The sequence below is a fragment of the Thalassophryne amazonica genome, chromosome 12 (genome assembly GCF_902500255.1).
Source record: "Thalassophryne amazonica chromosome 12, fThaAma1.1, whole genome shotgun sequence".
Taxonomy (NCBI): domain Eukaryota; kingdom Metazoa; phylum Chordata; class Actinopteri; order Batrachoidiformes; family Batrachoididae; genus Thalassophryne; species Thalassophryne amazonica.
Window position 1 is genome coordinate 5,772,036 of NC_047114.1, and position 72,089 is coordinate 5,844,124.

Consider the following 72,089-nt stretch of genomic DNA (forward strand, 5'->3'; position numbering starts at 1 on the left):
GGCCGCATCGACAATGGAGGTGGAGAACATGGTCCACTCAGACTCCATGTCTCCAACCTCCCCCGGGATCTCGGAGAAGCTCTCCCGGAGGTGGGAGTTGAAGACCTCACTGACAGAGGGTTCCGCCAGTCGTTCCCAGCAGACCCTCACGATACGTTTGGGCCTGCCAGGTCTGACCGGCTTCCTCCCCTCCCAGCGGATCCAACTCACCACCAGGTGGTGATCGGTCGGCAGCTCTGCCCCTCTCTTCACTCGAGTGTCTGAGACACGTGGCCGAAGGTCATTTGATACGACTACAAAGTCGATCATCGACCTCCGGCTCAGGGTGTCCTGGTGCCACGTGCACTTATGGACACCCTTGTGCTCGAATATGGTGTTCGTGATGGACAAACTGTGACTAGCACAGAAGTCCAACAACTGAACACCACTCGGGTTCAGATCGGGTAACTGTGTTCTTCACCCAGAAAAAGACACCTGCACCGAGGTGTCACTTAGTGGAAAAAGAAGTGACAGCGGAGCGGCGCCACGACGAAGAGGCACAATCAGAGGAAGTGTGAAATACTGGTCAGTCACTATTAATAATTTCTTATGTGTCCAACCTCGTAGGTTGATTGTTAAAATTAAATTCATTAGTTCTAAAAGCCATCATAATTATTTATAGGAAAACGTTCTATTTTTATTTCTCAAACAAATGTTTGGGCCTGAAAACAGGTTGGTCTTGTTTTTCTACTAAGGTTTGAACTTTGAGAGTGTTTACACACGAGAGAAAACTGAGAAAATGTTAACGCCTGTTTGAGAAAAGTGTATAAAGTGTGTAGTGAGGGGTTTTACAGCCTTAAAACATCTATAATAATTGTAAAAAATAATGCTGACTACTTCGCGGATTTCGCCTATTGCGGGCTATTTTTAGAACGTAACTCCCGCGATAAACGAGGGACCACTGTATTAAAAATCAAAGCTTTGTGGAGATCAGGTGAAAACCAAACATGCTGATAGACGCCACATTTCATTGTGCAGACGGAAGATAAAAACTGATCCAAAATCTGCCCACAAGTGTTGATAAGCACTAAAACTTGATGCCATTTTCCTCTTGTAAAATTTATTGAATCCTCTCAATTCCACTTGAGTCAGCTGGAAGCTTTTGTGAAAGATCACTGACCAGAACCACATGACCTCCTTGGATGAGATCACAATTATTAAACCAAACCAACAGATAAACATGAGCAACAACTAGAAAGACACTTATTGGAATTCTTACACTCTCAGAGGGCCAAAAGTCTCAATTTCAGAGCCAAGTTAAGGGGAAAATGACATTTTATTATTGTTTTCTTTATCACATTTTGAGAATAAAGTCAAGATTTTGTTGAAACGGTATTTCAACTTTACTCTCAAGGTTTTAAATTCATTCTAGAAATGAAAAAGGTTTTTAAAAAATCTTTTACCTCTTGAGTCATACTATGAACCTTTTTAGTTCCCTGAAAGTCAACTAAACAAATCCAGTTGACTTGGACGTCCACGTCTGGTGCTGAAAGTTTGACTTTATCGTTGGAACTTTAACTTTATTCTCAAAATGCAAAATAAAATAATAAAAAAACAGCTTAGTCCTCATTTACCGAAAGCTCAACTTCATTATCAATATTGACATCTCATTCTAGAAATGCAAAATTTAGAAAAATTAAAACTTCCTTCTCATTGTGAAAGTTCACTTATTTTCTCAACATTTTTACTTTATTCTTGAAATACTCTTTATTTCTCATGTGGTTGTAAATCTGTCATCTGATCGGGTAAAATTTAACAACAACAAAATCATGCCCCCCCCAAATGAATCTTTGCAAACAGTGTTTCAGTGTTTCAGAATAATTGAGGTAAACAGTCGGTCAGACTACAATGTGCATGAATGTACCACTGAAAAATGCAGCATTTTTGTTTCAGTGATAAACCATAAAACATAAGTTAATGTAATAATACACACATATTTAACTAAAGTACAAATTTACACATGGTTATTTCTGCAAACATCAAGATGAAAATGACACAAAGATGTTTTCATCCATCACAACTATTTTCAAAAACAAAATGTTGCAATTAGATTTCTATCCTATGCTGTCGCCATGGTGACGCATACATTAACTAAGCCACATAACAGCGTTCCCATTGGCTGAAAGAAGTCATGCAACTCCACTTCCTCCGTCTATCTAATAGAACGGAACCTGCTGTAAAAGCAGGAATCTGGCCCATGAGCTCACCATGGGGTATTTTTAGAAGGTTTCACTTCAGTGTCCAGTAAAGGAAGCTTTAGTCATCAGCATGACCGGGAATCCTCACGGCTCCAGATCAGAATGGAAAAACCATCCAATAATAATGGGATTATAAATACACGTGGAAGTGCAAAATTTTAAAAATAAATTTTAGGTGCAAAAACTAAAGTGAAAGTAACTCTCTGCCAATGTATCTTTAACTCTGGGCTGTTTGTGTTTATTTCTGTTATTTGTGTTTTACTCTGTTCTGTTTTATGTTTAACTCTGTGTCACTCTGTGTTTATTTCTGTTATTTGTATTTTACTCTGTTCTGTTTTATGTTTTTCTCTGTGCCACTTTGTGTTTGTCTGTCTCTTTGTGTTTAACTCTGTGCCACTTTATGTTTAACTCTGTGTCACTGTTTATTTCTGTTTCTTAGTGTTTTACTCTGTTCTGTTTTATGTTTAACTCTGTGGCACTGTTTATTTCTGTTATTTGTATTTTACTCTGTTCTGTTTTATGTTTAACTCTGTGTCACTCTGTGTTTATTTCTGTTACTTTGTGTTTTACTCTGTTCTGTTTTATGTTTAACTCTGTGTCACTCTGTGTTTATTTCTGTTATTTGTATTTTACTCTGTTCTGTTTTATGTTTTTCTCTGTGCCACTTTGTGTTTGTCTGTCACTTTGTGTTTAACTCTGTGCCACTTTATGTTTAACTCTGCCAATTTGTGTTTACCTCTGTGCCATATTATGTTTGACTCTGTCACTTTGTGTTTAACTCTGTGTTGCTTTATGTTTAACTCTGTGTCACTCTGTGTTAAACTGTGTCACTTTGTGTTTAACTATATTCATTTCAATTTCAATTTATTTTCATTTATATAGCGCCAAATCACAACAGAGTTGCCTCAAAGCACTTTATATTACTTTGTGTTTAACTCTGTGTTGCTTTTGTTTAACTCTGTGTTGCTTTATGTTTAACCCTGTCACTTTCTGTTTAACTCTGTGTCACTTTGTGCTTAACTCTTTCACTTTATGTTTAAATCTGTGCCACTTTGTGTTTAACTCTGTGCCACTTTGTGCTTAACTGTCACTTTCTGTTTAACTTTGTCCCACTTTGTGTTTAACTGTGCCACTTTGTGTTTAACTCTGTGCCACTTTGTGCTTAACTCTGTCACTTTATGTTTAACTCTGTCACTTTCTGTTTACCTTTGTGCCACTTTGTGTTTAACTCTGTGCTATTTTGTGTTCAACTCTGTACTGCTTTGTGTCTAACTATGCCACTATGTCGCAAGGCCATCAACTTGCTAGCCTGTGGCAAGGCTCCAGGCAGCTCCAGCATTCTGCCTGAGGTTATCAAAGCCAGCAAGGACAGGTCCCTCCTGGACCACCTATACGAGCTACTATTACAGTGCTGGGAGGAAGGGACAGTACCCCAGGACATGTGTGATGCCAAGATCATCATTCTGTATAAGAACAAAGGGGGCCGCAGCGACTGTAACAATTATCGCGGCATCTCGCTTCTCAGCATCGTCGGCAAAGCCTTCGCCCGCATCATCCTCAACAGACTACAGCTCCTCGCTGACTGAGTTTACCCAGAGTCCCAGTGTGGCTTCAAAGCCACCAGGCCGACCATCAACATGGTGTTCTCCCTGAGACAGCTGCAGGAGAAGTGCCGGGAGCAGAGACGACCCCTGTTCATGGCCTTCATCGACCTGACCAAGGTGTTCGACCTGGTCAATCAAGAAGGACACTCTTCTGCACCGGATTTGATGCCCCCCCCCCCCCCCCAAGCTCCTGAGGATGATCACATCCTTCCACGACAACATAAGCGGCACTGTTCAGTATGACGGATCATCCTCAGACCCCTTCCCAATTAGGAGTGGTGTGAAGCAGGGGTGTGCCCAGTAAAATACTGTAAATACTGTGTAGGAATACAAAGTAGGAATACATTTCCCAAATACTTCCAAGAAAACTTTATTTTTACAGTCAGACAGAACAGTCCACAGGCAATGCTGTACTACTGTACTGACTGAGTACTGTATTGCAATCTTCTACTGAGAGATTTCTTACCTACTCTCATTTCAGAAAGTCTGGATGGTGGATGCTATAGTGTACCTGTTCAAATTTGGCTGTACTCTTTCTCTCCCTCTGTGTTAGACCATGGATGACCACATGGTCAACCAAAGTGTCTCAGATCTCATCAGAGATTGCGGTCCTTGACCTTCCTCGTCCTCCTCATCCTCCTCCTCACTCCTCTGGCTCTGTTTCCATTGTTGGCACCCAATGAGGCCAGGTTACCTTGAGATGAGCTGTGAGAAGCTCAGATGTCAGAGCGCATGGAAGCGACAGGAATGACGCTGTAACGATCATGAAGAATCAATGTAGAATCTGGACTAGTCAAGGTCAAGGAAAGACTCTGCCCAAGACTGAGCTCAAAGCCGGGGTTTAAGTAAACCGCTCCTGATCAGGAACTCATGAGCATCAGGTGCGAGGAGATGATGAGTAGCAGGTGTGCCTTAGCTCTGCAGCATGCCACCTGGAGGGGAAACAGATGAGCAACACACACACAAAAGGACAGACAGGGCAAAGGACCAAGGCAGATCACAACAGGGAAATCATTCCACAAAGCAGTGCACAGTAAGATGATAAGAGAAATCTCTGTGACCTGCAGACTTTTTAATCACCCTAGGGACATAAAGTAGTCCTGCACCCTGAGAACACAGAGCCCGGGCCGGTACGTAGGGACAGTTAAGTAGGGAGGTGGTAGTCCATGAACAATTTTATAGACTAGTAGCAGAACCTTAAAATCTGATCTCACAGGGACAGGAAGGGACAAAATGGGTGTAATGTGGTCAAATTTTCTGCTTCATGTCAAAGGTCTGGCAGCAGCATTTTGAACCAATTGGAGAGCCCTAATGCTGGACTGTGGTAAACCACAAAATAGGACATTGCAGTAGTCCAAAATAGAAGAAACAAATGCATAAATCAGGGTCTCAGCATCAGCAATAGACAGGATGGGACAAATCTTTGAAATGTTTCACAGTTTGAAGAAAGCAGTCCTTGTAATATCTCTAATGTGGAGCTCAAAGGACAACAGGATCAAAAATCACCCCAAGGTTCCTCACTTAGTCAGTGTGATGTATGACACACGAGCCTAGGCTAAGCGTTAGCTGGTCAAATTGATGCCAATGACTCCCTGGACCAAGAACCATTATTTTGGTCTTGTCAGAGTTTAATTAGAATCATAATCAGAGTAGTTTTAATTCACCAGTTATTCACACAATAGAAGGAATTTGACTTTGGTTTGAGCTGCACTCTGTCTGTACAGCATGTATAAATATACACTAAATAATTCACAGTAATAAAATGTGCAAATGAAATATGCAAGTAAAATAAATTGTGCAATAAGAGAAAAGAAAAAAGAAACGGATGTGTGAGACACCCAACAGATTGAAGTTAAACTGTACATGTGGTGTATGAATGAGTGAGTTTTTTTGGCAAGTTAAATTGTTCATTGTGATGGTCTGTGGAAAGAAACTGTTCCTGTGTCTGGTTGTTCTGACGTACAGAACTCTGTAACATCGACCAGAGGGGAGGAGTTTAAAGAGTGTGTGTCCAGGGTGGGAGGGGTCTGCAAACATGTTACCAGTTTGCTTCCTGGTCCTGGACCAGTATAAGTCCTGGATGGAGGGCAGTCTGGCTCCGATGATTTTCTTCTGCAGACTTGACAGTTGATTGGTCTGTACCTGTCATGTTTGGAGGCAGAGGGAAACCAATCAAAGATGGAGATGCACAGGACCGACTGGATGATGGAGGTCGCGAAGATGATGAGCAGAGCCTGGGGCAGGTCTGAGTAAGTTCACCCTCTGCTGTGCCTTTTTCCTGATGGTCTATGTGGGAGGTCCACTTCAGATCTTGGGAGATGGTGGATTCCAGGAACCAGAAAGTGACCACAGTAGCCACAGTGTTGTTGAGGATGGGGGGGTTGTGATGGTGGGTTCCTCTTGAAGCCTATTATCATCTCCACAGTCTTGAGCTAGTTCAGCTCCAGGTTTTTCTGACCACACCAGAGGATCAACTGCACCACTTCCTGTCTGTATGTAGCCTCATCACCATCCTGGATGAGTCCAATGATGGTGGTGTCATCTGCAAACTTCAGGAGTTTAACAGAGGGGTTCCCTGAGGTGCAGTTGTATGTGTAGAGCAGGGCTCTTCAACTCCAGTCCTTGAGGGCTGGTGTCCTGCACCTTTTAGATGTGTCCCTAGTCCAACATACCTGAGTTATCAATATATATATATATATATATATATATATATATATATATATATATATATATATATATATATATATATATATATATATATATATTATCAAATATCACACACCCACACACACTATTAAGAAACCTATTCAGATGCGTTAAGTCACGTTAAGAATGTCAGGAATGTGCCAAGAATGACGCAAATATGACATTCGTAACGCGTCGCCTATGTGTAAACGTACCTTAACAGGATCACTGAGGGCCCCTTCACACAAAGTGCGAATATGTACAAGTCAGGGCGACACCCGTCGGGGCAGCTCGTATGACTGAACCACGAAACATTGCACCAACAGGCAGGTGTGCATGATGCAGGTGCGATGGTTCGTGCACGTGGGAACACAATGCCATCAGCTGTGCAATGTGTAACCATATTGCAGAGCTGCTGTGAAGAAAAAAATAAATAAAAATTTTTAAAAATGCATGCAATGGTTTTGTGCACATGGGAACACAGCAGCTTTTCACAGCTCCTGTGAAAATTAAAAAAATAAATAAAAATTACCTGCCACCCACGGGAATCAAACCCATGCCAAAAGCTCTGATTGCCAGTTAGAAACTTTACCACTGAGGTATAATTGCTGTCCTCTAAAAGCTGCAGGAAACTGCCTCATATCAGGAAGGACATGGACATATTTAAAAAAAAATAAAATAAAACCACATACCATATAAAAACACAGCATTATATTGAATCCCTCTTATCAATCGGGCAATACAAATATGATCTGTCTGTTCCTCTGTAGATGACCCATGGTCACAGACATACAGTCTTGAAATGACATGAATGATGAAGCAGTTCGCTCTTCTCATGTCCACATCTACTGGTCCGGTGCATCTAGCCAGCCGCGCACATGTATTCTGCCCGACATGCGTGTCTTGTGAATGCCACGCAGCAGGATGACACTGCGTCATGTGGAACAGAGCTCACGTGGGTGGTGTGACAGTCAGATCGCCTGCTGCATGTTCTGATCTAATGTTCCATTTCAACCTGGGAGCAGCCTGTCAATGTCCGTCCCGTGCACATGCTCGCTCGCTGCACCCTGTCGCCACAGCATTATATGTTTTTATTTATGTCCACGTGAGGACAGCAAGCAGACCCATGTGCGCCACAGTGTTAGTTCATGTCTGTCCAAACACAGTATGTGTTGTCCAGCTGGGACGTCCAGATCCACAGCTCCCCACAGCTGCTTCTGTGGGTGGCCACGCCTCCTGTTAGTTCAGCACACACACCAACGCGTCAGTGTGTGTGTTTGCAAAGTCACACTTGTGGGGAACTTAGATAAATTTCACATCCACCTTGATAGTGATTGTCTGCAGACTGTTTTTGTGATGATAACGGTGTTAGATGTTCGTGTGTGTCACCTGGAATTTGGCCGACACCTGCCGTGAAGAGGGTTTGATGGGGTCGCGCAGCGCACACTTTGTCTTTCAGCTGCTGCTGTGTGCAAATAGTTGTAGCAGCAGGCGTACGAGGCAGTTTTACACATTTTGCACATGATTCTTGCTTCATGCACAGTTTATGCACAAATCAACCAAATTCGCACTATGTGTGAAGGGGCCCTGACTGTTATGTGTCGGACGCAGCTCGGAGAACCGACCAGCGTTTGAAGGACCCAGTATGAAATAAGCAGAGCACGGTACAAAGGCTAACTGAATTTAATACATAACAGTGATAATACAAAAAGGTGCGGTCTGGCGTGGTGCGCTCCCAGCAGCGCTAACGGTCCGGAGCCAGAAGCTGTTTCGGACCCAGGGACCCCGCCGACACCCCCCAGGTGGCCGCAACAACCGAGTCTGTGAAAGAAGGAACCATTATGTGAGTCCACACTCTACACACAGAACACTTAAAGGTGTACAAACAGCAAACACTTCCTGGCTTGATTGCTGATCAGCTTCCAACCTGCAGGCATGGAACATCCCGTTCACAAAACTCCACCGCAGTGGAAGCTGATACATGACTAACATACAGCTCAATACAATAAGGTGTGAGGGACACCACATTTACTGACTGTATAACTGTTAGTCACAAAATCCAACGTACCTCAGGAAGTGTGCTGACGAGCGTGAGACCTCACCCCCTCCTCTTTCACAGACTGTGCATCAAACCTGGACGTTTCTCAGCATCCGCTGCTGATGAGATGGCTCCCGAGACGACGATCTCACCCGTCTGGTCACAAGGTCGAGTCTCTGGCAAATACACACTGTGCACTCCAGTCTTAAATGCCAACATGCTCCAATCCATCCAGATGCACCTCAGATGTGAGTCCTGACGAGTCGCAGGTGATCAGGGTGAGGTCCTGACAGCCTCAGCAACACAGCCACTCAGTCCCAAATGCACGCCACCTGGGAGGAAAACAAAAAGAAACAAACCGGCAGCCAGGCCCCCCCAGCCATATAACAGTACCCCACCCTCACGGGAAGCCTCCCGGCGACCACACACACCTGGCCCAGGAGAAACACCCCCCTCCAGGGACCATGGCTGGAAACCGCGTCTGCGTTCGTCCTCCAACAGACTGGTTGAACTGGCTGCATCTTTGCCCTTGTTTGACAGTCTCAGCACAGGTGTGGCCAGGAGTTCCTACACCTGTGTGGTCAGCCTTTAACCAAACATGTGTGATTAGTCATAACACAAAACAACCAAAACACCCCCCCCCCCCGCCCCAGGGGACCGTCCCATCAAACCCCAGGGAAGGGGAGAAAAGAAAAACAACCCACAGGTAAACTCACAAACAAAAATGCCAAAATACCCCCCCTCCTCCCCCCCAAACGACACGCAGGGACCAACACCCCCCAGAGGGCCACCCGCCAGCTCCAGGAGTAATAACCACGGCCGAGGTCCCTCTGGGATCCACCGTCACCCACGGGGACTACCAGCGCCCCCCCAGAGGACCACTCGTCAACCCCAGGAGATGCCTCCCCTCACGACCAATGGACCCAGCCCCGGCCGTCCACGGCTAGATGGACCCAACGCCTTTTCCCCCCCAGAGGACACCACAGTCAAACCCTGAGGGCGGAAACTGGGGGAGGGAAAACAAAAAAAAAACCCAAACCCCCCCCCCTCCCCTCCCGGGTGCAGAGGCCACCTGGGAAACGCCCAGCACAACCTAACTGCACCCCTCCAGCAATGCCGACACTACGGCACACCCGGCTGGAGTCAGAGGAGAAGAGAGGGCACAACAAAAAACAAAGAGAAAAAACAACCCAAATACCACCCCATCACCCCCCCAGGGGACCGCTCCATCTAACCCTGGGGATGTGAAACAAAAAGAAACAAAAGAAAAAAAAAACAGACCAACACACAGTTGTTTGGGTCCCCGTTTTTCTTTTTTTTTTTTTTTTTTGTTCTTGGTTAGCAAAGGCTACAGGGTCACACCCCCAGACAAATAGTGGACAACAAAAAAGAAAAGCCCACACAAAAACCAACTCAAAAAACACCCACACAAAATAAACTAACACAAAACAAATCAGTGAGTTATACCGTCAAGCTCAACCAAATGGAACACACCTGTTCCTACTCCAGAGCTTGACGGTACCGTGATTCAGTCACCACAAGGGGGAACCAGAGTGCTAAAAATGAAAAAACCCCTTGGGCGACAGAAAAAAACAAACGAGCTGCTTTTGTGTGCGCAGCTGAGTGCAACACACAACCAAAATGTGCTCAACTAAATAACGCCGGAGCTGATACAACAGACGCAGTAGTTACCTTTATCCGGGGAAACGGGGCTACGACTGTAACACAGGAAGCCCAGCGACCCGTGCTAACAGAGCTCCGCCGTGCGCGTGAACCCATTACAAACGCACTCTTGCAGCTCCCGTTTACACCTCCCATCCGGTCGGAGTGTGACGCGAAGCCGTCGCCAGTCACACTCCACCACGATCCACGGATGAGGCACAACACAGGAACACGGCTGCAAGAGAGCACAAATTAGTATCCAGTAATGGGTCTCACACACGCACCTTCCGGGCGGAGAGCCCCGCAACTGATCCGGATAACCACTGAACGTCTGCTGCCGCCTTCCCGGCGCGTTACCGTCTCTGCTAACGCTGGGTCCGTGATGTTTGGCCAGAGACTACTGTTATGTGTCGGACGCAGCTCGGAGAACCGACCAGCGTTTGAAGGACCCAGTATGAAATAAGCAGAGCACGGTACAAAGGCTAACTGAATTTAATACATAACAGTGATAATACAGAAAGATGCGGTCTGGCGTGGTGCGCTCCCAGCAGCGCTAACGGTCCGGAGCCAGAAGCTGTTTCGGACCCAAGGACCCCGCCGACACCCCCCAGGTGGCCGCAACAACCGAGTCTGTGAAAGAAGGAACCATTATGTGAGTCCACACTCTACACACAGAACACTTAAAGGTGTACAAACAGCAAACACTTCCTGGCTTGATTGCTGATCAGCTTCCAACCTGCAGGCATGGAACATCCAGTTCACAAAACTCCACCGCAGTGGAAGCTGATACATGACTAACAAACAGCTCAATACAATAAGGTGTGAGGGACACCACATTTACTGACTGTATAACTGTTAGTCACAAAATCCAACGTACCTCAGGAAGTGTGCTGACGAGCGTGAGACCTCACCCCCTCCTCTTTCACAGACCGTGCATCAAACCTGGACGTTTCTCAGCATCCGCTGCTGATGAGATGGCTCCCGAGACGACGATCTCACCCGTCTGGTCACAAGGTCGAGTCTCTGGCAAATACACACTGTGCACTCCAGTCTTAAATGCCAACATGCTCCAATCCATCCAGATGCACCTCAGCTGTGAGTCCTGACGAGTCGCAGGTGATCAGGGTGAGGTCCTGACAGCCTCAGCAACACAGCCACTCAGTCCCAAATGCACGCCACCTGGGAGGAAAACAAAAAGAAACAAACCGGCAGCCAGGCCCCCCCCAGCCATATAACACTGACAGCTGTTAACTTATTTTGTGCGCTCTCTGGATGGACACCTCCTGTGTTCGAGTGGCTGGTACAGCATTTATGAACACATATACACACAGCTGAGCGAACATTTCCGCCAAACACTCGCACACTGCTTTGATCACCTGTTCTACACATGCGGGCACACGCAGCTCGTTGTGAACACACACGTGCAGCTGAGTGGACACACACTCATCACTCGGATCACCTGTTCTACGCACGTACATGCACACACTCCGTCACGTGAGACACGCACTGATGAGAGGTCAGTTTAGCGCTGGGAATGTGAGGATGAGTGGAGTGAGTGAGTGAGTGAGTGAGTGAGTGAGTGAGTGAGTGAGTGAGTGAGTGAGTGAGTGAGTGAGTGACAGCTCCAATGTCGGTGTCATCTGACTGTTGTCTCAAATATGTTTGGGCTGCATCGTGCAGATGTGCTCGAGGAAGTCCGGATGGTTTGGACCACGGCTGACCACGCCTCTTTTCCTCCCAACTGCGTTGGATTATGGCAATATTTGCCATGTCGGGAATGGTTCCTCCACATACTTTCTATGTGTGACGGGGGCTTAAGTTCTGACACAGTTTCAGTCTGAAAAAATTATATCAGAATTTTACAAAGACCTCTGTTGCTCAAAGCGTCCAGTGCATGCCGTGACCCTGCTCAGACTGGAGCTTTTAATTATGAAACTCAAAACCACCTCCATTCTCATTTATTGAAGTGTGTTTTAAATGTAGTACAAGTATGTAAGTGGGTTCTGGAACTGCGCAGAAAGGTCAAATTTCCCAAAGGTCAATCAATGGGGTCAAGGTCGTGTGACCTTGAAATTGCCCTTAAAGAATTCATTTTTACAAAGGTCAATGAATTTGACTGTCCACTTGATTGGGACCAAAGGTGACGCACACTTTGGTGGTTTCCAGAATTGCCCTGGACAGGTCAGCCAGAAGTCAATCATTTGAGTAAAGGTCAAGGTCACTGAGGTCAAATGCAAGACTGTTGTAGCCATTACCATCTTCACACCCACAGCGACTGTTACCTCGTAGTTGGAGCTGCAGGTTGTTTTTCCTGCAGAGTCAAACGACGGCTCACTTTTTTGATAAAGGTTTTGAAAAAGAATCTATAAAGCAGCTGTTGGCTAATTGCTACGAGGAGCGCGGGATGGAGCAGCAATAATAAAAAAAACTACAGAGCCACTCCACAAGGGAAATATGGAAAGCTACGCTGTAAGCACACACAGCCATAAAAGATGAGTTTTAAGGGCATCGACCTGCTGGGGGACGATCCCTTGACAGCCACACTCGTGCTTTCATTGTTCAATTTTTCATTTTTTTTATAAGACACAGAGATACTGTGCGTCAGTTCTACAATCTGCCTCAAACAGCAGCTGTAAACTATCCACATGGGGGTGAGGAGGTGATGGTCTGCAGGTCACAGGATCCTCGGTTCGATTCCCTGTCTGACTGTAAAATCACTAAGGTACTCTTGAACAAGGTCCTCACAGTTTTTCACAATTACTAAAACACAAAACCCAGTTGTCTAAACCAAATGACCAGTGCCCTCAAAACATTTAATAAAACAAGCCCCCACGTGCCAAAACCATAAACACATTTCACATGAACCCGTAATTCACAAACCCATCCTGCTCTCCTCATCACTCTGAACACGTTGTCTCGCTGAAACACAAGTTGCAAAAAACACCGCTCAAATTCTCACATTAAAGCTCATGTGGTGAAAAATTTAAACACAATGAACACACCTGGACACAATTCACTAAACACAACTCAAAACTGAAGACAGTTGCTACAGGGTTCAAAGGTTAAAGTTACACTAATTTTGGTAAAAACTGGTGCAAATTATTGGTTAAGCTAATCGGATTAATACGCAAACGGAATAATGTGGACCAAAGTCAACTCAACGTCGCCTGGATTATCTCACCTATGACACACGTCAGCCTGTACTGTGATCAATAAACATTACAGATGGTGCAAACTACTGTATTCCATTTATTAATCCTATTAGATCCAATTAGCTCAACCAAACATTTGCATAACTTTTGCTGTTTTTACCCATAATTCCATAACATTCAGTCATAGCTAGTCTCTAAACTATACCTTTTTAGAATCTTTATGGTCAGACAAAGTATGTGGTACACTTTGATGCTTTTCAATATGATTGCAGTATACAGTAGCTGCTACCCTGGGGTGGCCACCATACAATTGTGCAGGCCATAGTATACTGAGGCTGGATTGTAAGAGATGCTTGTCGCCAAAGAAAAAACATCAGGAGAGACAAGATCATGACCACCAACGACCAGTGGTGGACACAGTTTCACTAATCCACTAACCGCTAATTATCAAAGCTAATGTTTTCATTATCAGATTAGCTTTTCAGATAACTTTGAAAACCATCATCGGACCAATTATCTTCCAATAAATTTTGGTACAATAATTTTTAAATCACTAACATGTTTTTACAGGTGAAGTGAATAAATCTGAAACAGTTAAAAACCTTTGTTAAGTTGTATATCAAAGATTTTAGCACTTACCTGTTAAATATTTGGTAGCAGATTAACAGCTCTATTCTTTGTAAACAGAAAAGAGCTGGTTTCAGGAGAAACTGCTGTATCCTCTGCAGTCAGAGAAGAAATGGTCACAAGATATTTGCTGTTGATACCATACCGACTTACCGGCAATATCAAGTCATCCAGAGGCATACAGTTTTACCTTATAGTTAAAATTTTAACCAAACTAATTTCGGACATGTTATTTAAATTAACGTCACTTCTGAAGTTTTATGAAGTGAAAACATCAGCTATATATTTTAGTTGTAAAGTATTGCACTAATTTTGAAGGTTTTAGTGTGGTCATGCTGTGTCCAGGTGCATTATGGGTAATCTCAGTACAGTCATGACTGGAGAAATGCATTTGAGACGCTCTGATTAAGTTCCACACGGACAACAGCATTAAACTTGTTGTGGGCTGGGGTGTTTGGCTGGCTTGGTTTTTGTTTTCTGTTTCTCCCACCAGGTGGTATGCATTCAGGACTGAGTGGCTGAGCATTAGGACCTCACCCTGAACACCTGAGGCTTGTCATCAGGACTCACAGCTGTGGTGTATTTTGTCTTAATCAGAGATTGCTGCATTTAAACCTTGAATGCACAGTGTGTGATTGCCAGAGACTCGACCTTGTGAGCAGACGTGTGAGATTGACGTCAGGAGAACAATCTCACCATCACGGACACAGAGACCGCTCCAGGTTTGACACCACAGTCTGTGAAGGAGGATTGGGTGAGGTCTCACGCTCTTCAGCACACTTCCTGAGGTAATTTGGTTTTGGTGACTTTTATGAAGTAATGACAGTGGATTTGGTGTCCCTCACACCTTGTGTTAGTGAGCTGTCACGTTATGCTAATTGTCTAATCAGCTTCTGCTGCAGTGGAGATTTGAACTGAGTTGTTCCGTGCCTGCAGGGTGAGAAGCTGATGTATAGATTTAAGCCAGGAAGTGTTTGCTGATTGCGTGCACCTTTGAGTTGTGTCTCTCTGTGTGGAGTTGGAGTCACCTCCATGTTTTCTTTCTTCACAGACTTGGTTTGTCGCGGCCACCTGGGGGGTGTCGGCGGGGTCTCTGGGTCCGAACTGCTGTGGCTCCGGACCGTTTGCGCTGTTGAGAGCGCGTCGTGTTTCCACCTCACCAGACCGCGGACTTTTTAGTTGTTTAGCACTTCACCCACTGTTATGTTTATTAAATTCTGTTACCTTTTGAACCGTGCTCTGCTTATTTTATGCTGGGTCCTTTCAAACGCTGGGTCGGTGCTCCGACCGCGTCCGAAACATAACAAAACTCTTTGTATATTGTGCCTAAAACTCTTGTGAATATATTCTCTGGGTTTATAGACGTTGTTATTGTGTTTGTTTTATGTAAAAATACCAGAAGAAGCTCAGGTTGCTTCTCCATTATTATCAATTGGAATCACTGAGTTGCAATCGATACCTGTTTGCTATAATGTCTTGCTTATTGTCCTACAACACTGTTTGTCGTCTTTGTTCCAGAATAATATATATATAAGATGTCTGAAATTCAGTTTGCATTTATTAAATTCCACACAGATTAAACGTAGCACACGGATAATTTGGAATATTTGTTTTGGCACGTTTTCACATTCTTGCAGCAGCTAAAGAAACAAAAATGTACATTTTGGTTGTATAATGTTCATTTACAATTGTCGTCGTGGATTCTGTTGCTTAAACCGCAACTCTCTGGCGCGCGAAAAAAAGGATTATGGGTAAGGGTCTGAGCATCTGGGCACCAGTAGATGGCAGTGTTCTATGCATTTTGACCCCGGATATATCAGACAGCAATCACAACTTTACTTTTGGCTTTTGCAAATAAGTTTTTTTAACATATGAATAAAATGGCATATTTTACAAAAGCACATTTATATGTAAATACCAACACACACGTCACGTCACAGTAACATGTTGGTTTTTACATAGAATTAATGAGTCAACCAATCAGTGTTAGCAGAGGCTCATTTACCCATAATCCCTTTGGCATCTGTCTGTGTTTGTTACAAAACTTCAGAATTAGTGCATTATTTAAAATTAAAAGATATGTGTTATATTTTAACTTTGTACAAATGACAGAATTGACATTAATGGAGTTATTCTATCCATTTTTTTTCAAAACTATAAGTCAAAACCGCTTTATTTTCCAAGACCTCTGCCTCACTGCGACACTGCTATATTCTGTTAAGGAATAATGATGCATTTTTTGTGTGTGTGTAGAGTTGAGCTTCGCTGCTCTTCTCAGCTGCTTTACTGCTGCAAGATGTGTAGTAAATAGGAGCTTCGAGCAGTGGGCAGGGCGCACTAAGAAGTGTTGTCTCATTGTTTGGGTCTGTGGTTGCTTTTGATGTTACCAGAAGTGATTGTGGTGTTAAAACTCAAAATCAGCTTGTTAGTAGTTGCGAGTTTACCGGGTACAATACTGAAAGTTATCGGTTAGCTGTAGCTTCTGATAAATTTTTAGGTGGTATCGGTTTAACTTTATAAAAGATAACTTTTCAGTTAGCTGATTAGCTGTTATCGAAGCTAACTTTTTGGTTAGCTGTACCCACCACTGCCTACGGCATTATGCAATCCGCAACCTCACCACTAGATGACACTCAATCCCACACACTGTAGCTTTAAAATAAACATACATTTCTAACTGAGCTGTGCTAAAATCTTTCACTTCGTCACAATAATACAACCATCAAAAAGATGATTCCTGAAATAGAAGCAAACCCGACTGCAATTTAAAGACCAGATGAACAATCTGCTGATGAGATTTTTGTGATGATCCAAATCCACCATCAGATGATTCTCACTTTAACTGTGAGTCAACACCACCCATCCTGTGCTGATTTATAGGAAAATGAAACCGAGATAAACACTGAGCGGTGAGACTGCATGTCTAAAATAAAAATCTTTGTCTGCGGAGGATGAAGCTTAACACGGTGCAATTAAATCTCTTCACAGGCTTCTTCTGAGTGCAGCAAAATGTCACCTCCAGGATGCCGTGATTAGATGTTGGACTATGATTATAGAATAAATGTCAGCCGATATGTGCAGAAACTCATAAACAATGTTCAAAGTTCAGGTTTTAGAGAAAATAAGCACAGAAAGAAAGAATTTAAACACAGTCATTTCTTCCAGTTACAGTCATATGTAAGTTTGCGACCCACATCGCTCCCCTCCACTGGGGGCCTGAGCACCAGACCAAACTTCAGCCAACCATGGATCAGAACACGAGCCTGTAGCTCCTAAACCAGAAGTGAGTGACTTCACAAAAAAGACTGACATGAGAGACGAGGCGCTGCAGCAAGGGTCAAGATGTTACCCGTGTTAAAGGTCTCAGCTCGAGTAATCTGGGCCATGTTGTATAGTAACGAAGTAAAAATACTTCACTACTGTACTTAAGTACATTTTGGGAGACTTTGTACTTTACTTGAGTTTTTTTTTAATTCAGCTTACTTTCACTTTTACTTCACTACATTTGCGACCTTAATTGCATACTTCTACTACTCTGATACATTTTCTATGCGCCATGCCGTTAATCGTTACAAAAAAAACACACACACACACAAACACACACACAAAAAAATGTGTTTTCACCCAGAGACACCACTGATTACTAGTGACTGCAACGATGTCAGGTCGATTTGTCATGAGACATGTCCGTAGGCTTTTTTGCAGTTGTGCACTTGGGGGATGTTTGTCAGGAAAATGATCATTTCTCTGCATTGATTACAGACCTGCAGCTCGTCTGTAATCAACTTTTCTGCAGTGCTTCAATCTATGATTCATGGATTTTATTTTGCTTTATCCTAATTTTTTTCCCGCTAAAACCCTGAAGAGTATATTCTGAGAGTAATATTTAATATTTTTGTTAGACTGACCTGTTCTGGTCTTCTGAAACAGTTGATAGATGTATTTTATAACTTAAAAACAGGACCGATGCTAATGCGTTAGCATGTCTATGGCGTTTTCAATGTTAAAGTTAGCATTAAGCTGTTCGCATCAGCACGTTTGTGTTGATTTGTTTTCTGTATAATTAATGGCTCAGCATTCGTTGTCGTAAAAGGGTTAAATTGTAATTTTTTTAATTTATTTTTATTCATATATTAATAATAGCAACAACAATAATAGCCTACATAATAGACAATAATAGTCAATAATAATAGACAAATAATGTTACAATACAATTTTAGAGAAAGAGACAAAAGAACATAATGAAACAAAACACAACAGAAAAGATAAAACCATGTAACAATGAAAATAAAAAAATACATATAGAAATAAATAATTGGTTGGAAGTCTCACAGGACATGTTGTGGCATGCCCAGCTGATACACAATTTCTCGGATACTCAACTGAAAAGCCACCGAAAGCCGTCTGAATCTTCCGAATGGTTTCAAACACAGAGGTGTTTTTTGTTGTGCGCCATGAGCGACTCCGTCCCGACGCGCGAATTCCTCCGTACGTCTTTCATTACAAAATCTCTGTAACAGTGGAATGTGCTGCAAAAGTGCTGATGTCCACATTTTCTGCCATTTCTCTGGTAGTCACACAACGTCCCGGATCAACACAGCCTTCACTTTGGAAATGATCTGATCGTTTCAGCCTGTCGATGGCCGCTTGGAGCGCGGCGTGCTCTCCGCCGCTGTGAGCCGTCTTGAATCCGGTTGTAATCCTCCTTAATCTGTGTGACGCCGAAAGAATCTTCACCGAAAGCCATCTGAATTTTCCAAATGGTTTCCACCTGGCTGTCTCATACAGTTTCTGAAAAAATTTTCATGGAGCAAAGCGGCAGTCGCTCAGCCATTTCCCTGACAATGAACATCCGACGAGGGGGCTGGACCAGTGCTCACTCAAAGCCTGTGCACAGGCGAATGACGCAACCGACAGGCGTGAAAAAACTCATGCATGCGCACAAAGGTTCATGCTTGGCTGATGCAAGTGCACATGATTCAAATCTATATAGTTTTTGAAAAAAATAAAAAGGTCGGAAACTTTTCTAACAGACTTCGTATATCCAGGTCCACTTTTGCTTGTTTGTTTGATTGTTTGTGTCACGGCTCACGGTTTGGTCACATCTCTGGCTCTTAGTTTCTGCTCTCTGGGTTACTGTTTATCATGTTATTTCTCTGCGTTTCTCTTTATGCTCTTATTTTGATATGTTTAGTCCTTGTGTGTTTTACTTCCTGTCTCACTACATAGCTGTCCAAAGCTTTCACTCCAGGGCCAGATTGTCTTAGTTGCTTTCTTGCATGCGTTCATCTTGTTTGACTTGCTGTTGCTGACTTTTGCTACCCTCTTGTGTTACTAGAGCTGATTCTGGAACTGTCTACCTGGTGTGCTTGATTCCTGTGTTTTGACCCTTTGTCAGTTGTTGCTGCCCTCATGAACACTGTTGCCTATCAGACTGCCTTCCTGTGTACAGAACGTCCACCTGTGTCCTCGACTGTCCTACCAGCTTGTTTCCACATGCACCTCTTTACTGAACAGAATGATGCTCTTCTGTGTATTGACTGCTACTGTTCCAACAGCTGTTTGAACTATTCAACAGTTCTTACAGGTTCTCAGTTGCACCAGAATTGTTGCAATTTGATTTGAGGTCTAAACCAGTTTCCAAATAGTATCTCAAGTGCAGGATTGCCCAATGGTGGTTGTGTTGTCACGGAAATACTTTAATGCTTGGAGCTGAAACAACCTTCTCTGACACTAATGACTCTCAGTGTGAGGCTGTTCACCTTATAAGATGGTCCTCCAGCACAGTCTACTTCCCCTTTGTCCTGCTGGAGTCATCTCCTTCTAAGTGAGCTATTGCTTCCTCATCATACACACCTGCCAACATCTTAAACATCTTGACGCGTAGGTGTCTATAACCACAGGTTGGTAAATTCATTTTTCTCAGTCTACCATCATAGCTGAGATCTTTCAAGGATGGACTCCATTTTTGCAGGACCATTCTCAATGCATGGACAGATTGCTTTGTAGAGACGTTTGAAGGTAGTTTCATTCAAATGAATGAAGCTTTGTCTTATCTGTCCAATCATCCGGTTGGCTTTGAGGTTACTGTAGGTCAGGTTCCAAGGTCCCTTTCTTCAACAGCTAACTCAAGCCTAATAAGTGATATTCCATCTTCTTCTGCAGCTCCATTGAATCCAGGCAATGTAGATCTAGATTGGATTCTGAGTCATGTTCTGAATAAGTCACTTTAGCTGCATTGTCCCAGTCCAGTCAGCTGTAAATGGGTACCAGTCGATATGATAGGTACCAGCACCAGTGAACCTCAGGTCCTGCATAGGGCCTACTTCTTCTACAGCTTGAGACTTGCAGGCAATAAGTGCTTTTTCTAGTTTTGATATGTAGTGTGGAAAAAGTAGACTGGTTTTCCAAGATCATAATACCCGAGGAGCAGTCCACGGACTCTGAACAGCATTTGACAAAACGGCATCAGTGTGCATTTTCACTTTTCCATTCCTCATGTGCACATGCTCATTCTTGCATGCAAGTTCATAAAGCTGAAAATGAAAGGTGGAAGATAGCCAGGTGGAAGAGTGCCAGCGTTTGTGATGGGAGTGAGCGCTCCACTGCGTCTGAGAGAGACAAGGGAGGCGGCGTCTCATCTGCATTCGCCCCAACAGTGTTACCTGTCCTCTGTGGAATCCGCCGTCCCCCACTGACTCCAAACACAAGAGCTTTTCTGCTTGAGAGATGATTGAAAAATGTCTGAAACACTAAAAGAGTAGCAGAGGAGAAGTAAAATAGCACTTAAGGAGGAAAAGAGATTCATTTTCCACTGAAAAAAAAAACAGCCGCAGATTAATAGAGACGCCAGACGAACGACCGAAAACAAGGTTTCTGCAGCTGGAACGGATTTTTAATGTTGCAAAAACGCCCAGAAACACAGAACACATCCAGTGTTTCTGCACAAAATAAAATCAGGCATTCCACACGATTTTCAAAAACACTTTTTCCACCAAGAGAAGGAGAAAAGTTTGAAAATCTACAATATGTGGCCTTTTACTTGAAAAGTAAGAGACGGTGCAGGCTGCTCAGCTTTTATCCGGATCCACGCTAAATCCCAAACATCCTGAGATATTATTGCTAAAAATGTTCACCTGCAACAAAACTTGTTCTTTCCTTTTGTCACAATCAATCAATCAATTTTTTTATATAGCGCCAAATCACAACAAACAGTTGCCCCAAGGCGCTTTATATTGTAAGGCAAGGCCATACAATAATTATGTAAAACCCCAACGGTCAAAACGACCCCCTGTGAACAAGCACTTGGCTACAGTGGGAAGGAAAAACTCCCTTTTAACAGGAAGAAACCTCCAGCAGAACCAGGCTCAGGGAGGGGCAGTCTTCTGCTGGGACTGGTTGGGGCTGAGGGAGAGAACCAGGAAAAAGACATGCTGTGGAGGGGAGCAGAGATCGATCACTAATGATTAAATGCAGAGTGGTGCATACAGAGCAAAAAGAGAAAGAAACAGTGCATCATGGGAACCCCCCAGCAGTCTACGTCTATAGCAGCATAACTAAGGGATGGTTCAGGGTCACCTGATCCAGCCCTAACTATAAGCTTTAGCAAAAAGGAAAGTTTTAAGCCTAATCTTAAAAGTAGAGAGGGTGTCTGTCTCCCTGATCTGAATTGGGAGCTGGTTCCACAGGAGAGGAGCCTGAAAGCTGAAGGCTCTGCCTCCCATTCTACTCTTACAAACCCTAGGAACTACAAGTAAGCCTGCAGTCTGAGAGCGAAGCACTCTATTGGGGTGATATGGTACTACGAGGTCCCTAAGATAAGATGGGACCTGATTATTCAAAACCTTATAAGTAAGAAGAAGAATTTTAAATTCTATTCTAGAATTAACAGGAAGCCAATGAAGAGAGGCCAATATGGGTGAGATATGCTCTCTCCTTCTAGTCCCCGTCAGTACTCTAGCTGCAGCATTTTGAATTAACTGAAGGCTTTTTAGGGAACTTTTAGGACAACCTGATAATAATGAATTACAATAGTCCAGCCTAGAGGAAATAAATGCATGAATTAGTTTTTCAGCATCACTCTGAGACAAGACCTTTCTGATTTTAGAGATATTGCGTAAATGCAAAAAAGCAGTCCTACATATTTGTTTAATATGCGCTTTGAATGACATATCCTGATCAAAAATGACTCCAAGATTTCTCACAGTATTACTAGAGGTCAGGGTAATGCCATCCAGAGTAAGGATCTGGTTAGACACCATGTTTCTAAGATTTGTGGGGCCAAGTACAATAACTTCAGTTTTATCTGAGTTTAAAAGCAGGAAATTAGAGGTCATCCATGTCTTTATGTCTGTAAGACAATCCTGCAGTTTAGCTAATTGGTGTGTGTCCTCTGGCTTCATGGATAGATAAAGCTGGGTATCATCTGCGTAACAATGAAAATTTAAGCAATACCGTCTAATAATACTGCCTAAGGGAAGCATGTATAAAGTGAATAAAATTGGTCCTAGCACAGAACCTTGTGGAACTCCATAATTAACTTTAGTCTGTGAAGAAGATTCCCCATTTACATGAACAAATTGTAATCTATTAGACAAATATGATTCAAACCACCGCAGCGCAGTGCCTTTAATACCTATGGCATGCTCTAATCTCTGTAATAAAAGTTTATGGTTTATGGGATGGTTATGAGTAATTGTTTCTCTAATAGTTAAAATTTTGTTAGCAAAGAAAGTCATGAAGTCATTACTAGTTAAAGTTAATGGAATACTCAGCTCAATAGAGCTCTGACTCTTTGTCAGCCTGGCTACAGTGCTGAAAAGAAACCTGGGGTTGTTCTTATTTTCTTCAATTAGTGATGAGTAGAAAGATGTCCTAGCTTTACGGAGGGCTTTTTTATAGAGCAACAGACTCTTTTTCCAGGCTAAGTGAAGATTTTCTAAATTAGTGAGACGCCATTTCCTCTCCAACTTACGGGTTATCTGCTTTAAGCTACGAGTTTGTGAGTTATACCACGGAGTCAGACACTTCTGATTTAAAGCTCTCTTTTTCAGAGGAGCTACAGCATCCAAAGTTGTCTTCAATGAGGATGTAAAACTATTGACGAGATACTCTATCTCCCTTACAGAGTTTAGGTAGCTACTCTGCACTGTGTTGGTATATGGCATTAGAGAACATAAAGAAGGAATCATATCCTTAAACCTAGTTACAGCGCTTTCTGAAAGACTTCTAGTGTAATGAAACTTATTCCCCACTGCTGGGTAGTCCATCAGAGTAAATGTAAATGTTATTAAGAAATGATCAGACAGAAGGGAGTTTTCAGGGAATACTGTTAAGTCTTCTATTTCCATACCATAAGTCAGAACAAGATCTAAGATATGATTACAGTGGTGGGTGGACTCATTTACTTTTTGAGCAAAGCCAATAGAGTCTAATAATAGATTAAATGCAGTGTTGCGGCTGTCATTCTCAGCATCTGTGTGGATGTTAAAATCGCCCACTATAATTATCTTATCTGAGCTAAGCACTAAGTCAGACAAAAGGTCTGAAAATTCACAGAGAAACTCACAGTAACGACCAGGTGGACGATAGATAATAACAAATAAAACTGGTTTTTGGGACTTCCAATTTGGATGGACAAGACTAAGAGACAAGCTTTCAAATGAATTAAAGCTCTGTCTGGGTTTTTGATTAATTAATAAGCTGGAATGGAAGATTGCTGCTAATCCTCCGCCCCGGCCCGTGCTACGAGCATTCTGACAGTTAGTGTGACTCGGGGGTGTTGACTCATTTAAACTAACATATTCATCCTGCTGTAACCAGGTTTCTGTTAGGCAGAGTAAATCAATATGTTGATCAATTATTATATCATTTACCAACAGGGACTTAGAAGAGAGAGACCTAATGTTTAATAGACCACATTTAACTGTTTTAGTCTGTGGTGCAGTTGAAGGTGCTATATTATTTTTTCTTTTTGAATTTTTATGCTTAAATAGATTTTTGCTGGTTATTGGTAGTCTGGGAGCAGGCACCGTCTCTACGGGGATGGGGTAATGAGGGGATGGCAGGGGGAGAGAAGCTGCAGAGAGGTGTGTAAGACTACAACTCTGCTTCCTGGTCCCAACCCTGGATAGTCACGGTTTGGAGGATTTAAGAAAATTGGCCAGATTTCTAGAAATGAGAGCTGCTCCATCCAAAGTGGGATGGATGCCGTCTCTCCTAACAAGACCAGGTTTTCCCCAGAAGCTTTGCCAATTATCTATGAAGCCCACCTCATTTTTTGGACACCACTCAGACAGCCAGCAATTCAAGGAGAACATGCGGCTAAACATGTCACTCCCGGTCCGATTGGGGAGGGGCCCAGAGAAAACTACAGAGTCCGACATTGTTTTTGCAAAGTTACACACCGATTTAATGTTAATTTTAGTGACCTCCGATTGGCGTAACCGGGTGTCATTACTGCCGACGTGAATTACAATCTTACCAAATTTACGCTTAGCCTTAGCCAGCAGTTTCAAATTTCCTTCAATGTCGCCTGCTCTGGCCCCCGGAAGACAACTGACTATGGTTGCTGGTGTCGCTAACTTCACATTTCTCAAAACAGAGTCGCCAATAACCAGAGTTTGATCCTCGGCGGGTGTGTCGTCGAGTGGGGAAAAACGGTTAGAGATGTGAACGGGTTGGTGGTGTACACGGGGCTTCTGTTTAGGGCTACGCTTCCTCCTCACAGTCACCCAGTCAGCCTGCTTTCCCGGCTGCTCGGGATCTGCCAGGGGGGAACTAACGGCGGCTAAGCTACCTTGGTCCGCACCGACTACAGGGGCCTGGCTAGCTGTAGAATTTTCCACGGTGCGGAGCCGAGTCTCCAGTTCGCCCAGCCTGGCCTCCAAAGCTACGAATAAGCTACACTTATTACAAGTACCGTTACTGCTAAAGGAGGCCGAGGAATAACTAAACATTTCACACCCAGAGCAGAAAAGTGCGGGAGAGACAGGAGAAGCCGCCATGCTAAATCGGCTAAGAGCTAGTAGCTACGCTAAGCTAGCGGATTCCTAAAACACGCAAAGTGAATAATGTGTAAATAATTTAGAGGTGATTCAGCAGAAGGAGTGCTTTAGTTAAGGCACGTAAAGATTACACTGGGAAACAAATCGTAATCTAGATAACTAGATCAATCTAACTGCGCAGATTAAACAGCTAACAGATACAGAAAAACACTGCTGTGCTCCAGAACAGGAAGTGATACAATACCGCAGTGAGAGCCAACCACCAGTAGAGGCAAGCCTGTAGCTGTGGTAATCCCTCGGTGGCAAGGAAGATGGTCTCTTCATCGATTCCCGGATGGGATGTGAACGCAGAGATAGAGACGTCTGTGCACGGGAATCCTGTGGTTCATGTGGGAATCTCATTGCCAGCTGACAAACACATGGTCCTTGACGGATTCTTAGCCCAGTCCAATTGCAGAGGAATCCCAGACAGTCAGGATCTGAAGACCTGCTGCAGCCTTCATCCGCCTTCATAACCACTAAATGGTTAGCACTGTTGCCTCACAGAAAGAAGTTCATGGACTCGATTCCCACCTGTGTGGCCTTTCTGTTTGGAGTTTTCATGTTCTCCCTTTGTTTGTGTGGGTTTCCTCCAGGTGTTCCGGTTTTCTCCTACATTTAAAGACATGCAGGTTAGGTGGATTGGAACCTTTCTAATTGCCCAGGTCTCCCTTGCAAAAGAGGTCTCGATCTCAATGGGACTAACCTGGTTGAATAAAGGTTAAATTAAATTCAATTCAATTAAAATAACCGTTGGGTGTCAAGCCATCCCCTCCTCCACCTGATCCACCACTGAGGACTTGTTGTTTCACCGGAGCCCTGTTACCCATCTTGTGTTCAGAGTTGCTGTTAGATCTTCATATCTATCACAGAGGCCACAGAGCACATAAGGTCTCCATTGTATTTCACCCCAACAGGCAATCCTGTACTTGATCCGTTACTCAGGTGTCATGATGGGGACGAGGGGGATGGATTTTGGCAAACTGCGACAAACAGAGTGCCATTTGTAGAAGGAATGATCATCTAAACCTGATCTTTTAGCTGCCAAGCAACCATGCAAATGACTTTCTCTTGGTGTCTTCATAGGTTCAAGGTTTAACACAGAAAATTTTGGAAATTTGAACAATACAGTGGTCCCCATCTAATAAGGCCACCTGACCTGCAGATGAAAAATGGCCACATCAGAGGGGAGACCTTTGTTGAGGGGGAGACAAAATCCAGCATGTGTACAGTACAGTACTCAGTAACATATTACTACAAGCATGAAGTAAAAACATCACAGATGTATTGACTACAGTCAGAGACAAACCATGTCTTCCACTCAGTCTCAGTCCAGAACATCACAGCACAAGAACCGTGTCCTTTAAAATCATAAAAACGATATAAAATCAAAACACAATCAGTCCACAAAACAGTTAAGCACAAAAAATCTTTAACTTGCCTGGAAACATCTGATGCCATGGAAACGTCATCCGTTACCATCAGGGCACAACACAAGAGCTTCTCCCTGTGGCACATCTTCAGCGTTTCTATCAATGTTGTTGAGCTGCGTTTTACCAACGCTGAAATCAACGGCTAACTTTCAGGAACCTTCTCCTTTCTCATTCAAACCAGTGACTTTCTGCTGTCCTTCTCACGTTAAAGCTTTTCTTTTCCAAGATGTGGATGTTTTGCCAACGGGAGCCATTTTTCTTTGTTTTGTTGTTTACTGGAGTAATCTCGCAAGCTCACGTTCGTGGGAGAGTTTGGACGTGAATTCTGTGGGAAAAACCCGGTTAGGAATTTCCACAGAATGGTCGTTGTTGAGGGGATTTTCCTCTTTTTGAGTGGACCAGTGGCCACGTTTGAGGGGTGATCACTCTTCAGAGGTGAAATCAATAGAAAGACAGTTGTTTCAGTAAAAATGTGTCTGTATATGCAGGTGGGCACTTGTGGGAGGAGCCACTAAAGTGGGGGGCCACTGTACTGCAGTTTCCAGATCAGCACTTTGCACACTACTGGAAGACTTGCACAGTAGTAGAATATGATCCAATTCTGGGATATTTAGAAACATTAAATGGAACAACTGCGTCAGAAAAATATTTTGTATTTCAAAACACTTGAAGACTATGATGGTGCCACCTAGTGGACAGTGGGGCACGTTGATCATGAGTAGCTTGATGGTGTAACTCTTAACCAGCTGGCGTAACAATATGTGGGATCAAACGAGTGAAAGAAAGTCATTTTGTGAATAAACGGTTAAACGGCTGCTTTTGTGCTGTTTAATGTAAACGTGAAGAAAGCGATGGCATTTACACGGCACGCCGATGACACCTGAATCTGGCATCACGTTAGACTAATGGGTGTTTTCAGTCATTAGCTTGGTTTGTGGGTGGCAAAAATTCACCTCTAACGAGGCGTCGCTCCGGACTGCTCACGCACCGTTAGCATGCTCACTGTTAGCGCGCTCACTGTTAGCGTGCTCACTGTTAGCGTGCTCTACAATTCAAATGAGCAATTGGTTGATTAGTGCATGGAGCTAAAAGGTCTTAACACAGCCAGCACACAACCGATCAATGTTTTCATTTCTAATGAGCAATATGGAGTTCTGCAGCAGACCAGAGGACAGCTGCAGCTTCCACATCGTCTCGTAGGCAAACACAGTTTCTTCTGGATCGGAGATAATTGGGGAAGGGAAAAAAACACCATGACTGTAGCTGCCGAGTCTAATTAGTGAGTGAACACTTTCAGAGCTACCAAACAACAGCCGACAAACAAAATGTGACCCCGAAAGAATCTGAGGCATCATTAGAACGTGACAACATGGAGAGCATCTGTTCATACGGAGGAAGGAGAAGGAGAAGAGCGACTGTGACGCTCATGACACTCAAAGATCACAGACAGGCTCCTTTGCAAGCCGTCAGGATCAAGACCACCGAGTGGATCAATACGCTAAAGCTCACTTCGATCTGCAGAAGCCGAGGTTTGGTAAAGCATCAAAGGTCATAGGTCAGTGCTCGCACTGACACAAACAGCACAACACAATCAGAATTTTAAAAAATGGTCTTCTTGTTTTTACGAACCCTTTGAAAAATATACACATTGTTGCATGTTGTAGTTGTTTTATAGTCACACATTTCTACTCAAAACAATTAAAGAAAAGTCTGAGAGCTGATAGTGTACTGTGCAACATGCACTTTTACACAATCCTACAAAAAACTCAAAAACTCACAGAGCTGATAATGTACTGTGCACAATCCTACAAAAAAAAAAAAAAAATCAAAACTCAGAGGTGATAGTGTACTGTGCAACATGCACTTTTAAGGCCCTGTCCCACTGGCGTTTAGGATGATTTGCATATGAATTGCACACAGAATTGGTTTATATTCGCTAAACATCCGCAATATCCGTGAAACATGCTTGTATGAGTCGGCCAACAACCACACACGTCTGCAATTATCCGCAGAGACACGTTTTTCTGTTGCCATGATTTTTGAGCTGCACAAAATTTTGCCTTACATACTATATACTCAATCTATGCACTGTATATCCGCTGATATCCGCAACTGACGGGGTATTGCGGCTTTGTAGCGGACTGGGACAGTGTGTAAAACGGATGTACAGCAGTGTTCAGAATAATAGTAGTGCTATGTGACTAAAAAGATGAATCCAGGTTTTGAGTATATTTCTTATTGTTACATGGGAAACAAGGTACCAGTAGATTCAGTAGATTCTCTCAAATCCAACAAGACCAAGCATTCATGATATGCACACTCTTAAGGCTATGAAATTGGGCTGTTAGTAAAAAAAGTAGAAAAGGGGGTGTTCACAATAATAGTAGTGTGGCATTCAGTCAGTGAGTTCGTCAATTTTGTGGAACAAACAGGTGTGAATCAGGTGTCCCCTATTTAAGGATGAAGCCAGCACCAGTTGAACATGCTTTTCTCTTTGAAAGCCTGAGGAAAATGGGACGTTCAAGACATTGTTCAGAAGAACAGCGTAGTTTGATTAAAAAGTTGATTGGAGAGGGGAAAACTTATACGCAGGTGCAAAAAAATTATAGGCTGTTCATCTACAATGATCTCCAATGCTTTAAAATGGACAAAAAAACAGAGACGCGTGGAAGAAAATGGAAAACAACCATCAAAATGGATAGAAGAATAACCAGAATGGCAAAGGCTCACCCACTGATCAGCTCCAGGATGATCAAAGACAGTCTGGAGTTACCTGTAAGTGCTGTGACAGTTAGAAGACGCCTGTGTGAAGCTAATTTATTTGCAAGAATCCCCCGCAAAATCCCTCTGTTAAATAAAAGACATGTGCAGAAGAGGTTACAATTTGCCAAAGAACACATCAACTGGCCTAAAGAGAAATGAAGGAATATTTTGTGGACTGATGAGAGTAAAATTGTTCTTTTTGGGTCCAAGGGCCGCAGACAGTTTGTGAGACGACCCCCAAACTCTGAATTCAAGCCACAGTTCACAGTGAAGCATGGTGGTGCAAGCATCATGATATGGGCATGTTTCTCCTACTATGGTGTTCAATTCAATTCAATTTCAATTTATTTCCTTTATATAGCGCCAAATCAATCAATCAATCAATCAATTTTTTTATATAGCGCCAAATCACAACAAACAGTTGCCCCAAGGCGCTTTATATTGTAAGGCAAGGCCATACAATAATTATGTAAAACCCCAACGGTCAAAACGACCCCCTGTGAGCAAGCACTTGGCTACAGTGGGAAGGAAAAACTCCCTTTTAACAGGAAGAAACCTCCAGCAGAACCAGGCTCAGGGAGGGGCAGTCAATAATCTATTATTAGACTCTATTGGCTTTGCTCAAAAAGTAAATGAGTCCACCCACCACTTTAATCATATCTTAGATCTTGTTCTGACTTATGGTATGGAAATAGAAGACTTAACAGTATTCCCTGAAAACTCCCTTCTGTCTGATCATTTCTTAATAACATTTACATTTACTCTGATGGACTACCCAGCAGTAGGGAATAAGTTTCATTACACTAGAAGTCTTTCAGAAAGCGCTGTAACTAGGTTTAAGGATATGATTCCTTCTTTATGTTCTCTAATGCCATATAACAACACAGTGCAGAGTAGCTACCTAAACTCTGTAAGGGAGATAGAGTATCTCGTCAATAGTTTTACATCCTCATTGAAGACAACTTTGGATGCTGTAGCTCCTCTGAAAAAGAGAGCTTTAAATCAGAAGTGTCTGACTCCGTGGTATAACTCACAAACTCGTAGCTTAAAGCAGATAACCCGTAAGTTGGAGAGGAAATGGCGTCTCACTAATTTAGAAGATCTTCACTTAGCCTGGAAAAAGAGTCTGTTGCTCTATAAAAAAGCCCTCCGTAAAGCTAGGACATCTTTCTACTCATCACTAATTGAAGAAAATAAGAACAACCCCAGGTTTCTTTTCAGCACTGTAGCCAGGCTGACAAAGAGTCAGAGCTCTATTGAGCTGAGTATTCCATTAACTTTAACTAGTAATGACTTCATGACTTTCTTTGCTAACAAAATTTTAACTATTAGAGAAACAATTACTCATAACCATCCCAAAGACGTATCGTTATCTTTGGCTGCTTTCAGTGATGCCGGTATTTGGTTAGACTCTTTCTCTCCGATTGTTCTGTCTGAGTTATTTTCATTAGTTACTTCATCCAAACCATCAACATGTTTATTAGACCCCATTCCTACCAGGCTGCTCAAGGAAGCCCTACCATTATTTAATGCTTCGATCTTAAATATGATCAATCTATCTTTGTTAGTTGGCTATGTACCACAGGCTTTTAAGGTGGCAGTAATTAAACCATTACTTAAAAAGCCATCACTTGACCCAGCTATCTTAGCTAATTATAGGCCAATCTCCAACCTTCCTTTTCTCTCAAAAATTCTTGAAAGGGTAGTTGTAAAACAGCTAACTGATCATCTGCAGAGGAATGGTCTATTTGAAGAGTTTCAGTCAGGTTTTAGAATTCATCATAGTACAGAAACAGCATTAGTGAAGGTTACAAATGATCTTCTTATGGCCTCGGACAGTGGACTCATCTCTGTGCTTGTTCTGTTAGACCTCAGTGCTGCTTTTGATACTGTTGACCATAAAATTTTATTACAGAGATTAGAGCATGCCATAGGTATTAAAGGCACTGCGCTGCGGTGGTTTGAATCATATTTGTCTAATAGATTACAATTTGTTCATGTAAATGGGGAATCTTCTTCACAGACTAAAGTTAATTATGGAGTTCCACAAGGTTCTGTGCTAGGACCAATTTTATTCACTTTATATATGCTTCCCTTAGGCAGTATTATTAGACGGTATCGCTTAAATTTTCATTGTTACGCAGATGATACCCAGCTTTATCTATCCATGAAGCCAGAGGACACACACCAATTAGCTAAACTGCAGGATTGTCTTACAGACATAAAGACATGGATGACCTCTAATTTCCTGCTTTTAAACTCAGATAAAACTGAAGTTATTGTACTTGGCCCCACAAATCTTAGAAACATGGTGTCTAACCAGATCCTTACTCTGGATGGCATTACCCTGACCTCTAGTAATACTGTGAGAAATCTTGGAGTCATTTTTGATCAGGATATGTCATTCAAAGCGCATATTAAACAAATATGTAGGACTGCTTTTTTGCATTTACGCAATATCTCTAAAATCAGAAAGGTCTTGTCTCAGAGTGATGCTGAAAAACTAATTCATGCATTTATTTCCTCTAGGCTGGACTATTGTAATTCATTATTATCAGGTTGTCCTAAAAGTTCCCTAAAAAGCCTTCAGTTAATTCAAAATGCTGCAGCTAGAGTACTGACGGGGACTAGAAGGAGAGAGCATATCTCACCCATATTGGCCTCTCTTCATTGGCTTCCTGTTAATTCTAGAACAGAATTTAAAATTCTTCTTCTTACTTATAAGGTTTTGAATAATCAGGTCCCATCTTATCTTAGGGACCTCGTAGTACCATATCACCCCAATAGAGCGCTTCGCTCTCAGACTGCAGGCTTACTTGTAGTTCCTAGGGTTTGTAAGAGTAGAATGGGAGGCAGAGCCTTCAGCTTTCAGGCTCCTCTCCTGTGGAACCAGCTCCCAATTCAGATCAGGGAGACAGACACCCTCTCTACTTTTAAGATTAGGCTTAAAACTTTCCTTTTTGCTAAAGCTTATAGTTAGGGCTGGATCAGGTGACCCTGAACCATCCCTTAGTTATGCTGCTATAGACGTAGACTGCTGGGGGGTTCCCATGATGCACTGTTTCTTTCTCTTTTTGCTCTATATGCACCACTCTGCATTTAATCATTAGTGATCGATCTCTGCTCCCCTCCACAGCATGTCTTTTTCCTGGTTCTCTCCCTCAGCCCCAACCAGTCCCAGCAGAAGACTGCCCCTCCCTGAGCCTGGTTCTGCTGGAGGTTTCTTCCTGTTAAAAGGGAGTTTTTCCTTCCCACTGTAGCCAAGTGCTTGCTCACAGGGGGTCGTTTTGACCGTTGGGGTTTTACATAATTATTGTATGGCCTTGCCTTACAATATAAAGCGCCTTGGGGCAACTGTTTGTTGTGATTTGGCGCTATATAAAAAAATTGATTGATTGATTGATTGATTCTGCTGGGACTGGTTGGGGCTGAGGGAGAGAACCAGGAAAAAGACATGCTGTGGAGGGGAGCAGAGATCGATCACTAATGATTAAATGCAGAGTGGTGCATACAGAGCAAAAAGAGAAAGAAACGATGCATCATGGGAACCCCCCAGCAGTCTACGTCTATAGCAGCATAACTAAGGGATGGTTCAGGGTCACAACAGAGTTGCCTCAAGGTGCTTCACACAGGTAAGGTCTAACCTTACCAACCCCCAGAGCAACAGTGGTAAGGAAAAACTCCCTCTGAGGAAGAAACTTCAAGCAGACCAGACTCAAAGGGGTGACCCTCTGCTTGGGCCATGCTACAAACATAAATTACAGAAATAATTCACAGAACAATTTACGGACGAATATGCAAGAATTGCTGTTGGTGCACAGGACAGGAGGATCACCAACACAAATACAACTCCCATCTCTGGATGGAGCTGCACCTTAAACAGAGAAAAAACAGAATCAGGCATCAGAAAGACAAAAAATACTGTATAATTTGCCAGCATTAATCAACAAGAAAAACAGAAGAAATACTAAGGTGATCGCCGGCCGCTAGCCCTAAGCTACACTAAAAGACCCATAATTTAGGTGAAGTTGAGGCCGCGGCCCACTTCAATTACTAATAACATGAATTAAAAGAGTAAAAAGCATAAACAAAACTGCACCAGTATGCTAGCCATATGAAAGGGAAAATAAGTGCACCTTAAGTCTGGACTTGAAAGTCTCCACAGAATCTGATTGTTTTATTGACGCAGGGAGATCATTCCACAGAACAGGGGCACGATAAGAGAAAGCTCTGTGACCCACAGACTTCTTATTCACCCTAGGGACACAAAGTAGTCCTGCACCCTGAGAACGTAAAGCCCGGGCCAGTATGTAAGGTTTAATTAGGTCAGCTAGGTAGGGAGGTGCCAGTCCATGAATAATTTTATAGGTTAGTAGTAGAACCTTAAAATCTGATCTCACTGGGACAGGAAGCCAGTGAAGAGATGCCAAAATGGGTGTAATGTGGTCAAACTTTCTGCTTTGTGTCAAAAGTCTGGCTCCAGCATGCTGAACCAATTGGAGACCCCTAATGCTAGACTGCGGTAAACCAGAAAATAGAACATTGCAGTAGTCCAATCTAGAAGAGATGAACGCATGGATCAGGGTCTCAGCATCAGCCATAGACAGGATGGGACGAATCTTTGCTATATTTCACAGGTGGAAGAAAGCAGTCCTAGTAATATTTCTAATATGGAGACCAAAGGACCACGAAGGAAAAAAGCAAAAATTACCCCAAGGTTCCTCACTTTGTCAGTGTGATGTATGACACACGAGCCTAGGCTGAGTGTTAACTGGTCAAATTGATGCCGATGTCTCACTGGACCAAGAACCATCATTTCAGTCTTTTCAGAGTTTAAAAGTAGGAAGTTTCTAGACATCCAACTTCTCACTGATGCAAGGTAATCTTGTAAGGATTTTATGTGAACGAGATTACCAGCAGTTATCGGCATATATAACTGAGTATCATCTGCATAGCAGTGAAAGGTAATCCCAAAATGCCGCAATATGTGCCCAAGGGGTGCTATATAAAGGGAGAAAAGCAGGGGGCCTAAGACAGACCCCTGAGGAACCCCAAATTTCATGTCACTAAGGTTAGAGGTAGTGTTACTGTACAAAACAGTGGTCAAGTATGATGTCAGCCATGCAAGGGCACTCCCAGTAATCCCAAAATGATTTTCCAGCCTATCAAGTAGAATATGATGATCCACTGTATCAAATGCAGCACTAAGATCTAACAGCAACAGAACCGTAGTGGTGTCTGAATCCATTGTAAGCAGAAGATCATTCACCACTTTAGTGAGAGCCGTTTCTGTGGAATGATATTTTCTAAAAGCAGACTGCAGTGGCTCAAAGAGATTATTCTCAGTAAGATAGTCTACGAGCTGCCGTGACACCACTTTTTCCAGAATTTTAGAGAAAAATGATAGTGTTATTGATTTGATATCGGCCGATAGTTTTTCAATACACTAGGGTCAAGATTAGGTTTCTTAAGTAATGGTTTAATCACTGCATATTTGAAACATTTAGGAACAGATCCAGAAGTTAACGAAAGATTAATCATTTCCAGCACAATCGGCCCAAGAGTGGGCCACAGGTCCTTAAACAGTTTTGTTGGTATAGGATCAAATAAACAGGTTGTGCTTTTTGTTGACATTACGAGTTTTGTCAGCATGTCTAGAGAGATACCATCAAATTCTGTAAATCTAGGTAATACCTCAGTAGTGGCACCCACATCAATAGCAGGGTGTAGTGGCTGGGTTAAGGCATGCTGGGATATGTTCAACCTAATGTCATCTGTAAAAGGAGAGCGAACTACAGGTGGTTGTCCATGAATAAGTGTTGCCACCGTGTTGAACAAGAACTTTGAGTTATGCTTGTTTTTGTTGATCAAATCAGAGTAATAGGTCCACTTTATAGCCAATAGTGCATGCTTATAGTCTAAGATAGCATCACGCCATGCAAGGTGGAATACTTTTAATTTTGAACTACGCCATTTGCGTTCTAGACCTCTTGCTTTATGCTTGAGGTCACGTAGGTAATCATTGAACCAAGGTGACTGTGATTTGGGGGAGTGCGGTTTCAACACAGGTGGTGCAATCATGTCGAGTGTCGTTTTGAGCACTGAGTTTAAACTATTCACTAGTCTGTCTACTGACTGGGTATTTGTCAAAAGTGAGGCTAAGACATCAGGCAGTCTAGTTTCTAGTTCAGTCTTAGTTTAGTTCAGTCTTAGTTGACTGTTGGGCCTATATACAACCCCTGGCAAAAATTATGGAATCACCGGCCTCGGAGGATGTTCATTCAGTTGTTTAATTTTGTAGAAAAAAAAGCAGATCACAGACATGAAACAAAACTAAAGTCATTTCAAATGGCAACTTTCTGGCTTTAAGAAACACTATAAGAAATCAAGAAAAAAGATTGTGGCAGTCAGTAACGGTTACTTTTTTAGACCAAGCAGAAGAAAAAAATATGGAATCACTCAATTCTGAGGAAAAAATTATGGAATCACCCTGTAAATTTTCATCCCCAAAACTAACACCTGCATCATATCAGATCTGCTCGTTAGTCTGCATCTAAAAAGGAGTGAACACACCTTGGAGAGCTGTTGCACCAAGTGGACTGACATGAATCATGGCTCCAACACGAGAGATGTCAATTGAAACAAAGGAGAGGATTATCAAACTCTTAAAAGAGAGTAAATCATCACGCAATGTTGCAAAAGATGTTGTTTGTTCACAGTCAGCTGTGTCTAAACTCTGGACCAAATACAAACAACATGGGAAGGTTGTTAAAGGCAAACATACTGGTAGACCAAGGAAGACATCAAAGCGTCAAGACAGAAAACTTAAAGCAATATGTCTCAAAAATCGAAAAATGTACAACAAAACAAATGAGGAACCAATGGGAGGAAACTGGAGTCAACGTCTGTGACCGAACTGTAAGAAACCGCCTAAAGGAAATGGGATTTACATACAGAAAAGCTAAACGAAAGGCATCATTAACACCTAAACAAGGTTACAATGGGCTAAGGAAAAGCAATCGTGGACTGTGGATGACTGGATCAAAGTCATATTCAGTGATGAATCGCGAATCTGCATTGGGCAAGGTGATGATGCTGGAACTTTTTTTGGTGCCGTTCCAATGAGATTTATAAAGATGACTGCCTGAAGAGAACATGTAAATTTCCACAGTCATTGATGATATGGGGCTGCATGTCAGGTAAAGGCACTGGGGAGATGGCTGTCATTACATCATCAATAAATGCACAAGTTTATGTTGATATTTTGGACAATTGAAAGGATGTTTGGGGATGATGAAATCATTTTTCAAGAAGATAATGCATCTTGCCATAGAGCAAAAACTGCAAAAACATTCCTTGCAAAAAGACACATAGGGTCAATGTCAATGAGCAGATCTGATTTGATGCAGGTGTTAATTTGGGGGATGAAAATTTACAGGGTGATTCCATAATTTTTTCCTCAGAATTGAGTGAGTCCATATTTTTTTCCTCTGCTTGGTCTAAAAAAGTAACCGTTACTGACTGCCACAATCTTTTTTTTCTTGATTTCTTATAGTGTTTCTTAAAGCCAGAAAGTTGCCATTTGAAATGACTTTAGTTTTGTGTCATGTCTGTGATCTGCTTTTTTTCTACAAAATTAAACAACTGAATGAACATCATCCGAGGCCGGTGATTCCATAATTTTTGCCAGGGGTTGTATCACATACCAGGTATCATGGATCAGTTTGGATATGTCAAAATACTTGAAGAGGTCATGTTGCCTTATGCTGAAGAGGACATGCCCTTGAAATGGGTGTTTCAACAAGACAATGACCCCAAGCACACTAGTAAATGAGCAAAATCTTGGTTTCAAACCAACAAAATTAATGCCTCGCAGATGTGAAGAAATCATGAAAAACTGTGGTTATACAACTAAATACTAGTTTAGTGATTCACAGGATTGAAAAACAGTTTGAACATAATAGTTTTGAGTTTGTAGCATCAACAGCAGATGCTACTATTATTGTGAACACCCCCTTTTCTACTTTTTTTTACTAATAGCCCAATTTCATAGCCTTAAGAGTGTGCATATCATGAATGCTTGGTCTTGTTGGATTTGTGAGAATCTACTGAATCTACTGGTACCTTGTTTCCCATGTAACAATAAGAAATATACTCAAAACCTGGATTAATCTTTTTAGTCACATAGCACTACTATTATTCTGAACACTACTGTATTGCGTGCCTATCACGTCCACATCACAAACTAAAATAAGATGTAGCGAGTGCACACAGATTGTCCATGAATAAAGCCGTTGTATTACGTCAGCTTTGCATCTGATTTGCAGACAATTTGCGAATGCACAACAAACACTCCATGTAAACCCAAAGTATCATGGCAGACATCGACATACCTGCCAGTCAGTGCCAGTCCAGCTGTGGAAACATACAGATGTAGTTATCATCCAACAACATAAATGTGCACTGACACGAGCATGTTTTGCTCCACGCAGCAGCACGACCTGTGTCCTGACGATCCCACCCGTTGTGTTCACAGCTGGACGCCATTCTTTGTTCTACTGGCTGCTACACGCTCTGCGCTGAACGCTGCGTATATAAAATAATTATTTCATGGTGGATTAATCATGTTTTCTACAAATTCGCCGTTGAAAACGGCTCTAATCACTTCCTGAATAACAGAGGAGGCTGCAGCCCGAGCCGTTCACACGCACACGCCTAGCAAGCTGCAGAAAGCATTTTGAGCCGTCTAAAAAGGTAATTATTTGACTTGTTTACATTCTCAAGGCTTGATAAAACAGTTGTGTGTTTTTTCCTTCTTGTCTGCAGCTGTTACAGTATTTATTCCTGTGTTTATAACAGATTTAACTTCTTGTTATAATTGTTCAGACAAGCTGCGCTCTGATGTGATCCACTGACGTCACCACTCACCCTCTTCACTGCTTGTTTACTCCAATCAACTTGTCCAAGTCCAGCAACTGCACCAAAGGCTGTGGTGTTGGCATAAATAGTGATGCCGAAAGCCCTGAGTGCACTTCATTTATGACCACAATGCAGATGCCGTGCACGTGCAACACGTGCACAATGCATTGTCAATAAATCTGTAATACCTCCGTGATAATCGCAATACGTCCGATCCGTTTGCTCAATACATGCGTTATACATCCGCGACTATTTGCTGTACATTATTAATACATCCGTAATTCATACTGGGACATTTGTCATTTTTGGCCACTTTTGTTGCGGACGACAACGAACGCCCAACATTTGCATACTCAATTCATGCGCAATTAATCCTCTCCCCAGTTGGACCGGGCCTTTACACAATCCTACAAAAAAATCAAAAACTCACAGAGCTGATAGTGTACTGTGCACAGTCCTACAAAAAAAAAAACTCACAGAGGTGATAGTGTACTGTGCAACATACACTTTACACAATCCTACAAAAAATTAAAAACTCACAGAGTCAATAGTGTACTGTGCAACATGCACTTTTACACAATCCTACAAAAAATCTAATACTGACAGAGCTGATAGTGTACTGTTTAGCATGCAATTTTACACAATCCTACAAAAAAATCAAAAACTCACAGAGCTGATAGTGTACTGTTTAGCATGCAATTTTACACAATCCTACAAAAAAAATCAAAAACTCACAGAGCTGATAATGTACTGTGCACAATCCTACAAAAAACCTCACAGAGGTGATAGTGTACTGTGCAACATGCACTTTTGCACAATCCTACAAAAAAATCAAAAACTCACAGAGCTCATAATCTACTGTGCACAATCCTACAAAAAAAATCAGAACCTCAGGGCTGATAATCAATCAATCAATCAATCAATCAATTTTTTTATATAGCGCCAAATCACAACAAACAGTTGCCCCAAGGCGCTTTATATTGTAAGGCAAGGCCATACAATAATTATGTAAAACCCCAACGGTCAAAACGACCCCCTGTGAGCAAGCACTTGGCTACAGTGGGAAGGAAAAACTCCCTTTTAACAGGAAGAAACCTCCAGCAGAACCAGGCTCAGGGAGGGGCAGTCTTCTGCTGGGACTGGTTGGGGCTGAGGGAGAGAACCAGGAAAAAGACATGCTGTGGAGGGGAGCAGAGATCGATCACTAATGATTAAATGCAGAGTGGTGCATACAGAGCAAAAAGAGAAAGAAACAGTGCATCATGGGAACCCCCCCAGCAGTCTACGTCTATAGCAGCATAACTAAGGGATGGTTCAGGGTCACCTGATCCAGCCCTAACTATAAGCTTTAGCAAAAAGGAAAGTTTTAAGCCTAATCTTAAAAGTAGAGAGGGTGTCTGTCTCCCTGATCTGAATTGGGAGCTGGTTCCACAGGAGAGGAGCCTGAAAGCTGAAGGCTCTGCCTCCCATTCTACTCTTACAAACCCTAGGAACTACAAGTAAGCCTGCAGTCTGAGAGCGAAGCGCTCTATTGGGGTGATATGGTACTACGAGGTCCCTAAGATAAGATGGGACCTGATTATTCAAAACCTTATAAGTAAGAAGAAGAATTTTAAATTCTATTCTAGAATTAACAGGAAGCCAATGAAGAGAGGCCAATATGGGTGAGATATGCTCTCTCCTTCTAGTCCCCGTCAGTACTCTAGCTGCAGCATTTTGAATTAACTGAAGGCTTTTTAGGGAACTTTTAGGACAACCTGATAATAATGAATTACAATAGTCCAGCCTAGAGGAAATAAATGCATGAATTAGTTTTTCAGCATCACTCTGAGACAAGACCTTTCTGATTTTAAAGATATTGCGTAAATGCAAAAAAGCAGTCCTACATATTTGTTTAATATGCGCTTTGAATGACATATCCTGATCAAAAATGACTCCAAGATTTCTCACAGTATTACTAGAGGTCAGGGTAATGCCATCCAGAGTAAGGATCTGATTAGACACCATGTTTCTAAGATTTGTGGGGCCAAGTACAATAACTTCAGTTTTATCTGAGTTTAAAAGCAGGAAATTAGAGGTCATCCATGTCTTTATGTCTGTAAGACAATCCTGCAGTTTAGCTAATTGGTGTGTGTCCTCTGGCTTCATGGATAGATAAAGCTGGGTATCATCTGCGTAACAATGAAAATTTAAGCAATACCGTCTAATAATACTGCCTAAGGGAAGCATGTATAAAGTGAATAAAATTGGTCCTAGCACAGAACCTTGTGGAACTCCATAATTAACTTTAGTCTGTGAAGAAGATTCCCCATTTACATGAACAAATTGTAATCTATTAGACAAATATGATTCAAACCACCGCAGCGCAGTGCCTTTAATACCTATGGCATGCTCTAATCTCTGTAATAAAATTTTATGGTCAACAGTATCAAAAGCAGCACTGAGGTCTAACAGAACAAGCACAGAGATGAGTCCACTGTCCGAGGCCATAAGAAGATCATTTGTAACCTTCACTAATGCTGTTTCTGTACTATGATGAATTCTAAAACCTGACTGAAACTCTTCAAATAGACCATTCCTCTGCAGATGATCAGTTAGCTGTTTTACAACTACCCTTTCAAGAATTTTTGAGAGAAAAGGAAGGTTGGAGATTGGCCTATAATTAGCTAAGATAGCTGGGTCAAGTGATGGCTTTTTAAGTAATGGTTTAATTACTGCCACCTTAAAAGCCTGTGGTACATAGCCAACTAACAAAGATAGATTGATCATATTTAAGATCGAAGCATTAAATAATGGTAGGGCTTCCTTGAGCAGCCTGGTAGGAATGGGGTCTAATAAACATGTTGATGGTTTGGATGAAGTAACTAATGAAAATAACTCAGACAGAACAATCGGAGAGAAAGAGTCTAACCAAATACCGGCATCACTGAAAGCAGCCAAAGATAACGATACGTCTTTGGGATGGTTATGAGTAATTTTTTCTCTAATAGTTAAAATTTTGTTAGCAAAGAAAGTCATGAAGTCATTACTAGTTAAAGTTAATGGAATACTCAGCTCAATAGAGCTCTGACTCTTTGTCAGCCTGGCTACAGTGCTGAAAAGAAACCTGGGGTTGTTCTTATTTTCTTCAATTAGTGATGAGTAGAAAGATGTCCTAGCTTTACGAAGGGCTTTTTTATAGAGCAACAGACTCTTTTTCCAGGCTAAGTGAAGATCTTCTAAATTAGTGAGACGCCATTTCCTCTCCAACTTACGGGTTATCTGCTTTAAGCTACGAGTTTGTGAGTTATACCACGGAGTCAGACACTTCTGATTTAAAGCTCTCTTTTTCAGAGGAGCTACAGCATCCAAAGTTGTCTTCAATGAGGATGTAAAACTATTGACGAGATACTCTATCTCCCTTACAGAGTTTAGGTAGCTACTCTGCACTGTGTTGTTATATGGCATTAGAGAACATAAAGAAGGAATCATATCCTTAAACCTAGTTACAGCGCTTTCTGAAAGACTTCTAGTGTAATGAAACTTATTCCCTACTGCTGGGTAGTCCATCAGAGTAAATGTAAATGTTATTAAGAAATGATCAGACAGAAGGGAGTTTTCAGGGAATACTGTTAAGTCTTCTATTTCCATACCATAAGTCAGAACAAGATCTAAGATATGATTAAAGTGGTGGGTGGACTCATTTACTTTTTGAGCAAAGCCAATAGAGTCTAATAATAGATTAAATGCAGTGTTGAGGCTGTCATTCTCAGCATCTGTGTGGATGTTAAAATCGCCCACTATAATTATCTTATCTGAGCTAAGCACTAAGTCAGACAAAAGGTCTGAAAATTCACAGAGAAACTCACAGTAACGACCAGGTGGACGATAGATAATAACAAATAAAACTGGTTTTTGGGACTTCCAATTTGGATGGACAAGACTAAGAGACAAGCTTTCAAATGAATTAAAGCTCTGTCTGGGTTTTTGATTAATTAATAAGCTGGAATGGAAGATTGCTGCTAATCCTCCGCCCCGGCCCGTGCTACGAGCATTCTGACAGTTAGTGTGACTCGGGGGTGTTGACTCATTTAAACTAACATATTCATCCTGCTGTAACCAGGTTTCTGTTAGGCAGAATAAATCAATATGTTGATCAATTATTATATCATTTACCAACAGGGACTTAGAAGAGAGAGACCTAATGTTTAATAGACCACATTTAACTGTTTTAGTCTGTGGTGCAGTTGAAGGTGCTATATTATTTTTTCTTTTTGAATTTTTATGCTTAAATAGATTTTTGCTGGTTATTGGTAGTCTGGGAGCAGGCACCGTCTCTACGGGGATGGGGTAATGAGGGGATGGCAGGGGGAGAGAAGCTGCAGAGAGGTGTGTAAGACTACAACTCTGCTTCCTGGTCCCAACCCTGGATAGTCACGGTTTGGAGGATTTAAGAAAATTGGCCAGATTTGTAGAAATGAGAGCTGCTCCATCCAAAGTGGGATGGATGCCGTCTCTCCTAACAAGACCAGGTTTTCCCCAGAAGCTTTGCCAATTATCTATGAAGCCCACCTCATTTTTTGGACACCACTCAGACAGACAGCAATTCAAGGAGAACATGCGGCTAAACATGTCACTCCCGGTCCGATTGGGGAGGGGCCCAGAGAAAACTACAGAGTCCGACATTGTTTTTGCAAAGTTACACACCGATTTAATGTTAATTTTAGTGACCTCCGATTGGCGTAACCGGGTGTCATTACTGCCGACGTGAATTACAATCTTACCAAATTTACGCTTAGCCTTAGCCAGCAGTTTCAAATTTCCTTCAATGTCGCCTGCTCTGGCCCCCGGAAGACAATTGACTATGGTTGCTGGTGTCGCTAACTTCACATTTCTCAAAACAGAGTCGCCAATAACCAGAGTTTGATCCTCGGCGGGTGTGTCGTCGAGTGGGGAAAAACGGTTAGAAATGTGAACAGGTTGGCAGTGTACACGGGGCTTCTGTTTAGGGCTACGCTTCCTCCTCACAGTCACCCAGTCAGCCTGCTTTCCCGGCTGCTCGGGATCTGCCAGGGGGGAACTAACGGCGGCTAAGCTACCTTGGTCCGCACCGACTACAGGGGCCTGGCTAACTGTAGAATTTTCCACGGTGCGGAGCCGAGTCTCCAATTCGCCCAGCCTGGCCTCCAAAGCTACGAATAAGCTACACTTATTACAAGTACCGTTACTACTAAAGGAGGCCGAGGAATAACTAAACATTTCACACCCAGAGCAAAAAAGTGCGGGAGAGACAGGAGAAGCCGCCATGCTAAATCGGCTAAGAGCTAGTAGCTACGCTAAGCTAGCAGATTCCTAAAAACACGCAAAGTGAATAATGTGTAAATAATTTAGAGGTGATTCAGCAGAAGGAGTGCTTTAGTTAAGGCACGTAAAGATTACACTGGGAAACAAATCATAATCTAGATAACTAGATCAATCTAACTGCGCAGATTAAACAGCTAACAGATACAGAAAAACACCGCTGTGCTCCGGAACAGGAAGTGATACAATACCGCAGTGAGAGCCAACCACCAGTAGAGGCAAGCCTGACTAATGAAAATAACTCAGACAGAACAATCGGAGAGAAAGAGTCTAACCAAATACCGGCATCACTGAAAGCAGCCAAAGATAACGATACGTCTTTGGGATGGTTATGAGTAATTTTTTCTATAATAGTTAAAATTTTGTTAGCAAAGAAAGTCATGAAGTCATTACTAGTTAAAGTTAATGGAATACTCAGCTCAATAGAGCTCTGACTCTTTGTCAGCCTGGCTACAGTGCTGAAAAGAAACCTGGGGTTGTTCTTATTTTCTTCAATTAGTGATGAGTAGAAAGATGTCCTAGCTTTACGGAGGGCTTTTTTATAGAGCAACAGACTCTTTTTCCAGGCTAAGTGAAGATCTTCTAAATTAGTGAGACGCCATTTCCTCTCCAACTTACGGGTTATCTGCTTTAAGCTACGAGTTTGTGAGTTATACCACGGAGTCAGACACTTCTGATTTAAAGCTCTCTTTTTCAGAGGAGCTACAGCATCCAAAGTTGTCTTCAATGAGGATGTAAAACTACTGACGAGATACTCTGTCTCCCTTACAGAGTTTAGGTAGCTACTCTGCACTGTGTTGGTAAATGGCATTAGAGAACATAAAGAAGGAATCATATCCTTAAACCTAGTTACAGCGCTTTCTGAAAGACTTCTAGTGTAATGAAACTTATTCCCCACTGCTGGGTAGTCCATCAGAGTAAATGTAAATGTTATTAAGAAATGATCAGACAGAAGGGAGTTTTCAGGGAATACTGTTAAGTCTTCTATTTCCATACCATAAGTCAGAACAAGATCTAAGATATGATTAAAGTGGTGGGTGGACTCATTTACTTTTTGAGCAAAGCCAATAGAGTCTAATAATAGATTAAATACAGTGTTGAGACTGTCATTCTCAGCATCTGTGTGGATGTTAAAATTGCCCACTATAATTATCTACATTATTAGTACATTATTATTATTATATGAAAAAATATCTTCAAAAGTGGACCTTTAATCTAGGGCTGTTGTGGGGAGCCGCTCACAGAGATGGTAACATACTATACAGCATGTACTTTTGCACAATCCTACAAAAACAAAATCCCCCCCCCCCCCAAAAAAAAATTAGACATGATAATATAATGTGCAGCATGCATATTATATTATCCAGCATGCACAAATCAGTTCCCAAATTTCTTTGATTTGTGCATGTTGCACAAATCAAATAAATCAATGAAAACTCACAGAGTTGATAATGTACTGTACAGCATGTACTAATACACAATACTACAAAACCAAAATCAAAGACAATCCAGTGAGGATTGATAAGTTACTGTGCAGAGTGCACCTTAAACAAACAAAAAAGAAATCTGTAAAGACTGATAGTGTATTGTGCAGTATGCAATTTTGTATACCCCCCCCACACACACACACAAAAAGAAAATCAAAGAAACCCAGCCCAGTCTCACATTTTTTTTTCGGCCCCCTGTCTCGAAATGATTTAAGTTTTCATGATGGGGTTTGTTTTAACTCACTATTACTAACCCTACTCCTTCCCCTAACCCTAACCATAACCACTCTCGAACCCCCCCCCCCCCCCGCTGCACTTTTAATTACGTGCCCCCATGAAGGAATGAATTAGAATACTCTGCAGTGTGCACTTTTCCTCAAATCTGCATCAAAAAAGGAAACTTCCATGAGGACTGATAACGTAGTGTGCAGCATGCAGCATGCACTTTTGCATCAAAGACCCTACAGCAGGTTGTTTGTTTTGTGTTGTTTTTTTAACCTCTGATTCATGGATGCTCACTTTTAAAAGCAATGCTGAGTGATGATGAAAGTGCATTAGTGTGTCGGATCTTATATCAAAACGAAGATTAATTAGACCGAGAAAAGCCACTGCAGACCAACATGCGGTTGATGGACGAGCTTTTGGAGTTTTTTTCTTTTCCCAGCCTACTTAAAATTCAACGTCAAACGGCGTCGCTATTGGCCTGTAATTACAACATCAGTCATTATTGATAATTGTCACTTTAATAAACAGCTCTCAACATTTTGACGAATTTGTCCGGGATAAAACGCCGAGCAACAAAGCCGGCCTCCTGGCATCCATCCGGAGGAGACAACAGGCCAAAAGAAAGACATGTGAGCGCGAGAGAGAGAGAGAGAAGGAGATAGAGAGAGAGAGAGAGAGAGAGAGAGAGAGAGAGAGAGAGAGAGAGAGAGAGAGAGAGAGAGAGAGAGAGAGAAAGAAAGAATCAGCATTCACAAAGACCAACAGCTTCAAGGATGCTCTGCTTTTGTTTGCATTGTTTTGTCAATGCTCTTGTGAAATGTCAGTGTCATTCCATTATGAATCAAGGCAAAACGCAGAACAATGTCAACTCCAACATGCAAAGTGTGCGAGTTTCTGCACAGATGTTTTCTAAAACAGACATCAGTTTGTACATTTAAGGGCAAAGTGTTTGTCTTTGCATCATTTTTTTTTTTATTGTGTCAGTGCATAAAAACACACAAATACGGTACTCTATAAAAGTTAACAGTATTACCAAACTGACCCAGAAAGATCTAATCGAGGTCTTCAAGGATTAACTCAGAGCATGTATCTGTGGATCTGCTCCGTGCACTTGCTCACGTGTTACTTTCCCTTGAATGGGCTCAGGTTTCATTTTTCTGACATACATTTAAAAAAGTTTGGAAATTTTTATTAGTTTCACTTCCAGACTAGGCTTGATACACTTATGGAAGTCTAGCAGATATGGTGATGGGTGCAACTAAACACAGACAGGAGCCCATCAGAAGCCTAATTCCTTTTAACTATGTATGAATAACACTTAAATTCCCATGGAAGTCAACATCCTCCATGTACACAGTCAGAAATATCCCTTATTACTGCTGTAAAATGTTGTAAATTGCGTTTTCTAACTGTGGTTTTGAGTCCCAGATCAGTGGCTTCACTGGTAGTTTCCCAGTAATCCCCTCTTAATCATCTTATAATATAGAACAACATACAGATTTATGTAGTCAAATGCCTTCATGAAGTCTACAAAGCAGGTGTATAATGGTTTCCATTTAAATCAAACATTTACTACCAGTGCTTCAATAAACAATTACAAGTCTTTATGTCTGCTTCTCTCATCTTCCATCATAACACTTCAGAATTTCTGATTATAATCTTTCTGCTAAAGACTGCATTAAAAAGTTTTTTTTTTTCATATGGGTCATGTACATAAGATGATGTAATATCTTTTCCATGAGAAAAATGTTCACAATTTATTTGATTGTTAGCTTGAGATAATACGGAACCCGGGAGAGGTCACTTAAAGTGATATTTTTTTCTGACCATGATAATTTGTACAGATGTTTTCCTTTAATTGATCTCACAAATTAATAAAATGTGCTCTCAAATTAATAAAACATGCGCACGTTTTAATGGCCGTGATAATTCGTGCACACGTTTTCCTTTAATCAAGCCCTCGAATGAATAAAACTTGCGCACGTTTTCCTTTAATCGAGCTCTCGAATTAATAAAACATGCGCACGTTTTCTTTGAATTGAGACCTCAAATTAATAAAATGTGTGCATGTTTTCCTTTCATTCAAAATGAAATTCATCATATGACCTAAATTGTCATCCTCACGATGGTGAGACGCTTCGCCCTCAGCATCATTTTTAATGTGCTTAAACTCCAGATGATGTCATGCTGGGCAGCTGGAGTTCTCTGTATGTCCTTGTGCGCCCAAACCATGATGATACACTCTGACCAGATCCATTTCTAATGAAGAAATGTATCACACTGTCTGCTGGTTTGTTGACTAATAGCCAACATTTATGTGTCACGACAACTGAATGCACGTTTGTGCACACAATGTAACAAAACGCGCACCGCACAATATAACAAAACGTGCTCACAATATAACAAAACGTGAGCACAATATAATAAAATGTGCACACAATACAATAAAATGTGCACACAATATAATATGTTTGGACCCAACACGTTTCTATTGGACAGTGCGAAGCTTTGTCACAGTTCAGAGCGCCAAAAGTTGGATTGGGTTGAACTTTGAACGTCATTGTGTTGACAAGCAGGAATGCGCACCATCCTGGCAGAAGCATCTGTTTAGCTCAGCTTTTGACGCGACACTTCTAACGCCTGTAAAATCTACGTGTTTCATTGAAAATAATACTTTTTAGACCGATTTGTGATGCCTCTGACACTTCCAAAGCATGCGGTGTGAAAGTCCCTTTACACAAATAGCAGTGCGTGGGTACAGAGGATTAATCATTTTTGTCTGATCTGCTTTTACCTGTGTGGTATACCTCGCTGATAATTAACCTGAGAAAAATTCTGCAAGCAAATAAACAGCTTGTTAAAAATATAGGGCCTGTCCAATAAGGAGTTGCGTTGAATACCAGTTATGACCATGCCGCTCAAGTTATAATAAAACGTGCGCACAGTATCAATCAATCAATCAATTTTATTTATATAGCGCCAAATCACAACAAACAGTTGCCCCAAGGTGCTTTATATTGTAAGGCAAAAGCCATACAATAATTACGTAAAAACCCCAACGGTCAAAACGACCCCCTGTGAGCAAGCACTTGGCGACAGTGGGAAGGAAAAACTCCCTTTTAACAGGAAGAAACCTCCAGCAGAATCAGGCTCAGGGAGGGGCAGTCTTCTGCTAGGACTGGTTGGGGCTGAGGGAGAGAATCAGGAAAAAGACATGCTGTGGAGGGGAGCAGAGATCAATCACTAATGATTAAATGCAGAGTGGTGCATACAGAGCAAAAAGAGAAAGAAACACTCAGTGCATCATGGGAACCCCCCAGCAGTCTAAGTCTATAGCAGCATAACTAAGGGATGGTTCAGGGTCACCTGATCCAGCCCTAACTATAAGCTTTAGCAAAAAGGAAAGTTTTAAGCCTAATCTTAAAAGTAGAGAGGGTGTCTGTCTCCCTGATCTGAATTGGGAGCTGGTTCCACAGGAGAGGAGCCTGAAAGCTGAAGGCTCTGCCTCCCATTCTACTCTTACAAACCCTAGGAACTACAAGTAAGCCTGCAGTCTGAGAACGAAGCACTCTATTGGGGTGATATGGTACTATGAGGTCCCTAAGATAAGATGGGACCTGATTATTCAAAACCTTATAAGTAAGAAGAATTATTTTAAATTCTATTCTAGAATTAACAGGAAGCCAATGAAGAGAGGCCAATATGGGTGAGATATGCTCTCCTGAAGGCTTTTCAGGGAACTTTTAGGACAATCTGATAATAATGAAATACAATAGTCCAGCCTAGAGGAAATAAATGCATGAATTAGTTTTTCAGCATCACTCTGAGACAAGACCTTTCTAATTTTAGAGATATTGAGCAAATGCAAAAAAGCAGTCCTACATATTTGTTTAATATGCGCATTGAATGACATATCCTGATCAAAAATGACTCCAAGATTTCTCACAGTATTACTGGAGGTCAGGGTAATGCCATCCAGAGTAAGGATCTGGTTAGACACCATGTTTCTAAGATTTGTGGGGCCAAGTACAATAACTTCAGTTTTATCTGAGTTTAAAAGCAGGAAATTAGAGGTCATCCATGTCTTTATGTCTGTAAGACAATCCTGCAGTTTAGCTAATTGGTGTGTGTCCTCTGGCTTCATGGATAGATAAAGCTGGGTATCATCTGCGTAACAATGAAAATTTAAGCAATGCCATCTAATAATACTGCCTAAGGGAAGCATGTATAAAGTGAATAAAATTGGTCCTAGCACAGAACCTTGTGGAACTTCATAATTAACCTTAGTCTGTGAAGAAGATTCCCCATTTACATGAACAAACTGTAATCTATTAGATAAATATGATTCAAACCACCACAGCGCAGTGCCTTTAATACCTATGGCATGCTCTAATCTCTGTAATAAAATTTTATGGTCAACAGTATCAAAAGCAGCACTGAGGTCTAACAGAACAAGCACAGAGATGAGTCCACTGTCTGAGGCCATAAGAAGATCATTTGTAACCTTCACTAATGCTGTTTCTGTACTATGATGAATTCTAAAACCTGACTGAATCTCTTCAAATAGACCATTCCTCTGCAGATGATCAGTTAGCTGTTTTACAACTACCCTTTCAAGAATTTTTGAGAGAAAAGGAAGGTTGGAGATTGGCCTATAATTAGCTAAGATAGCTGGGTCAAGTGATGGCTTTTTAAGTAATGGTTTAATTACTGCCACCTTAAAAGCCTGTGGTACATAGCCAACTAATAAAGATAGAGTGATCATATTTAAGATCGAAGCATTAAATAATGGTAGGGCTTCCTTGAGCAGCCTGGTAGGAATGGGGTCTAATAGACATGTTGATGGTTTGGATGAAGTAACTAATGAAAATAACTCAGACAGAACAGTCGGAGAGAAAGAGTCTAACCAAATACCGGCATCACTGAAAGCAGCCAAAGATAACAATACGTCTGTGGGATGGTTATGAGTAATTTTTTCTCTAATAGTTAAAATGTTATTAGCAAAGAAAGTCATGAAGTCATTACTAGTTAAAGTTAAAGGAATACTCGGCTCAATAGAGCTCTGACTCTTTGTCAGCCTGGCTACAGTGCTGAAAAGAAACCTGGGGTTGTTCTTATTTTCTTCAATTAGTGATGAGTAGTAAGATGTCCTAGCTTTACCGAGGGCTTTTTTATAGAGCAACAGACTCTTTTTCCAGGCTAAGTGAAGATCTTCTAAATTAGTGAGACGCCATTTCCTCTCCAACTTACGGGTTATCTGCTTTAAGCTGCGAGTTTGTGAGTTATACCACGGAGTCAGGCACTTCTGATTTAAAGCTCTCTTTTTCAGAGGAGCTACAGCATCCAAAGTTGTCTTCAATGAGGATGTAAAACTATTGACAAGATACTCTATCTCACTTACAGAGTTTAGGTAGCTACTCTGTACTGTGTTGGTATATGGCATTAGAGAACATAAAGAAGGAATCATATCCTTAAACCTAGTTACAGCACTTTTCAAAAGACTTCTATTATGTGTTGACGCGGGTTGAGGAGCGGACCTGCGTCTGACGGAACCCAGCGCTAAAACAACCAGAAAGCGGTTCCAATAACAAAACAATTTATTTTCCCCCTTTGGTGCATAACAAAGTGTACAAACAAAAACTGCATCGGTCTGGCGGAGTGAAGGACGGCACGCTCTCCAGCGCCCAAAAGGATCGAAGCCCGGCGCTTCTGGACCCACGTTCACCGCCAAACACCCCCCAGGTGGACATGACAAACCGACTCTGCGAAGGATAGAAAAGGTGAGGTAAGTCAGCAGCTACAACTAATATCCTTCAAAATGCACACACTATCAGCAACACATTCAGGTCCGAATTCAAGCTTTATGTAAATGAGCAGCTTCTCACAACAGGTGGAGGATCATCAGTCCGCATGCCACGGCAGTGAGAAGCGAGTTGCACAACTCTCATCAAAGTTCAAATATACTGCGTAACAAAATACCAAGTTACTGTTAACAATTATTCAGATAATCAATCACCTCTGATGTGTGCTGACAGCATGTGTCCCTCACCCTTCCTCCTTCACAGGCACGATGTGTCAAACCCAGGCGCGGTCCTCAGCGTCTCACAAATGAACATCACAAGGTCGAGTTCCCGGCAATTCTGCTTGAATCACACATGACTTAAATGCAGAACGCCATCTCATTATCTGCTTCAGCTGAAAGTCTTTAAGGTTGCACGTGAGCACCATCCACAGGTGCTGCACATCATGTTGATGAGGGTGAAGGACTCTTCTGCCAGCACCTTCTCCACAGACAATAAATCAGTTTGCATACCACCTGGAGAGCAAAGAAAAGAAAAGAACACCAAAATGTCCAGCCAAACCCCCCCAACACACAACAACTTCTACTGTAATGAAACTTATTCCCCACTGCTGGGTAATCCATTAAAGTAAATGTAAATGTTATTAAGAAATGATCAGACAGAAGGGGGTTTTCAGGGAATACTGTTAAGTCTTCAATTTCCATACCATAAGTCAGAACAAGATCTAAGATATGATTAAAGTGGTGGGTGGACTCATTTACATTTTGAGCAAAGCCAGTTGAGTCTAATAATAGATTAAATGCAGTGTTGAGGCTGTCATTCTCAGCATCTGTGTGGATGTTAAAATCGTCCACTATAATTATCTTATCTGAGCTAAGCACTAAGTCAGACAAAAGGTCTGAAAATTCACAGAGAAACTCACAGTAACGACCAGGAGGACGATAGATAATAACAAATAAAACTGGTTTTTGGGACTTCCAATTTGGATGGACAAGACTAAGAGTCAAGCTTTCAAATGAATTAAAGCTCTGTCTGGGTTTTTGATTAATTAATAAGAGTGGAAGATTGCTGCTAATCCTCCGCCCCGGCCCGTGCTACGAGCATTCTGGCAGTTAGTGTGACTCGGGGGTGTTGACTCATTTAAACTAACATATTCATCCTGCTGTAACCAGGTTTCTGTAAGACAGAATAAATCAATATGTTGATCAATTATTATATCATTTACTAACAGGGACTTAGAAGAGAGAGACCTAATGTTTAATAGACCACATTTAACTGTTTTAGTCTGTGGTGCAGTTGAAGGTGCTATATTATTTTTTCTTTTTGAATTTTTATGCTTAAATAGATTTTTGCTGGTTATTGGTGGTCTGGGAGCAGGCACCGTCTCTACGGGGATGGGGTAATGAGGGGATGGCAGGGGGAGAGAAGCTGCAGAGAGGTGTGTAAGACTACAACTCTGCTTCCTGGTCCCAACCCTGGATAGTCACGGTTTGGAGGATTTAAGAAAATTGGCCAGATTTCTAGAAATGAGAGCTGCTCCATCCAAAGTGGGATGGATTCCGTCTCTCCTAACAAGACCAGGTTTTCCCCAGAAGCTTTGCCAATTATCTATGAAGCCCACCTCATTTTTTGGACACCACTCAGACAGACAGCAATTCAAGGAGAACATGCGGCTAAACATGTCACTCCCGGTCCGATTGGGGAGGGGCCCAGAGAAAACTACAGAGTCCGACATTGTTTTTGCAAAGTTACACACCAATTCAATGTTAATTTTAGTGACCTCCGATTGGTGTAACCAGGTGTCATTACTGCCGACGTGAATTACAATCTTACCAAATTTACGCTTAGCCTTAGCCAGCAGTTTCAAATTTCCTTCAGTGTCGCCTGCTCTGGCCCCCGGAAGACAATTGACTATGGTTGCTGGTGTCGCTAACTTCACATTTCTCAAAACAGAGTCGCCAATAACCAGAGTTTGATCCTCGGCGAGTGTGTCGTCGAGTGGGGAAAAATGGTTAGAGATGTGAACGGGTTGGCGGTGTACACGGGGCTTCTGTTTAGAACTACGCCTCCTTCTCACAGTCACCCAGTCAGCCTGCTTTCCCGGCTGCTCTGGATCTGCCAGAGGGTAACTAACGGCGGCTAAGCTACCTTGGTCCACACCAACTACAGGGGCCTGGCTAGCTGTAGAATTTTCCACGGTACGGAGCCGAGTCTCCAATTCGCCCAGCCTGGCCTCCAAAGCTACGAATAAGCTACACTTATTACAAGTACCATTACTGCTAAAGGAGGCCGAGGAATAACTAAACATTTCACACCCAGAGCAGAAAAGTGCGGGAGAGACAGGAGAAGCCGCCATGCTAAACCGGCTAAGAGCTAGTAGCTGCGCTAAGCTAGCGGATTCCTAAAAACATACAAAGTGAATAATGTGTAAAAAATTTAGAGGTGATTCAGCAGAGGGAGTGCTTTAGTTAAGGCACGTGAAGATTACACTGTGAAACAAATCGTTATCTAGTTAACTAGATCAATCTAACTGCGCAGATTAAACAGCTAACAGATACAGCAAAACACCGCTGTGCTCCGGAACAGGAAGTGATACAATACCGCAGTGAGAGCCAACCACCAGTAGAGGCAAGTATAAAAAAACGTGCTCACAATATAACAAAACGTGAGCACAATATAATAAAATGTGAGCACAATATAACAAAATGTGTGCACAATATAACAAAATGTGCGCACAATATAATAAAACGTGTGCACAATATTAAAAAACGTGCTCACAATATAACAAAACCTGAGCACAATATAATAAAATGTGCACACAATATAACAAAATGTGCGCACAATATAATAAAATGTGTGCACAATATAAAAAAATGTGCTCACAATATAACAAAATGTGCGCACAATATAAAAAAATGTGTGCACAATACAAAAAATGTGCTCACAATATAACAAAACATGCGCACAATATAACAAAATGTGCACAATATAACAAAACATGCTCACAATATAACAAAACGTGAGCACAATATAACAAAATGTGCGAAAAATATAACAAAACGAGCGCACAATATAAGAAAACGTGCGCACAATATAACAAAACGTGAGCACAATACAACAAAACATGCTCACCATATAACAAAACATGAGCACAATATAACAAAATGTGTGCACAATATAATAAAACGTTTGCACAATATAAAAAACGTGCTCACAATATAACAAAACGTGAGCACAATATAATAAAATGTGCGCACAATATAACAAAATGTGCGCACAATATAAAAAAATGTGTGCACAATACAAAAAATGTGCTCACAATATAACAAAACGTGCTCACAATATAACAAAACGTGAGCACAATATAACAAAACGTGCGCACAATATAACAAAACGTGCTCACAATATAACAAAACGTGAGCACAATATAATAAAATGTGCGCACAATATAACAAAATGTGCGCACAATATAACAAAATGTGTGCACAATATAAAAAACATGCTCACAACATAACAAAACTTGCGCACAATATAAACAAAATGTGCGCACAATATAACAAAACGTGTGCACAATATAACAAAACGTGCTCACAATATAACAAAACATGAGCACAATATAACAAAACGTGAGCACAATATAACAAAACGTGCGCACTGTTGTGAAAGTGTAGGTACACGGACCCACAACAGGGGGCGTAATGAACGGACAATGGAGAAAGGTGAATAACAAGTTTTACTGTTGTGAAAGGAGCACAACGAATACAACAATTAACAATTTGGGGTCGAATCCGCTGGTGTCGTGTGGGCAGGCTCGAAGGTAGGAGACGTCCGTCTCAGTAGAACCGGAACCACCCAGATCTCCTCTGCCACCGAACCCTGGAAATACTGGAACCGCCAAGTCCCGAATTCCCAGGTGGCCACTGCCTCCGCTCGTCGGATCCGGTACTGCTGGCGGGAGAGAGCAACAACACACAGGTGTGGATGCGACAGCACCCAGTAACGGAGAGGGGAGAAGCCGCCTCCACCTCTTGTCAATATATAGCAGGAAGGTGAGTACTTATCCAAGCAATTTAGCTATCAGTAGTCAGCAGTCCTGAAAAGGTTTAACAAGTTTTAGCTGGTTATTCAGAATATGAATGCAGAGAACGTTACCTCAGTCTTAAGGCGATATCTCGGCACTGAGGTGGAGACGCCGTCCTGATGATATACCCCCGTGCTGAGTGGAGTCAGCTGTGTCCAGTAATGGGTGACAGCTGTCACCCTGACTGCTCTCGTAAGGCGGCGGCGCCCTCTGGTGCCTGGAGCCCGCACTCCAGGCAGGGCGCCCTCTGGTGGTGGTGGGCCAGCAGTACCTCCTCTTCAGCGGCCCACACAACAGGACCCCCCCCTCAACGGGCGCCTCCTGGCGCACGACCGGGCTTGTCCGGATGGCGACGGTAGAAGTCGGCCAGGAGGGCCGGGTCCAGGATGAAGCCCTTCTTCACCCAGGAGCGTTCTTCGGGGCCGTACCCCTCCCAGTCCACCAGGTACTGAAAACCCCGGCCCATTCGACGGACGTCGAGGAGCCGGCGCACGGTCCAAGCCGGTTCCCCGTCGATGATCCGGGCAGGAGGTGGTGCCGGACCCGGGGTGCAGAGGGGTGAGGTGTGATGGGGTTTTATCCGGGAGACATGAAAAACTGGATGAATCCGCAGCGAGGCCGGAAGCTGGAGCCTCACTGCGGCGGGATTGATGACTTTGAGGATTTTGAAGGGACCAATGTATCGTTCTTGGAGTTTGGGGGAGTCCACTTGAAGGGGAATGTCCTTGGTGGACAACCACACCTCCTGCCCAGGACGATACTTGGGGGCCGGGGCCCGCCGCCGGTCTGCATGGTTCTTCGCCCTCGTCCGGGCCTTCAACAAAGCAGAGCGGGCGGCACGCCACACCCGACGGCACTTCCGTAGGTGGGCCTGGACCGAGGGCACACCGACCTCTCCCTCGACCACCGGAAACAAGGGGGGCTGATACCCCAAGCACACCTCAAACGGGGAGAGGCCGGTGGCTGATGACACTTGGCTGTTGTGGGCGTACTCGATCCAGGCCAGGTGGGTACTCCAGGCCGTCGGGTGCACGGCTGTCACACAGCGTAGAGTCTGCTCCAATTCTTGGTTGGCCCACTCTGCTTGCCCGTTGGTCTGGGGGTGATACCCGGACGAAAGGCTGACCGTGGCCCCCAGTTCCCGGCAGAAGCTCCTCCAGACGTGCGAGGTGAACTGGGGACCGCGATCGGAGACGATGTCTGATGGTATTCCATGCAGACGGACGACGTGGTGGACCAGGAGGTCCGCTGTCTCCTGGGCCGTTGGGAGCTTCGGGAGGGCCACGAAGTGGGCCGCCTTGGAGAAACGGTCCACTATCGTGAAGACGACGGTGTTTCCCTGGGACGGCGGGAGACCCGTGACAAAGTCCAGGCCGATGTGGGACCAGGGGCGATGAGGCACGGGCAGTGGCTGTAGCTGCCCTGAGGTCTTTCTATGGTCGGCCTTGCCCCTGGCGCAGGTGGTACAGGCCTGGACGTAGTCCCGGACGTCGGCCTCCAGGGATGCCCACCAGAAGCGTTGCCAGACGACTGTCACGGTTCTTCGCACCCCAGGGTGACAGGAGAGTTTGGAACCGTGACAGAAGTCCAGGACTGCAGCCCTAGCTTCTGGTGGGACGTATAGTCTGTTCTTTGGTCCGTTTCCGGGGTCTGGGTCACGGGTCAGGGCCTCCCGGACGGTCTTCTCCACGTCCCAGGTGAGGGCGGCCACGATAGCGGACTCCGGGATGATGGGATCCGGGGGATCCGACGGTTCCGTTTTGACTTCGTCTTCGTGCACCCGGGACAATGCATCCGATCGTTGATTCTTGGTCCCGGGACGGTAGGTAATCCGGAAGTCAAAACGGCCAAAGAACAGTGACCAGCGGGCTTGCCTGGGGTTCAGCCGCTTGGCGGTCCTGATGTACTCCAGGTTCCGATGGTCAGTGAAAACCGTGAATGGCACGGCTGTTCCCTCCAACAGATGTCTCCACTCTTCGAGGGCCTCTTTCACAGCTAGGAGTTCCCGATTGCCGACGTCATAGTTCCGTTCAGCGGGGGTCAACCTGCGGGAAAAATAGGCACACGGGTGAAGAACCTTATCGGTCTTCCCGCTCTGAGAGAGCACCGCTCCTATCCCTGAGTCCGAGGCATCCACTTCAACCACTAACTGGCGGCTAGGATCGGGCTGCACCAGAACTGGTGCAGACGAAAAGCGCCGTTTCAACTCCTTGAACGCGGCTTCGCACCGATCCGACCAGGTGAAGGGGACTTTTGGTGAGGTCAGGGCTGTCAGGGGGCTAACTACCTGACTGTAGCCCTTAATGAACCTCCTGTAGAAATTAGCAAAGCCGAGGAACTGTTGCAGCTTCCTACGGCTTGTGGGTTGGGGCCAATCTCTCACCGCCGCAACCTTGGCCGGATCTGGGGCGACGGAGTTGGAGGAGATGATAAACCCCAGGAAGGACAAAGAAGTGCGGTGGAATTCACACTTCTCGCCCTTCACAAACAGGCGGTTCTCCAACAACCGCTGCAGAACCTGACGGACATGCCGGACATGAGTCTCAGGATCCGGGGAAAAGATGAGTATATCGTCCAGATATACGAAGACGAACTGGTGCAGGAAGTCCCGCAAGACATCGTTTACCAACGCTTGGAAAGTCGCGGGAGCATTAGTGAGACCGAACGGCATGACCAGGTACTCAAAAGGCCCAACGGGGTGTTAAATGCCGTCTTCCATTCGTCTCCCTTCCGGATCCGAACCAAATGATACGCATTCCTAAGATCAAGCTTGGTGAAGATTTTGGCTCCATGCAAGGGGGTGAACACCGAATCCAACAAGGGCAACGGGTATCGATTGCGAACCGTGATTTCGTTCAACCCCCTATAATCAATGCATGGACGAAGCCCGCCATCCTTTTTACCCACAAAAAAGAAACCAGCACCCATCGGAGAGGTGGAATTCCGGATCAACCCGGCAGCTAATGAGTCCCGGATGTAGGTCTCCATTGATTCACGCTCCGGCCGTGAGAGGTTGTACAGCCTACTGGACGGGAACTCACTGCCTGGAACCAAATCAATGGCACAATCATACGGGCGGTGGGGAGGAAGCGTGAGAGCCAGATCCTTGCTGAACACGTCAGCGAGGTCATGGTACTCCGCCGGCACCGCCTTCAGATTGGGCGGGACTCGGACCTCCTCCTTAGCTTGGGAGCCGGGAGGAACCGAGGAACCTAGACACTCCCGATGGCAGGTTTCGCTCCACTGAACCACTACCCCGGACGGCCAATCGATCCGGGGATTGTGTTTTAGCATCCAGGGAAAACCCAAAACCACACGGGAGGTGGCCTGAGTCACAAAGAACTCGATCACCTCCCGGTGGTTACCTGACACCACCAGAGTTACTGGAGGTGTCTTATGCGTGATTGGTGGGAGTAGGGAGCCATCTAGCGCCCGAACCTGCACAGGCGAGGTAAGAGCCACCAGAGGGAGCCCTATCTCCCTCACCCATCTGCTGTCTAGCAGATTCCCCTCAGAGCCCGTGTCCACCAGTGCTGGGGCCTTCAGGGTTGAATCCTCAAACAGGATCGTGACTGGGAGTCGTGTAGCAATGTGGGTGTGTCCCACGTGAATGTTTTGGCCCACCCCTGGCCCAGTCTCTAGGGGCGGGCGTTGGAGTTTAACCGCTCGGGGCAGTCGTTTGCGAGATGCTCACTCGAGCCACAAACAAAACAAGCTCCGTGGGCCCGCCTCCTTTGTGCTCCAGGTGCCCTAAATGTTGCCCTGCTCGTGTCCATAGCTTCGTCAGCAGGGGGAGCCATAGGCGCACGGAGCGCAGGAACAGAGGAGCGTGGGGAGGGCGGAGCTCGATCGGACCCGGAAGGGAGAGGGACGACGCGTGCCTGGCCACGCCCTTCGCCTCGTTCCCGACGGCGTTCTTCTAACCGGTTGTCGAGTCGTATGACCAGATCGATGAGCCCATCTAAGTCCCGCGGTTCGTCCTTCGCCACTAGGTGCTCTTTTAGGACCAGTGACAGTCCGTTTACAAAGGCGGCGCGGAGGGCAGTGCTATTCCAGCCGGATCTCGCCGCCGCGATGCGGAAGGCGACTGCATAGGCAGCTGCGCTCCGACGCCCCTGTCTCATTGACAGTAGTGCGGTTGAAGCGGACTCTCCTCTGTTGGGATGGTCGAACACCGTTCTGAGCTCCCGTACAAACCCATCGTATGTATGAAGGAGCCGTGAATTCTGCTCCCAGAGCGCTGTAGCCCAAGCGCGTGCCTCCCCGCGAAGCAGATTTATTACATAAGCTACTTTGCTAGCATCAGTCGCGTACATCACGGGACGCTGTGCGAAGACGAGCGAACACTGCATCAGAAAATCCGCGCACGTCTCCACACAGCCTCCGTACGGTTCTGGAGGGCTTATGTATGCTTCTGGGGACGGAGGAAGGGACCGTTGAACGACCAGTGGAACGTCACTTTCATGCGCAGGGTCCTCGGGAGGGAGAGCCGCAGCGGCGCCCGGAGGGCGCGCCTCCACTTGTGCGGCGAGAGCCTCCACCCTGCGGTTTAGGAGAACGTGCTGCTCGGTCATTAAATCGATCCGAGAGGTGAAAGCGGTGAGGATCCGCTGCAACTCACCGATTACCCCTCCCGAAGCCGCCAACGCGCCTTGGTCTTCCATTGGCCGTTCAACAGCCGGTTGACGCCCCTCGGGGTCCATGACGCTGGCCGAGATATCCTGTTGTGAAAGTGTAGGTACACGGACCCACAACAGGGGGCGTAATGAACGGACAATGGAGAAAGGTGAATAACAAGTTTTACTGTTGTGAAACAAGCACAACGAATACAACAATTAACAATTTGGGGTCGAATCCGCTGGTGTCGTGTGGGCAGGCTCGAAGGTAGGAGACGTCCGTCTCAGTCGAACCGGAACCACCCAGATCTCCTCTGCCACCGAACCCTGGAAATACTGGAACCGCCAAGTCCCGAATTCCCAGGTGGCCACTGCCTCCGCTCGTCAGATCCGGTACTGCTGGCGGGAGAGAGCAACAACACACAGGTGTGGATGCGACAGCACCCAGTAACGGAGAGGGGAGAAGCCGCCTCCACCTCTTGTCAATATATAGCAGGAAGGTGAGTACTTATCCAAGCAATTTAGCTATCAGTAGTCAGCAGTCCTGAAAAGGTTTAACAAGTTTTAGCTGGTTATTCAGAATATGAATGCAGAGAACGTTACCTCAGTCTTAAGGCGATATCTCGGCACTGAGGTGGAGACGCCGTCCTGATGATATACCCCCGTGCTGAGTGGAGTCAGCTGTGTCCAGTAATGGGTGACAGCTGTCACCCTGACTGCTCTCGTAAGGCGGCGGCGCCCTCTGGTGCCTGGAGCCCGCACTCCAGGCAGGGCGCCCTCTGGTGGTGGTGGGCCAGCAGTACCTCCTCTTCAGCGGCCCACACAACACGCACAATATAACAAAACGTGAGCACAATATAACAAAACATGCTCACAATATAACAAAACGTGAGCACAATATAACAAAACGTGCGCACAATATAACAAAACGTGTGCACAATATAACAAAACATGCTCACAATATAACAAAACGTGAGCACAATATAACAAAACATGCTCACAATATAACAAAACGTGAGCACAATATAACAAAACATGCTCACAATATAACAAAACGTGAGCACAATATAACAAAATGTGCGAACAATATAACAAAACGTGAGCACAATATAACAAAATGTGCGAACAATATAAAAAAACGTGTGCACAATATAACAAAACATGAGCACAATATAATAAAACGTGTGCACAATATAACAAAACGTGCTCACAATATAACAAAACGTGTGCACAATATAACAAAACGTGAGCACAATATAACAAAACGTGCTCACAATATAACAAAATATGAGCACAATATAATAAAACGTGTGCACAATATAACAAAACGTGCTCACAATATAACAAAACGTGCACACAATATAACAAAACATGCGCACAATATAATAAAACGTGCGCATGTTCTCTTCAGAGGTGTCAAATAACGAAGTACAAATACTTCGTTACTGTACTTAAGTACACTTTTTAGGTATCTATACTTTACTCCATTACTTATTTTTCTGCCTACTTCTGACTTCTACTCATTACATTTTCACACAAGTATCTGTACTTTCTATTCCTTACATTTTTAAAACAAAGCCTCGTTACTCTTGGCTTCAGTTTAATGTTTATATATATATATATATATATATATATATCACGTCATGTGCGCCTGTAATCAACTTTTCTGCAGCACGGCTTTGGCTTTGAAGCAATGCTTCAACCTATTGCTTTGTTTATTCTTTCTTTCTTTCGCTTAATTTTCCCCCGCTAAAACCCTAAAGAGCACACGTCTGTGAGTATTATTTACCTTTTCTATGTTAAACCGACCTGTTATGGTCTTCTGAAACAGTTGATAGATGTATTTTATAACTTAAAATTGGGAGCGATGCTAACGCGTTAGCATGTCTATGGCATTTTCAAAGTTAAAACTTAGCATTAAGCAGTTGCAGCTCTCATCACGTTCGGGTGCATTTGTTTTCAAATTGTAATATTTCTTAAATTTATTTTTGTTTATATATTAATAATCTAATGATTATTATATACAATTTTAGAGAAAGAGGCAAAAAGAACCTGAATAGAAACACAACAGAAAATATAAAGGCAACTAACAATGAACATACAAAAATAAATACATATATACATACATAAATAAGTATTTCCTGTGAACACCTAGTGACTCTTCCACCTCCACTTCATCCCTGTCTTATTTAATGACAGTTTGTTTCGGTCAAACCATATTTTCAATTTGTTAATTTCTTCAGTGATTTTCTCCAGAACTATCTGAGAAACTAGAAAACTGCTGCATCCTAGTAAGAGCAGAATACTACTGGAATGAATTTGATAGGAAAATTGGGTTTTTTTGTTTGTTTTTTCCCTTCACTAAATGGATGCTGCACTCACTGCAGTTTATTGTCTGGAATAGTCCCAGATTGCATTTCAGAGCTTCTAGAATTGAAACATTTTCGTGCAGGTGATGTTGGGGGTAATTTGGGGTTTTGGGTCTTGGGCCACATGTAGAACGAATCAGTTTTTAAATTAAGCTTTCAATTCATATAGTGGCAGCTACCTTTTTTTTTTTTTTTAAAGGTTACTTTATACTTTTATACTTTAAGTAGGTTTTCGAGTACATACTTTTTCACTTTTACTTGAGTAAAGAGGGCAAGTTGATACTTCAACTTTTACCAAAGTGTTTTTAAACTGCAGTATCTATACTTCTACTTAAGTAACAAATGTGTGTACTTTTGACACCACTGGTTCTCTCCACATGCAAAACATTTTGCAATGACACTTCCAGGGCTCCATAAGATAAAGCTAAAGCTGAAGCACATGTGAGATCATTTGTAACAAAGTGCTGCGTTTTATTTCTTCTTTTTTTTAAACTGACTTTTTAATTACATATTTATCATTCCAGTACAAAATAATTTGAAATGTAATGTACTGATTTATAAATATTTGATTTGAATATTTTTCTGCTTGTACATGTAGATGTATATTATATTTATATTTTATCCGCTTGTACACATATAGGTGCATATTATATTTGTGAATAAGTAACTGAGATTTCAGCAGAGATGTTAAAAGTTTAAAAGGTTTAAAAAGGTTTAAAAGTTTTAGTCACCAAATAACCGGTGCAAAAGGCTGTCTTAAGGTGATGATGATGATCAAGTAGTAATTAATGATTAATAAGCGTGGAAGAAGCATGCAGAAGACCATCGAAATGAAATGCAACCACCCCCCCCAAAAAAAAAATCCTGTGCACTGAAATCCACCCCCCACCGAAACTCATCGTTACTCTATCTTACATCTGTCCAAAATGACAAGGTACTCAAAAAGAATTTTTTTAATTATTATTATTACTTTTAAAGTGTTGTGTGGGCCACCAGAAGAGGAGGTACTGCTGGCCCACCACCAGAGGGCGCCCTGCCTGAAGTGCGGGCTTCAGGCACGAGAGGGCGCTGCCGCCACGGACACAACCGGGAGTGACAGCTGTCACACATCAACTCATGACAGCTGTCACCCATCATTACCATCACTCCATAAAAGCCGGATGTCATCTCCACCTCGCTGCCGAGATATCAGCTACCTGTGAAGGTAATTCTCTGCTAAACTGAAAACATTGACTAACAGTCTGAACTTCTTTGCAGCCGTTTTCCTGTAAGTGTTTCCTTATCTGTGGGATTGGCGTTTGGTGTGATCAGCGACGGCTTCGCTTCAACCCCCAACCAGATAAGTGGTTGACAGGAGCTGCACGTGTGTGTGATTAGAGGTGGAGGTGACTTTCCACCTTCTGACTGTTTTTGTTACTGGGTGTGTGCACACTACCACATCTCACTGTTTGTGCTCCTCGCCAGCAGTACCAGATCCGACAGTCGGGGACGGTGATCACCTGGGAATTCGGGACTTGGCGGCTCCAGTATTCTCCGGGTTCTGTGGCGGTGGAAATCGTGTGGTTCCGGCTCTTATCAGGACAGACGTCTTCTATCCTCGAGCCTGCCCACACATCACCTTGGTGTATTGACTGCTGTCAGATTCTGTGATTGTCTGTATCATCGTTGTGCACATTCACAACATTAAATTGTTACCTTTTGGCTCATCTATTGACCGTTCATTTGCGCCCCCTGTTGTGGGTCCGTGTCACTACACTTTCCCCAACAGGATATCTCGGCCAACGTCATGGATCCCGAGGGGCATCAACCATCTGTTGGACAGCCAATGGAAGAGCAGGGTGCACAGGCGTCGGCTGGAGGCGTGATTGGTGAGTTGCAGCACATCCTCACCGCCTTTACCGCTCGGATGGACCTGATGACCGAGCAAAACCTCATCCTTAATCGCAGGATGGAGGCTCTCACCGCGCAGGTGGAAGCGCGCGCTCAGGGCGCTGCTGCAGCTCCTCCTCCTGCCGACCCGGTGCCGAATACAGACATTCCACTGGTCATTCAACGACCCCCCTCCCCACCATCCCCTGAAGCATACATAAGCCCCCCAGAGCCGTACGGAGGTTGTGTGGAGACGTGCGCAGACTTTCTTATGCAGTGTTCGCTCATCTTTGCACAGCGTCCCGTGATGTACGCGTCTGACGCCAGTAAGGTGGCTTACGTGATAATTTGCTTCGAGGTAAGGCACGCGCTTGGGCTACAGCGCTTTGGGAACAAAGTTCACGGCTCCTTGCCTCTTATACTGGGTTTGTGAGGGAGCTCAGAACTGTTTTTGATCACCCCAACAGAGGCGAAACCGCGTCTACCGTGCTGCTGTCAATGAGACAGAGGCGCCAGAGCGCAGCCGAATATGCAGTCGACTTCCGCATCACGGCTGCGAGATCCGGCTGGAATATCAATCAATCAATCAATTTTTTTTTTATATAGCGCCAAATCACAACAAACAGTTGCCCCAAGGCGCTTTATATTGTAAGGCAAGGCCATACAATAATGATGTAAAACCCCAACGGTCAAAACGACCCCCTGTGAGCAAGCACTTGGCTACAGTGGGAAGGAAAAACTCCCTTTTAACAGGAAGAAACCTCCAGCAGAACCAGGCTCAGGGAGGGGCAGTCTTCTGCTGGGACTGGTTGGGGCTGAGGGAGAGAACCAAGAAAAAGACATGCTGTGGAGGGGAGCAGAGATCGATCACTAATGATTAAATGCAGAGTGGTGCATACAGAGCAAAAAGAGAAAGAAACAGTGCATCATGGGAACCCCCCAGCAGTCTACGTCTATAGCAGCATAACTAAGGGATGGTCCAGCCCTAACTATAAGCTTTAGCAAAAAGGAAAGTTTTAAGCCTAATCTTAAAAGTAGAGAGGGTGTCTGTCTCCCTGATCTGAATTGGGAGCTGGTTCCACAGGAGAGGAGCCTGAAAGCTGAAGGCTCTGTCTCCCATTCTACTCTTACAAACCCTAGGAACTACAAGTAAGCCTGCAGTCTGAGAGCGAAGCGCTCTATTGGGGTGATATGGCACCACGAGGTCCCCAAGATAAGATGGGACCTGATTATTCAAAACCTTATAAGTAAGAAGAAGAATTTTAAATTCTATTCTAGAATTAACAGGAAGCCAATGAAGAGAGGCCAATATGGGTGAGATATGCTCTCTCCTTCTAGTCCCCGTCAGTACTCTAGCTGCAGCATTTTGAATTAACTGAAGGCTTTTTAGGGAACTTTTAGGACAACCTGATAATAATGAATTACAATAGTCCAGCCTAGAGGAAATAAATGCATGAATTAGTTTTTCAGCATCACTCTGAGACAAGACCTTTCTGATTTTAGAGATATTGCGTAAATGCAAAAAAGCAGTCCTACATATTTGTTTAATATGCGCTTTGAATGACATATCCTGATCAAAAATGACTCCAAGATTTCTCACAGTATTACTAGAGGTCAGGGTAATGCCATCCAGAGTAAGGATCTGGTTAGACACCATGTTTCTAAGATTTGTGGGGCCAAGTACAATAACTTCAGTTTTATCTGAGTTTAAAAGCAGGAAATTAGAGGTCATCCATGTCTTTATGTCTGTAAGACAATCCTGCAGTTTAGCTAATTGGTGTGTGTCCTCTGGCTTCATGGATAGATAAAGCTGGGTATCATCTGCGTAACAATGAAAATTTAAGCAATACCGTCTAATAATACTGCCTAAGGGAAGCATGTATAAAGTAAATAAAATTGGTCCTAGCACAGAACCTTGTGGAACTCCATAATTAACTTTAGTCTGTGAAGAAGATTCCCCATTTACATGAACAAATTGTAATCTATTAGACAAATATGATTCAAACCACCGCAGCGCAGTGCCTTTAATACCTATGGCATGCTCTAATCTCTGTAATAAAATTTTATGGTCAACAGTATCAAAAGCAGCACTGAGGTCTAACAGAACAAGCACAGAGATGAGTCCACTGTCCGAGGCCATAAGAAGATCATTTGTAACCTTCACTAATGCTGTTTCTGTACTATGATGAATTCTAAAACCTGACTGAAACTCTTCAAATAGACCATTCCTCTGCAGATGATCAGTTAGCTGTTTTACAACTACCCTTTCAAGAATTTTTGAGAGAAAAGGAAGGTTGGAGATTGGCCTATAATTAGCTAAGATAGCTGGGTCAAGTGATGGCTTTTTAAGTAATGGTTTAATTACTGCCACCTTAAAAGCCTGTGGTACATAGCCAACTAACAAAGATAGATTGATCATATTTAAGATCGAAGCATTAAATAATGGTAGGGCTTCCTTGAGCAGCCTGGTAGGAATGGGGTCTAATAAACATGTTGATGGTTTGGATGAAGTAACTAATGAGAATAACTCAGACAGAACAATCGGAGAGAAAGAGTCTAACCAATACCGGCATCACTGAAAGCAGCCAAAGATAACGATACGTCTTTGGGATGGTTATGAGTAATTTTTTCTCTAATAGTTAAAATTTTGTTAGCAAAGAAAGTCATGAAGTCATTACTAGTTAAAGTTAATGGAATACTCAGCTCAATAGAGCTCTGACTCTTTGTCAGCCTGGCTACAGTGCTGAAAAGAAACCTGGGGTTGTTCTTATTTTCTTCAATTAGTGATGAGTAGAAAGATGTCCTAGCTTTACGGAGGGCTTTTTTTATAGAGCAACAGACTCTTTTTCCAGGCTAAGTGAAGATCTTCTAAATTAGTGAGACGCCATTTCCTCTCCAACTTACGGGTTATCTGCTTTAAGCTACGAGTTTGTGAGTTATACCACGGAGTCAGACACTTCTGATTTAAAGCTCTCTTTTCAGAGGAGCTACAGCATCCAAAGTTGTCTTCAATGAGGATGTAAAACTATTGACGAGATACTCTATCTCCCTTACAGAGTTTAGGTAGCTACTCTGCACTGTGTTGGTATATGGCATTAGAGAACATAAAGAAGGAATCATATCCTTAAACCTAGTTACAGCGCTTTCTGAAAGACTTCTAGTGTAATGAAACTTATTCCCCACTGCTGGGTAGTCCATCAGAGTAAATGTAAATGTTATTAAGAAATGATCAGACAGAAGGGAGTTTTCAGGGAATACTGTTAAGTCTTCTATTTCCATACCATAAGTCAGAACAAGATCTAAGATATGATTAAAGTGGTGGGTGGACTCATTTACTTTTTGAGCAAGCCAATAGAGTCTAATAATAGATTAAATGCAGTGTTGAGGCTGTCATTCTCAGCATCTGTGTGGATGTTAAAATCGCCCACTATAATTATCTTATCTGAGCTAAGCACTAAGTCAGACAAAAGGTCTGAAAATTCACAGAGAAACTCACAGTAACGACCAGGTGGACGATAGATAATAACAAATAAAACTGGTTTTTGGGACTTCCAATTTGGATGGACAAGACTAAGAGACAAGCTTTCAAATGAATTAAAGCTCTGTCTGGGTTTTGGATTAATTAATAAGCTGGAATGGAAGATTGCTGCTAATCCTCCACCCCGGCCCGTGCTACGAGCATTCTGACAGTTAGTGTGACTCGGGGGTGTTGACTCATTTAAACTAACATATTCATCCTGCTGTAACCAGGTTTCTGTTAGGCAGAATAAATCAATATGTTGATCAATTATTATATCATTTACCAACAGGGACTTAGAAGAGAGAGACCTAATGTTTAATAGACCACATTTAACTGTTTTAGTCTGTGGTGCAATGAAGGTGCTATATTATTTTTTCTTTTTGAATTTTATGCTTAAATAGATTTTTGCTGGTTATTGGTAGTCTGGGAGCAGGCACCGTCTCTACGGGGATGGGTAATGAGGGGATGGCAGTGGGAGAGAAGCTGCAGAGAGGTGTGTAAGACTACAACTCTGCTTCCTGGTCCCAACCCTGGATAGTCACGGTTTGGAGGATTTAAGAAAATTGGCCAGATTTCTAGAAATGAGAGCTGCTCCATCCAAAGTGGGATGGATGCCGTCTCTCCTAACAAGACCAGGTTTTCCCCAGAAGCTTTGCCAATTATCTATGAAGCCCACCTCATTTTTTGGACACCACTCAGACAGCCAGCAATTCAAGGAGAACATGCGGCTAAACATGTCACTCCCGATCCGATTGGGGAGGGGCCCAGAGAAAACTACAGAGTCCGACATTGTTTTTGCAAAGTTACACACCGATTTAATGTTAATTTTAGTGACCTCCGATTGGCGTAACCGGGTGTCATTACTGCCGACGTGAATTACAATCTTACCAAATTTACGCTTAGCCTTAGCCAGCAGTTTCAAATTTCCTTCAATGTCGCCTGCTCTGGCCCCCGGAAGACAATTGACTATGGTTGCTGGTGTCGCTAACTTCACATTTCTCAAAACAGAGTCGCCAATAACCAGAGTTTGATCCTCGGCGGGTGTGTCGTCGAGTGGGAAAAAACGATTAGAAATGTGAACGGGTTGGCGGTGTACACGGGGCTTCTGTTTAGGGCTACGCTTCCTCCTCACAGTCACCCAGTCAGCCTGCTTTCCTGGCTGCTCGGGATCTGCCAGGGGGGAACTAACGGCGGCTAAGCTACCTGACTTGAATATGACTGCGCTCCACGCTGCCTTCATAAACGGACTGTCGTCGGTCCTGAAGGAGCACCTGGTGGCTAAGGAGGAACCGCAGGATTTGGCTGACCTTATCGATTTGGTTATACGATTGGACAATCGGTTAGAAGAACGCCGACGGGAGCGAGGCGAAGGGCGTGGTCAGGCACAAGCCGTCCCTCTTCCTCCCGGGTCCGAAAGAGAGCCGTCTTCCCCATGCTCCACAGCCACAGCGCTCCGTGTGGCTACAGCTCCCCCTGCTGACGATGCTAGGGACACGAGCAGGGCCACATTCAGACAGAGGAGGCTGATCCGCGGGGAGTGCTTTGTCTGCGGCTCGAGTGAGCATCAGCAGAGAGTCTGCCCCAAACGGTCAAAACACAAACGCCCGCCCTTAGAGACTGGGCTGAGGGGGGGTTAAAACATTCACGTGGGTCATACACATCTTTCAACACGACTCCCAGTTACAATCCTGAGCGGGGATTTAACCCTTCAAGCCCCAGCACTGGTGGACACAGGGTCAGAAGGGAATCTGCTGGATAGCAGATGGGCAAGGGAGGTAGGGCTCCCTCTGGTGGCGCATTCTTCGCCAGTGAAGGTGCGAGCACTAGATGGCACTCTTCTCCCTTTTATCACACACAAGACACTACCTGTAACCCTGGTAGTGTCTGGGAATCACCGGGAGGAGATTGAGTTTTTTGTAACTCCTTCTACCTCCCGCGTGATTTTGGGCTTCCCATGGATGATTAAACACAATCCCCGGATTGATTGGCCATCTGGGGTTGTGGCTTAGTGGAGCGAAACCTGCCACCGGAATTGTTTAGGATCCTCGGTTCCTCCCGGTGTAAACGCTAATGAGGAGGTTAAAGTCCCTCCCAATCTGACGGCGGTGCCGGTTGAGTACCACGATCTTGCTGATGTCTTCAGCAAGGATCTGACGCTCACCCTTCCCCCGCACCGTCCGTACGATTGTGCCATTGATTTGGTCCCGGGCGTTGAGTTCCCGTCCAGCAGGCTGTACAATCTCTCACATCCCGAGCGCGAATCAATGGAGACCTACATCCGGGACTCATTAGCTGCCGGGTTGATCCGGAATTCCACCTCCCCGATGGGTGCAGGTTTCTTTTTTGTGGGCAAGAAAGATGGCGGACTCCGTCCATGCATTGATTACAGGGGGCTGAACAACATAACGGTTCGTAATCGATACCCTTTATCCCTGTTGGATTCAGTGTTCACGCCCCTGCATGGAGCCCAAATTTTCACCAAACTGGACCTCAGGAATGCGTACCACCTGGTTCGGATCCGGAAGGGAGACGAATGGAAGACGGCATTCAACACCCCATTAGGTCATTTTGAGTACCTGGTCATGCCGTTCGGCCTCACTAATGTTTCCCGGATCAAGCCACACCACACCTCACCCCTCTGTGCTCCCGGACCGGCGCCGCCTCCTGCCTGGATCATCGATGGGGAGCCTGCATGGATGGTTCGCAGGCTCCTGGACGTCCGTCGGAAGGGCCGGGGGTTTCAGTATCTGGTGGACTGGGAGGGGTATGGACCTGAAGAACGCTCCTGGGTGAAGAGGAGCTTCATCCTGGACCCGGACCTCCTAGCCGACTTCTACCGACATCACCCGGACATAAAGTTTGTATCTGGAGGGGTTTCAACTAAAATCTCTCCAGATTTGAAATTCACCACCCCCCACAAATTCTGTGGCTAGAAATCCCCTCCTCTCCAGAGTCATGATTTGAAATCAGACCCCAACTCGTCCCCACCCCAATAAATAAAGTCTGCTCCCTTAGTGTCTTAAACAATTAAGAGATGATGTTATTTGGGGAATCATAGGGCCTTGTTACAGTTTGACAATAATTTACCAAAAGCTTTTGTAACTTGAGCATGGATCTGTAAGGCAGGTCGAGTGTCAGTGGTCAAGTGTGGATTTGGAAATGAGGCAACATCATGTGGATGAAAATAAACCTCTTAAAATATTTTAACCGCTAGAGTGCTACAAGTAGTGAATAGACTAGTTCATGTGTGCAGGGTGCATGTGTGCAGGCTGCATGTGTGCAGGGTGCATGTGTGCAGGGTGCATGTGTGTAGGCTTCATGTGTGCAGGCTGCATGTGTGCAGGGTGCAGGCTGTCTTTGCAACCACCCACTCATCCAGGTGATTTCGCTGATAAACATAATCAGTGAAATCAAATGTTTGAGCAGGTGGTTGCAAAGCAAATCTGCACCCTCTTGGCCCTTTCTGGAATCACTTGAATACCCCTGATCGATACCTGATGTAATGTCAAAATATAACATTTTTGTAAGTGCCACTTTAAAGCCATATAATGTTCAAATTTCATATGCTGTCGAGTTGCTGCATTTACTGCCCCCTGCTGGCTGTGTGAAGGCACTGAGCTTTGTCAGCTCTTCCTGGTTGGTTATCTCAGGCTCCTGCTGAAGGATAAGAATGGGATCTGTTTTTGTTTTCACTGAGTGATGTATTTGGGTCCAAAGCAGAAACCTGACAGTCGTCCTCTGATCTGAAAACCAGACGCGACATTTCCGTGTGCAGCACACGAACGTGATGAAGGTAAAACAGAGACCGGTCTCCAACAATGCTCACAGTTATGCATCTCATTTATCTCATTACTCTTTTACCTAACTCCCTAATCCTACATCATTTGTTCATTTAAATTACAAATAATCATGTGTTTGTGGCTTCCTGCTGGAAGAAAAACAGTTTAAAGTGGTGACTAGAAAGTATAAGTGGAAATAAAGTGTTACACAGTCTCAAGGAGCATCATTATCCTCCACAGCAAATATAGAAAGCATCATTTCAACACTGCCTGCTTTGAATTATTTCCAAGGAGCAAAGAGCTTTTGGTGTCAGATGTGATCCTGCTGCACCATCACCGGTACCGAGCATGCACGAACCGCACACTGCTGCGTGCACAAACCACACACTGCAGTGTGCACAAAGCTGTGTGCACAAAGCCACACACTGCTAGGTGCACAAAGCCGTACAGGCATACATGCACAAGTCTGCACACTACAACATGCACAGTTCTGTGTACTGCAGTGTGCACAAAGCCACATGCAGTAAGCCGTGCATGCATGCATGCACAGTCTGCACACTGCTGCGTGCACAAACACAAAGTTTGTCTTTGCAGAATATGATGCTGCTTTATGAGGTGTTACAAAACCTCAAAGGAAGCGTGTGTATGTGGGTTTGTGTGATGGGGGGTCATGCATGCATATTAGGCATGTGGAAATTAATTGATACGAATCGGTATCTAGATACAAACATGCGCGACGCGAGTATGTCGATTCATTCAGTGTGCATTGATTCAGTTGACAGGTGAAATCGTGTTGCATAGCTCACGGCCTGCTTGCATTGATTTTTTCTGAGGCAC

General features: G+C 43.5%; 1 long non-coding RNA gene across 1 annotated transcript; it reads right to left on the reverse strand.

Annotated features, from left to right (window-relative positions):
- Nucleotides 1–6,097: 6,097 nt before the first annotated feature.
- LOC117522664 lies at nt 6,098–34,637 on the reverse strand. Its single transcript, XR_004564283.1, has 3 exons — nt 34,624–34,637; nt 33,488–33,490; nt 6,098–6,238 (listed from the first exon to the last, which is right to left on the reverse strand). It is a non-coding gene; the product is annotated as an uncharacterized LOC117522664 (long non-coding RNA).
- Between the last annotated feature and the right edge of the window lie 37,452 nt (nt 34,638–72,089).